Raw genomic sequence first — 69,454 nt, 5'->3', positions numbered from 1 at the left:
CAGGTCCAAATAAGTCGGTTCCCCTCTCCGGGCCTTAGTTTTCTCATCTGTTAAATGGGAGCTGCACGCTTGGGTCGCTGTGTCCGCGTGGCTGTGTGTGTATGTGGGGGGGGGGGGAGCATGAACACCAGTGTGTCTGTTTCTCTGCGAGGCACTTCCTTTCAGCCTCGGTGTCCCGTCTATAAACGGGGCGATGGTGAGGGCTGTCCAGGGGACGGGAGGGCCGTGGCCAGGGGATCATTAGCGTGCTTCAGTGACATGAGGGCCTGTCTGCGGGAGCCTGCCGGCTGCCCTCCGGCCCTGTCCCTGGGGAAGGGGCCCATAGGGCCAGCGTTCTCACGGGGGCCTGCAGCGGGTGGAAGGGCAGGAAAAAGCCCTGGGTTCAGCGAGCCCTGTAGATGGCGGAGCTCAGGGCTCCGGGCTGAGCATGGGTGGAGGTTGTGAAATTGTGGCCTGTGTGACTGGGCGTGAGACCCTGTCTGCAAGCTGCTGTCGGTGTTGCTGTGTGCTCTGCCTGTGCTGCTTTATTGCTGGGTGAAGGCATTTTTGTGTCTTTCTGATGGGCTCTGACCATTTTTGCCCTAGTTTGTGCCTGTGTATATATTCTTGTCAGCGTGTCACTGTGCTTGTGTGTCCCTTTCTATGTGTGGCTGTATTTGTGTGCATTCTGTCTGTTTTTTTAAAATATATATTTTATTGATTTTTTACAGAGAGGAAGGGAGAGGGATAGAGAGTTAGAAACACCGATGAGAGAAACATGGATCAGCTGCCTCCTGCACGCCCCCTACTGGGGATATGCCCGCAACCAAGGCACGTGCCCTTGATGGGAATTGAACTTGGGACCCTCAGTCCGCAGGCCTACGCTCTATCCACTGAGCCAAAGCGGTTAGGGCCGTTCTGTGTATGATTGACTATGCCTCTGGTTACCCCGATGATGTATGAGTTATGACTGTAATCCTCAGGAACGGTGGGGCTGTGTCACCTTGTTCCCTATTATCATTCCTGTGTCGGCCTGTCACCATGGCCATCCCCCTTCCATCCGGAACTGCCCCTGCTCCCCAGTGTACCTGGGAGGTGGAGGGGAGGGAGTTAGGGCCCCTTTCCCAGTCCTGCGAGGCCCGTGCCCGGCGGCACAGGCAGCGAGGACGGTTCGCGCCCAGCCTGACCCTGCGCCGCCTCTCCCTCCGCAGCCTCGGGGCGGTGGCCCATGGAGCCGGGGCTGCTGCGGCCCGCGCCTGTGAGCGAGCTCATCGTCCTGCACTACAACTACACCGGCAAGCTCCGCGGCGCGCGCTACCAGCCAGGCGCGGGGCTGCGCGCCGACGCCGCCGTGTGCCTGGCCGTGTGCGCGCTCATCGTGCTGGAGAACCTGGCGGTGCTGTTCGTGCTGGGGCGCCACCCGCGCTTCCACGCGCCCATGTTCCTGCTCCTGGGCAGCCTCACGTTGTCTGACCTGCTGTCGGGCGCTGCCTATGCCGCCAACATCCTGCTGTCCGGGCCGCTCACGCTGCGCCTGTCGCCCGCGCTCTGGTTCGCCAGGGAGGGCGGCGTCTTCGTGGCGCTCGCCGCCTCGGTGCTCAGCCTCCTGGCCATCGCGCTGGAGCGCAGCCTCACCATGGCGCGCCGGGGGCCGGCGCCCGCGGCCCGGAGGGGGCGCACGCTGGCGCTGGCGGCCGCCGCCTGGGGCCTGTCGCTGATCCTCGGGCTGCTGCCGGCGATGGGCTGGAACTGCCTGGGCCGCCTGGACGCCTGCTCCACCGTCCTGCCGCTCTACGCCAAAGCCTACGTGCTCTTCTGCGTGCTCGCCTTCCTGGGCATCCTGGCTGCCATCTGTGCGCTCTACGCGCGCATCTACTGCCAAGTGCGCGCCAACGCGCGGCGCCTGCGAGCTGCCGGCGGCTCCTCCAGGCGGGCGCGCCGCGCGCCGCGCTCCCTGGCGCTGCTGCGCACCCTCAGCATCGTGCTCCTGGCCTTCGTGGCGTGCTGGGGCCCCCTCTTCCTGCTGCTCCTGCTGGACGTGGCGTGCCCGGCGCGCGCCTGCCCCGTGCTCCTGCAGGCCGATCCCTTCCTGGGCCTGGCCATGGCCAACTCTCTTCTGAACCCCATCATCTACACGCTCACCAACCGCGACCTGCGCCACGGGCTCCTGCGCCTCGTCTGCTGCGGCCGGCGCCCCCGGGGCCGGAGCTCCGGAGCCTCCCAGCGCTCTGCGAGCGCCGCTGGGGCTTCGGACGGCCTGCACCACTGGCTGCCTCCCAGCCTGGACGGCAGCTCCAGCCGCTCGGAGCGCTCGTTGCCCCAGCGGGACGGGCTGGACATAAGCCTCCCCACCGGCGCACTCACAGCCCCGGGGACCCTGGTACCTGCACCAGCCGCAGAATGACCCCCTCTCACCCGCCATTGCCCTTCCCAAGAGCTGTTTGCAGATTTTTTTCTTTTTTAAATAACGGACTCTATAGGAAAACCAGCCGAAGATGGTGCAGAAAGAAGACGCAGGGAAAGGTATTTTACTGGCTGGTGCTAAACCCCACAACAGTGAACAAGAATGACAAAAATCACCGTCTTGGTGGGGTTGCCGTTCTGGTGGGACACAGGAGACAATGGAGTGGAGAAATCATGGAGATGGTTCCAGTGACAATACAGTGGTGTGATGGTGTCAGAGGAGGCCTCTGCAGAGGCGGTGACACGTGATGTGAACCAAGACATGACTGTCCTGAAACACACGGAGCAAGAGCATTTCCTGCGAGGGAACAGCAGGTGCCGAGGCCCCGAGGCTGCGGTGTGTCTGGGTTCTAGGACAAGCAGGGACCCAGGTGTGGCTGGGGCTGTGGTGGAGGGGAGAGGGGAGAAGACAAAGGCAGGGAGACCACTGGCCAGATCACTCAGAGTCTGTGGGCTCAGAGGCGGACGGTCCTTCTGCTCTGAGTGAGGTGGGAGCCATGGAGGGTTCTAGATAAGGGAAGGCCTTGACTTGGTCCCGGTGTTCACAGATCTCTGGGCGAGGCACAGGTGGTAGCTGGAAGAACAAGGTGGTGGCTGTGCTGGCCAAGGAGGGTGACGACGGAGACTCAGGCCGTGTGGGTTCTGGGTAGATTTTGGAAACAGCGGACAGGATTACTGAGGAAGTGAGTGTGGGAGTGAGATGGGAGTCAAGGACAGCGCTCCAGTTTAGAGGCGAGAGCACCAAAGACAGGGCACTCTACCATTTGACTCTGGGAGACTCAGCCAATTCTTAACTGGAACAAGGTGTGAGCGTGTCAGGCCCTTCATAAAAATGTAATAAAGTGAGAAGACCAGTTACAACTTATTGTGCCTGGCTGGTCACTCCGCAGTGGGAGGCCCAGGACACACCTTTTAGTCACACACACTTTCTGCAACCTTGCAAGGTGAGTTTCCCCACCCCCGCTTTATAGGTGAGGGAACCCTAAGAAGTTAGTACCTTGCACTCGCCCAAGCTGCCCGGCACTAGGCCTGCAGAGGTGCAGGCTGAGTTTCTGGCTCCTCCGGAATGGGGGGCAATTCCAGAGCCCCGTTTGTGCCCATAAAAGGCTCCAGACTGCTAGCCAAGGTCCCTGGCTGTCCCCAGGCGCATTCCTGACTCCTGCGTGGTGGGGCCGAACGGGCGGGGGAACTTGGGGCTCAGACTGCCACACGCCTCCTGTCGGGAGACAGCGGAACTGCAGGCAGCTGCAAAGTGTTTTGGGGGCCTGCGTCTCTGCGGGCCATGCTCAGGCCCAACAGGTCACAGACACAGGAAACGAACTTATTTCTTGGAACACAAACACACTCAAGCCTGGGGTCATGGTCTCAGGACTGGACCCAATTCCCAACCCAACCTAACACCCCTCACTCCAGGCTCCTTCAGTTTTCCAGGGGAGCCTGGAGCTCACCCCATTGTCCAGCTGTTTAATGATGTGAACACAGACTTATTTGCTTGTTCACATTTTACAAAATTCAAAAAGTACTAGTTACCTCGTTGGCCATGATCGCTGCGGGGGTTCCTGGGAAACTTCCGGAGCTATCTGTGGATAAAGGAGCTGAAATGTAAATACAGCTTCTCTCTTTTTACACAGTTTTAGCACTGCTCTGCATCTTGTTTTGTTCACTTAATAGTAGATCTTGGAAATTGTCGCCCATCTACAGATTTTGTTCTGTCTGGCTGCCTTAGTGCACTCAGGCTGCCGTAACAAACACCGCAGCCAGGGTGGCTTGAGACAATAGACATTTATTTCTCACAGTTGGAGGCTGGAAGACCAAGAGAAGGGTGGGTGCCCATGTGGTTGGGTGCTGGTGAGGACTCTCTTCCGGGCCAGCAGAGAGCTGCCTTCTGGCTGTGTGCTCTCATGGTGCAGAGAATTCCAGCTTTCAGGTGTCCCTTCTTATACGGGCACTAATATAAGGTGACCAGACGTCCCGATTTTTAACAATTTGTCCTGTGTTCCACGGCATTTTAAAAATGTTTGGAAAGAATCAGGATTTTTTTTAAAAAACACAGAGGGATGTGGGACAAATTGTTAAAAATCGGGACTGTCCCGCCAAAAGCGGTACGTCTGGTCACCTTACACTAATCCCTTCATGGGAGCTCCTCCCCATGACCTAATTTAAGCCTAATCAATTCCATTCATAGCACTTGTTCTTTAAAAAAAAAAAAATTAAAAAAAATATATATATATATATATATATATATATATATATATATATATATTGATTTTTTACAGAGAGGGAGCGGGATAGAGTTAGAAACATCGATGAGAGAGAAACATTGACCAGCTGCCTCCTGCACTGGGGATGTGCCTGCAACCAAGGTACATGCTCTTGACTGGAATCGAACCTGGGACCCTTGAGTCTGCAGGCCAACGCTCTAGCCACTGTGCCAAACCGGTCAGGGCAGCACTTGTCCTTAAACACACACACACCATTTTGAAATATTGAGGTAAATATTCACACAGCAAATGACTTGCTCCTTTCCTCTGAGAATAGTATTTTCCAGCACGGATGTGCCACTATTTACTGCACTAGGACCCTAGGGATCCTAGGAGACTCATGATTGTGGGGGGGGGGGCACCCACCCCAAACTCCTAGCGGGTTTAAAATTCCAGACCCCAAACAAGGACGTCAAATCCTCCAAATCCACTCTGGAGGCTGGAGAAATCATTTCTTAACTAACGGATGTTCAGCCTAGTGTTCTCATTATTCACTTAGGTTTTTTTAAAAATATATTTTTATTTTTATTGATTTTAGAAAGGAAGGTAGAGGGAGAGAGATATAAAATGCCCCCTACTGGGGACCTAGCCCACAACCTAGGCATGTGCCCTGACCAGGAATTGAACCTGGGACCCTTCAGTCCGCAGTCAGGCCAATGCTCTATCCACTGAGCCAAACCAGCCACTTAGTTTTATGTTTCAAAAAACTTAAATCACTCAGCTGGAGTGGCTCAGTAGTTGATCATAGACCTATGAACCAGGACGTCACCCATTAGATTCCAGGTCAGAGTACATGCCCGGGTTGCGGGCTCAGTCCCCAGTGGGCGATGTGCTAGAGGCAGCCAGCCCATCAATGACTCTCATCATTGACATTTCTCTCTCTTTCCCTCTCCCGTCCTATTTGAACTCAATAAAAATATTTTAAAAAGTAAATAAAAATTTAAAAACCTTAAATTCACTTACTTAAAATTTAACTTTATATAAACAGCATGAAAAAATAGCAATACCGTGTTTCCCGGAAAATAAGACATCCTCCGAAAATAAGACCTAGCGCATGGAAAGATAAGACATCCCCTGAAAATAAGACCTAGCGCAACTTTGGGAGAAAAAATTAATATAAGACACTGTCTTATTTTCGGGGAAACAGGGTAGTTAACTTCAGGTGGGCCTATCATTTCACAGGGAGGAAACGGAAGCATGGGGAGTCAGTTACCGTCCCGCCGCACGGAGCCAGGGGGCGGCAGAGCGGGGAGGGGGGGGGGCTCGGCGCCTCCAGATTGGAGGTAACTAAAACACAAAGACAAGGAAACCCCCGCTGGCTAGCTGTTTGTAGCTGGATCCTTCAGCCGCAGGGCCTAGTTACAGGGAGAAGGGCCGGTGTTGGAAAGCAGCTCCGCGCTCAGACGACGAAGCGGGGCGAGGAAGGAGAGGTGTGAAGGGGTAACGGGGACCCGCGCCGGGCAGATGCCCGCGCCTGTCCGGGCGCCAGGCCGATGCCCGCGCCTGTCCCGGCGCCCCAGGCACCTGAGGGGAGGGCGGGGGATCTCCGCTCCTTCCCTGCCGCGCCCTCTCCCCGCCTCCCTCCCGGGCGTCCTCAGTCCTGCCTCAACCCGACAGCCGCGGCGCGGCAGACCCGGAGCCGAGGTCCCCCGACAGCGGACGGGTTCCTGGGCCCCGACGGTGAAGGTTGGGTGGGAGCCGCCACCCCTCGGAGCTCGGGTGCCATCGCCGCGCCCGGAGCCGCCGCCACGTGCCGGGCATCCCCGCCCGCGGCGAGCGCTAGAGGCCTCGCGGGGGCCGAGGTGAGGCGCCCGCAGCGGCCACGGGGAGGGTGTCCGGGTGCCGGCGGGGCTCGCCCGGCCTCGAGCCGGCAACTCCCGTCCCCGCGGCGCTGACCACGCGGCGGGGTGCGCCGAGGGCTGCGGCCCCTCGCCCGCCGCCGGCCGCGGGGATGGCCATGCGCCCGGGCCGCCGCCTGGGGACGTGCAGCTCGGCAGCGGCGGCGGCGGGCGGGGGTGGGATGGGGAGGGGAGGGGAGGGGAGGAGGCGGCGGCCCGGGGCCGGCCCGGCCGCGGGGACTTTTATTCTGACACGGCCGCCGCCCGCTCTGCTTAGTCACGGTGACCGCGCGCCGCCTCCCCCCGTGCTGCGATGGAGGCGCCCGGGCCTGGGCGACGGAGGCGGAGCCCGAGCGCGGCCATGGCGGGGTGAGTGAGCGGCCTGCGCCGGGGCGGAGGGCGCGGCGGGCCGGGAGCGCCCTGCTGCCGTGCGGGGGGCCGGGAGGCGCGGCCCCGCTGACCCGGGCGCTCGGGGTCCCCGCGGCCCGGCGGCGGGCCAGGAGGGCGCGGCTCGAGTCCTCTCCTTTGGTTGGACGGCGCCGCTCGCGGGGTTGCCCGGGAGAGGCGCTCCGACCGAGGCGCGGGGACCCCGGGGCGTTGGGGGCCTTGATCTGCGCCCGGGGGTAGGCAGTCGGGAGGCCGCGATGGGGTCACTTCCTTCTCTGGGCTCTGGTGGCGGCTCCTGCGGGGCATGCGCAGTTCCTTCCCGGCCCCCTGGCCCCCCCGCATTTGTGAGGGCCCAGGGCCCGGGGGCACCGTGGACCGATGGGCCACGGACCGAGAGACAGGCCAGAGGCCTTGGCCGGGGGGCAGTGCCCGGCGGCGCCCTGGGCCCAGTGGGAACGGAAGCATGGAGGAGGTGGCCCCGCAGTCACAGTGGAGTGGGCAGCCGGCCAGCCTCAGCTTGCTGACCCCTGCGCATTGTCACGTTCCAGCTGGACGCGGGGGAGGCACAGGAGAAGGTGGTGTAACCCTGACCTACACAGGGCTCCCTGCCTTCTCAAGCGCTGGGGCTGAGGGTCAGAGCGATGGGCCACCTTCTGCAAGCCAAGCAGCTCGTTTCAGCTCTTGACAAGGCTGTAATGGAAATAAAAACAGGAGGTGAATCTGAGCTGAGCCCCAGAAAGATAAGATGGAGAACCCCGGGGAGCCTCTTGCAGGTCTCCCAAGCAGGACCTTTCAAAGCACAACTCATGCCCTGGCTTTCCAGAGTCCAGAAAACACTCCTTTATCTGTCATTATCCGTCATGTCATTCTTCCCTGATTCTCCAGGTTGTCTCTCTCATTCTGCCTTTGAGCCTTTGCATTGCTGTTCCCTCACCTGAGAAACTAACTCCCCTTTTTCCCCACCTGCTTTCATATATTCACTCTTTTTGTCTCAGCTCTAACAGAGGCCTGGACCACCAATCTAAAGTAACTGCCCCCAGGTCACACTGTCAATGCTGTTTTCATTTCCTTCATGACTCCAGTTTCTACTCAAGTCTTGTTTATTGTATTTATGGCCATTACCTCCCCAGGTGTGTCAACTCCAGCACAGTTTATGTCTGTCTTTGTCACTGCTATGTCCTCGGTGCCTAGAACAGTGCCTGACACACAGTAGCTGCTCAATAAATGTTGGTGCAATGAATGAAACAGTGAGCTGGACATGATCTAGGAAGGGAAGGGCCAATAACCCGCTGGAACAGAGTGAGCAAAGGGAAGAGGACAGGGGCTGACTGTGGAGGGCTTTGCAGGCCATTTGGTTTTACTCATGCTCTAGGGAGCTGTGGGGAGGTTATGAGCAGGGGAGGGACATCATCTGACATGTTTTAAGACGGACCTGTGGGCTGCTGAGGCTATGGGACATTTAGCAAGAACAAATGGATGCTGCTACACCTGGGCTTGTCAAGGAAAACTGGTCTAGGAGTCACTTTGTTTTTAAAAAGGAGGCCTGGCCCCAGGCCCTGCCCCCAGCCCTGTGCTCTCCCTCCTCCAGGCCCCTGAGTGTCAGTGGTGGTGTTGTCCCTTGTCACCTGGAACCCCATGCAGCCGGAACCCAGGCCTAGCGGGGCTGGGGTCCACACCCGATTTCTGCCCCTGAGGTCGCAGCGCCCTGAGGGTCCAGGGGACACAGTGATGTACGCCTCCACCGAGTGCAAGGCTGAGGTGACACCCTCCCAGCATGGCAACCGCACTTTCAGCTACACACTGGAGGACCACACCAAGCAGGCCTTCGGAATCATGAACGAGCTGCGGCTCAGCCAGCAGCTGTGCGATGTCACACTTCAGGTCAAGTACCAGGATGCACCGGCTGCACAGTTCATGGCCCACAAGGTGGTTCTGGCCTCCTCCAGCCCTGTCTTCAAGGCCATGTTCACCAATGGGCTGCGGGAGCAGGGTATGGAGGTGGTGTCCATCGAGGGCATCCATCCCAAGGTCATGGAGCGCCTCATCGAGTTTGCCTATACAGCCTCTATCTCCATGGGTGAGAAGTGCGTGCTCCATGTCATGAACGGTGCCGTCATGTACCAGATCGACAGTGTTGTCCGAGCCTGCAGTGACTTTCTGGTACAGCAGCTGGACCCCAGCAATGCCATCGGCATCGCCAACTTCGCTGAGCAGATCGGCTGTGCTGAGCTTCACCAGCGTGCCCGAGAGTACATCTACATGCACTTCGGGGAGGTGAGCGAGGGGATGGGACGTGGAGCGAGGCTTGGGGTGGTATCAGAGGGACCAGGGACCAGGGGTGGTCAATCAATCACTCTTTGCCTTGAGATATGAAGGGTGAAGGCAAGCAGCTGGAGAAGAGCGGAGCTCTGAGCTTCTAGTCTACACATCTAGGGCCACTCTGGAAACAGCTGAGGCCAGTGAGACCTTCATGGGTAGCTGGGCTCCCTGGTTTCTTGGGTCCAGAGTGGGGATAGGGTGCAGCAAACATGACAGCAGCTCAACCCTGGTGTGTGCAGAGCAGGGCACAGTCAGCAAATATTTATTGAGGACCCATGACATGCTGCTGACTGCAAATGTGACCCTTAGACGTGTTTTCTTTGGTCCACGTAGTGTCATCCCATGTTCTTGGTTTCGTTTTCATTTTTAAGTGGAGGAAGTTGTGAAAGCAGAAATAGAAAATGCTTGAGTCTTTGCTGTGGGTCAGCCTCTGTTCTAAGTGATTTCCATCCTTTAAATCACTGAATCTTCTTCTTAACTATCCCAAGAGGAAGTATGCTTTGGAGGGCTTTTCTAAAAAGTATTCAAAATCCTCCTTCAGTGGCTGGGACCAGCTGGGGTAGACACTACTTTGGTCACCATTTCTCTTCTTTCCTCTACACTGTGGGGTTGACCAGTTGTCCCAAGGATCTGGCAGTAGGCCTAGGACTCACAGCTTCCAGAAAGGCAGTCTGTGGAGAGGCTTTCCACTGCCCTGCACTGTGTTTGTTGAAGGAGCACCTGAACAGTGGTAACCTGCTGATGTGGGGTCTATTTTTATTGACCAGTGCCTGACAGGAAGGATTTGCCCAGGGCCCTGTATGTCCTAGGAGCAGCCCCATTATGAGCTACTGATATAATCCCCTTTATAGAGGAGGATAACGTAGGCATGGAATGTTTCAGATATCTGCCCAAAGTCATCTAGTTAGAAAGTAGGGAGCCAGAATTACAATTCAGGTTGCTTTCTTCAGAGCCTGCACTTTTTTTTTTTTTCTAGAATATTCTATTGCTATTATTTTTTCCTTTAAAAACATTTTTATTGATTTCTAAGCGAAAGGGAGAGGAGAGAGAGCTGGAAACATCCATGATGAGAGAATCATTGATCAGCTGCTTCCTGCATGCCCTCTACTGAGGATTGAGCCCCAAACCTGGGCATGTGTCCTTGACTGGAATTGAACCTGGGACTTTTCAGTCTGCAGGCCACTGCTCTATCCACTGAGCCAAACTGGCAAGGGCTATTTTTTCCTTTTTAGTAAATAAGCCTTTTTGAAAAAGTAATATCATTTTAAAAAAAAGGTAGCCATGGCCAGGTAGCTCAGTTGGTTAGAGCATTGTCCCCATATGCCAAGATTGTGGGTTTGATCCCTGTCAGGGCACATACAAGAACCAATCAGTGAATGAATGCATAAATAAGCCAAGCAACAAATCAATGTCTTCCTCTCTCTCTAAAAATCAATCAATAAAATTTTTTTTTTAAAGGTAATGTTCTTATAGTTCAAACAAAAAAATGATACAAAAAGATACATGGTACATTGTGTCTTTGCCCGTTTACCTGAGTACTTATATACTACCTGCCTCATTAATTCATTTAGTCCTCACAACCAATGAGTTCATACTATTCAAATTCCCACTTTACAGATGAGGACACAGATTGTCAGAGGCAGGTTGAGTCACTTGTCCGAGGTCACACTCCAGTTTGGGCATTGAGGGGAGACACAGGAGTCAGCCTGTCACACTAACACCCTTGCAGGTGGCCAAGCAAGAGGAGTTCTTCAACCTGTCCCACTGCCAACTGGTGACCCTCATCAGCCGAGATGATCTGAATGTGCGCTGCGAGTCGGAGGTCTTCCATGCCTGTATCAACTGGGTCAAGTACGACTGTGAGCACCGACGCTTCTATGTGCAGGCGCTGCTGCGGGCCGTGCGCTGCCACTCGCTGACGCCCCACTTCCTGCAGATGCAGCTGCAGAAGTGTGAGATCTTGAAGTCAGACTCCAGCTGCAAGGATTACCTGGTCAAGATCTTCCAGGAGCTCACCCTGCACAAGCCCACACAGGTGATGCCCTGCCGGGCGCCCAAGGTGGGCCGGCTCATCTACACTGCTGGTGGCTATTTCCGCCAGTCACTCAGCTACCTGGAGGCCTATAACCCCACCGATGGCACATGGCTCCGGTTGGCAGACCTGCAGGTGCCTCGGAGTGGCCTGGCAGGCTGTGTGGTGGGAGGGCTGCTGTATGCCGTGGGCGGCCGGAACAACTCGCCTGATGGCAACACCGACTCCAACGCCCTGGACTGCTACAACCCCATGACCAACCAGTGGTCACCTTGTGCCCCCATGAGTGTCCCACGCAACCGAATTGGGGTAGGGGTCATCGATGGGCACATCTATGCCGTTGGTGGCTCCCATGGATGCATCCACCACAACAGCGTGGAGAGGTGAGTAGCAGGGCCAGAAGGGGTGGGCTAAGAGGGTTCTCCAGCTCACAGGTCCCAAGCCATTGGCATTTAGGGATTCCTCCTATTGTTGAGTGCTTATCTCTACAGCCTGCTTTCAGGTAGTAGAAACCTCAAATGAAAGCTAAACTCGTGGGAGGTTGACAGTGGTGACCTTGGATGGTGTGTCTGGACCATCACAAAAACCATACAGCTCCTTTGTGCAGATGTGGAAAAGTTCCATCAGTTTGAAATTGATGTAATATGCTAATTTTGTTAAAATGTAATCCCTCACTGTTGTCAGCCCAAAACTGTTGTAATAGATGTCTGCGGTCTGGTATGTGGGAAGTGCCCTCTTAGATGTGGTGCCCTTGTGCAGTGCACAGCCTGCACTGCTGTGCATAGTGACTCTATGTTTGAGGCCAAACATACTGGACTTTTGACTTTTGCATAATTTAGTCCTCCACCTTCTCTTCTTCCTGAAGTGTGATCCAGGATATAGTTCTCACCTGGAGAACTTGTTGAACTTCCCAGCCTGCTGTTGGAGCTGTGGAGGTCTGACATTAGTGGTGGGTTTGGAGCAAGGCTGGGAAGTGGAAATTTTAAACAAATACCTCAGAGGTTTCTAATGCCTATGGTGTGCAACTAGGATGATGGGATGATGCATCACCCTTAATAGGCTATTTCTTTGGACGGAGGAAAACCGGACACTATTAATTATTCCAGGAGCACAGGCATGAACTGGAGTTGCCTAGGCCCCTCTCTGAGATCACACTTTAAGAAGAAACATCCTGAGAGGTAGCCTAATTGTTAGAATTGGGGTTCTGGTGTCCGAGAGGGCTGAGTCAGACCCCAGCTCCACTTTTTTTATGTCTCTGAGGTACCACTTAGCCCCTTAGTGCCTCCATCTTATCTTTGAAGAGAGGTGACAATTATGAGGAACCCTTGCCCACTAGACTGGGGCATTGGTGAGACAGCACACGTAAGACTCAGCACAGGGCTTGGAAGTGGTATGATGAAGCCACCAGGGTCCAGCAGGTGTGTGTGTGTGTAAATGAGCACATGACAGCTATGAACCTCAGTTTCCTTATCTGGAAATTGGAGCTACTGGTAACTTGCACCTTGGAGAACAATCGTGAGGATTAAAGAGCTAGACCTAGCAGAACATTGGGCTTTAGGAAGTGTTCCTTGGAGGACAGCTGTGACTGCTGCTGTCTTTGTTATTGTGCCCTTGCAGGTACGAGCCGGAGCGTGATGAGTGGCACTTGGTGGCCCCAATGCTGTCTCGAAGAATCGGGGTGGGAGTGGCTGTTCTCAACCGGCTGCTCTATGCCGTTGGGGGCTTTGACGGGACGAACCGCCTCAACTCAGCCGAATGTTACTATCCAGAGAGAGATGAGTGGCGAATGATCACACCCATGAATACCATCCGAAGTGGGGCAGGTGGGTGGGAGCTGAGGGGAGGGGGCCATGGAGGATCACCTTCCCAGCCGCCGGAGTGAAACTTGGCCAGGCCTGAGTGAAGCCCGTTGTTCCATTTGAATCACCCTGTGGCACACACAGGAGAGCTAGATTCTGACAGAATCCAAGTTCCTCTTTCCTGGCTTAGTTTCGGAAGGGTCCTTTGGGAGAGGGAGGAGGGAAGGGCCTCCCAAGGTGGTGGTGGCTGGGGCCCCCCAGGCCAGGCCCTGGAGTCACCCTCTCTTCGTGTTGTGGTTTAGGAGTCTGTGTCCTGCACAACTGTATTTATGCTGCTGGGGGCTACGATGGTCAGGATCAGCTGAACAGTGTGGAGTGCTACAACGTGGAGACAGAAACGTGGACTTTCGTGGCTCCCATGAAGCATCGGCGAAGTGCCCTGGGGATCACTGTGCACCAGGGGAGAATCTATGTTCTCGGTGAGGCCCAGGGGGTGGGGACCTGCGTAGAGAAGATGAATCAATGAGCCTCGTCTTTGGGGGGCTGGCTCCGGTCACATAGGAAGGCTTCTTGTGGTTTCTCCTTTTTTCCCCTTGCCCTTGGAAGCAATGACCATCTCCTCTGCTCTTCCTCAGGGGGCTACGACGGCCACACATTCCTGGACAGCGTGGAGTGTTATGACCCCGACACGGACACCTGGAGCGAGGTTACCTGCATGACATCCGGCCGGAGTGGTGTGGGCGTCGCTGTTACCATGGAGCCCTGCCGGAAGCAGATCGACCAGCAGAACTGTACCTGTTGAACCACTTTGGTTTTCTTGGGCAAAAAATGGTCCCATCAAGAATATTGTAATTTTTGTACAAAAACAGGAACAAAAGAAAAGCAACAGAGCAAATGTTTGCCCACCAGGATGCGAGGCTCGGATGCCCTAGTGTTAGAAGGACTACCTGAAAGAGAAAAGACCAGAGTGGGAACCCATGAGCCTGTCAGAAGAGTCCCAGGAATGTCCAAGAGAGTGCCTGGGGCAGGTGGTGGGATGGGGTGCCCAGAAGGCTGGGCTCCTGGGAAAGAACCTGCCATCCACTCTCCCAAGGCCTGGGTCCCACACCAGCAGACGCCACCTCCCTTTGGGGTGAAAGCAAGTCCTGAGGTCAGGCTGGTTTTTGTCCCCTGTGTCTCTGTGATTGGCTCCTAGAGGACTGGGAAGGAGCCACCTGAGGCCTTTGGGATGAGTCCCTGCAGGAGGTGGGGACCCCAAGATGCTCCTGTACATAGAAACCACTGGATATTTTTGTCCTGGACAGTCATTTTGTTGATAAATAACCCTGTAACTTTCCAATGAAAATAAAAAACAAACTAACTAGTGTCTTCTACCTGAACTCTCGGCTCAAGATCCTGAACCTGAGGACAGAAAAGACTCTTCTCCTGAAATTCACTCGAGTCTTTGATTTAGTTCCTAGATTTGAAACCAGTTTGTTATCTCTGCCCATTGCCTTTGATATGTAGGGCATCTTTCTCCCGTAGGCAAGACACACAGGGCTCACTTTATCACTTTGGGCAGCTTTGAAGACAATGACCTAATTCCTGACACATCTCCCAGGGCCCTGAGAGGTTAATTTCATATGTGCACACAGTTTCTGCTTTAAGGAAAACCATCCCCAACATGCTTTCCAAATATGGTGAAAACCTATCTGGTCATTTTAGTGCACTTAACACAGACTGAACCTTTTTCTTTTTTCTTTTCTTTTATTGAACTGCCTGTAATAAAAAAGGGGTTTGGGGGAATTTTCTTAGACGAAGGACTCAATATCCTGGTCTCTTGTACAATAAGTGTGAAGGCAGTATGTGTTCTGGATCTTCTGTCAATCAACTCTATTCATTTTGTGGGGGTGGAGAAAATAAAATGAAGTAAGGTCTCTACTATAGGCATGCCTGAGATCTCTACTATAGGCATGCCTGAGATATCGTGGGTTTGGTTCCAGACCACCACACAAAGGGAGTCACTGCTGTGCTGGTGGAGCATCCTGCCTTCAATTTGTAAAAAATAAAAAAAAATAAAAAAAAAATGCAATGCCAGGGAAGCACAATGAAGGAAGCACATTAAAACAAGGTCTGCCTATATTGGGGAACTCACAGGTTCTTCCAAGTATCTTAGAGAGGAAACATTGATTCCAGGGAAAACCTCACACCTCCCATCTGTGGCATCACTCACTTAATTCACCTGAAGGCTACATTAGTTGTGCTCAATTCTCTAGTCCTGGTCCAAGGTTTTTATGGAACAAGGAAATACATCTATGCTGGCTGCACTGAATGAATAGAGGAGGACGAGGAATTGTAAACTTAATACCTGGATAGCCTTTTAGTATTTTTAAGTGTTTAGACTCATTTGTCAAATAGTGCTTTGGGCCCTAACTGGTTTGAATCGTGGATAGAGCTTTGGCCTGCGGATTGAAGGATCCCAGATTTGATTTCTCACTGGGGATGTGCCAGCAACCAAGGTACATGCTTTGAACTAGGAAGCATAGCCTATATACTTTACAGATGAGAAACAGGTTTGGAGAAGTGACTTGCCCAAGGTCACATGACCACTAAGTGGTGGAGTTCAGATTCGACCTGTGAGTACACTAAAGCAGCCATTCTCAGCCACAACACACCCTACCACTGTGCTTGTGAGAATGGATACTAAAGAGCTCCCATTGGGTCAATGTGCATAGTAGTGAAAGTTCCAAAAAACAGTGATCTAGAGATTTACATATAATGCAGTTGCTAGAAGCCATGCCACTTACCCCAGAGTTGAGTTTCCTTTCAGAGAGATTAGATCCCAGGTCTTGAGGTCAGGTTTAGCTGATTTTGTAAAGCAATTTTTGTATCAGCAGTTAGGTGAAGTTTCTTATCTGCAAAAATGGTACTTTGACACCTACTGTGTACTAATTTATGAGAACAACTGGACCAACAAAGGTATTTACATTCATTTCCCAAATCCCCAAACAACTTTAAAATAAAAATCCTTACCCTCCCAGACAGTGAACAAGCCCCAAATGACCCCTGCTCTCATGGTAATAACAGCTTAGCAGGGGAATAGGGTAACCAATTCATCTCCGCTTGCCTGCATTTTCCCAGTTTGGACACCGAAAGTCTGGCATCCTAGAGATCTCTCTGTCTCTCTGTCTCAGGTAAACTGGGACCATTGGTCACTCTCAAGGAAAGCCAGATGCTGAAGCAGTATTACAAACATGCTGACTGACAAACAGATGAGGGCACAACTTTACTAGATACTGCTAGATTGCCCTCCAAAGTGGCTGTAACAAATCATATTCCCGATACATTCTAGAAGTTCCTTACACATTTGTACACAAATTTATGACTTTTCTTTGATGGGTCTTCCATTTTAAGAAAGACTTATGGTTTTTGACATTTCCATTTGTTAAGTTACTGTATCCTGCCCATAAATTAATTGTTCTGCATAAGTTAATCAGGATTGGTTTTTATTGGTTCTGTTAGAACCAAGAATCCCAACTAATAGAGACATCAGGAAATTAAAAAAAAATATTTTCTTCTTCAAATATGTTTGTTTTGTTTTTGCATTATTTAAAAATCCATCTGGAGCCGAAACTGGTTTGGCTCAGTGGATAGAGCGTGGGCATGCGGACTGAAGGGTCCCGGGTTCGATTCCAGTCAAGGGCCTTGGTTGCAGGCACATCCCCAGTAGGGGGTGTGCAAGAGGCAGCTGATCTATGCTTCTCTCTCATCGGTGTTTCTCTCTCTCTCTCCCTTTCTCCCTGTAAAAAAATCAATAAAATATATATTAAAAAATAAAAAAATAAAATAAAAATCCATCTGGAATTTATTGATATGTATGATAAGAAGTAGGAAGATAACCTGGCCGGAGTGGCTCACCGGAGTGGTGACCTATGAGTCAGGAGATCATGTTTGATTCCTGGTCAAGGCACATGCCTGGGTTGTGGGCTCCATCCCCAGTGTGGGGCATGCAGGAGGCAGCCAATCAATGATTCTCTCTCATCATTGATGTTTCTATCTCTCTATCCTTCCCCCTTCTTCTCTGAAATCAATAAAAATATATTTAAAAAAGAAGTAGGAAGATAATTTTATAAGGATAGCTGATTGCTGCCAAATCATATATTTTCAAATCCTTTCTTGACTAATTCATTTTCTACCTATAGTTTTCAGATGCTATTCCTTTTTTATTCTAAATTTCCATATATGCATGGGACTCTTTATTCTGTTTCTTTGACTTTTTATTCTGTTTTGTTGACCTAAATACCCATTTTTAACACCAATTTGTTTTAGTTATTAGTTTTATAACCTGTCTTAATATCAGATAGAACAAGTATTTCCCTTCCATTTTTCTTTCTTTAAAAAAATAACAGTGTGGGCTATTATTGCATATTTATTCTTCTCTATGAAGAATGAAGTTCCATGGAAAACAAAGTTTGTATTGGATTGCATTAAAGTGACTGAGTTGGGGAGACAGAATATTTTTAGAATATTAGATCTCTCCATTTATGAATTTAGTATACTTGTCTGTTTAGTGAAGTCTTCTTTGCTCTTCTCAGGAAACTTTTGTAAGATCTCCACAAAGAGCTTGCAATGTGTTTGCTCATGGAAATTTTATAAAGTTTTGCTGCTATTATCATGGGCTCTTTATTCCTGGATCCTTTTAAATTGGTATTTGTCATGTATATGAAAGTTATTGATATAGATATGTTGCTCTTCTACAGACCTCATTGCTGAATTCCCTTATTAATTCTAGTTTGGATTCTTTTTAGTAGATAATAAAATCACAAGCAAATAATGATAGTATAATGTCATTTTCCAATAGTTACCCACTTGTTTTTTCTTGTCTTACTAGTAGCTAAAACCCACTGTAATGTTGATTAATGGTGGAAATAGTGGGTATAGTTGTCTTATTCCTTTTAAAAATATTTTTATTGATTTTAGAGAGGAAAGGAGAGGGAGAGAGGAATAGAAGCAGCAATGATGAGAGAGAATCATTGATTGGCTGCCTCCTGCATGTACCCTACTGGGGAAATAGCTGACAACACTGACCAGAAATTGAACCATGTCTTCCTGGTTTCTAGGTCAATGCTCAACCACTGAGCCACACCAGCCAGGCTATAGTTGTTTTATTCCTAACTATAAGGCAACAATAAAACTGATGGTTGCCAAAAGATTTTCTGTAATCTATGCCTTAAGTTTTGCTGAAAACTTTATCAAGTTCAGGAAGCTCCCTTCAATACCTAATATTTATTTATTTATTTATTTATTTATTTATTATTTACACCTAATTTTTAAAAATCTTAAATGGGTGTTGAATTTTTCAGAGGTCTATTATTCAGTAGGTAAGTGCCAAAGAACTGAATTTCTAACAAGTTTCCAGTTGATGCTGATGCCACTTGTTCAGGGAACACACTTCGAGACATATGTGTAGAACAAGAACAATAGGTTAAAGGGAAATTCCCAGAAACATTTAAAGAGCAGATGGGAGTAAGAAAAAAACCAATAGAAACATAACAGCAGCAGAAAATTATGAGAACTAAAAAAAGGTAGTGTCACAGAAGCCAAGTAGAGAAAATGTTGAGCACAAAATGTTTTAAGGAACAACATTATTAAGTGAAAAAAGGTTCAGAAAAATAGACATATTCAAATGCCCAGTGGATTTGGTGATTGGGAAGTAACCGTACTGAGAATCATTTTGGAAAAATAGTGAAGGTAAAATAATAGATTCCTTCGATAAATATTGAGTGCCTCCTTAAAAAAGGCAGCGTTGCCAAGGAGACAACACTGAGTCAGTGAAAGAAGCTGAGGAAGGGAACATGTCATTTGAGACATTTGTGTGAGGCAGAGAAAGATCAGATGATAGCTGGAGCGGAACAAAGGGTTCATGGGGGGTTTGGAATACAGAAGACACCATATTTATAAGCTGAGGGGAAGTTCCAGTATACAGAGATAATAAAGGTGAAGATGAAAGATAGGATGGACTCATGGTGACTCTGATCAAGTAACTCCCTACATTCAATTAACTGGATGTTGTCTAAGGTAACTTTCAATTCTGTGAAAGGTACTGTAGTTCTGGATGTACAGAATCCCTCGCTTATATGATACATTGAACCTTTGTATCAGTGAATATCTTCTCCCTTGAGAGTGTATTCTGTTTTTAAATTATAAATGTTAGTGGACATATATATTACAGAAGATAGAATTTAAGAAAAAAAAAATACAGTAGAGTCTACCGACAAGGGTTGAGATCCATATCTAACACTTAGTGCAAATCTCTGTGCCTCACTTTCCTCATCTGTAAAATGGTGATAATAGTACGTAGTACCTGGAAAATACAGTAAAAACACAATAAATGTAGTGTTATTGACTAGGAATGAGGTAAGAACTGAGAACATGAGATTAATCTGATTTATCAAGATTGTTAAAGTGAGAATGATAAATGATAACATTTAATGTCCTCAGAGTCCTTTACCTGTCATCACTGGTGGGAAATTAGTACTTCCTGTCTTATTTTTATGATGGCTTTGAGCTCCCTGTGGCCTTCGAGCTAATACAAGAAGGTAGGTCTAAAAGGAGTGTAGCACCCTCTGTGGGCCTCTGTATGAAAAGAGGAACTATTTCCAGAGAGTTTAGAAAAGGAACAAGATTGAATGGATCCTCAGGGTGTAGAATGCCCTTGACCTTGACTTGTTATTTTTTAAATTATCATTCTTCAAAACTTCTGGGAAAACTATATTTTTTAAATAAATCAAATACAACTGCTGCAAATGTATCCCAGAAGCTCCCTATTTAAAAGACTTCTCCTGAGAGAGCTTCAGCACCACATCCACACCTCAGCTTTGTAACTTTGATTTTATTGTGCCACAGTTTAAGCATGGCATCCAGGAATACTTCCCAGACTACATATCCCAGAACCCCGTGGGGTTTAATAAGTTGATCTAAACAACTTTGGTGGTAAATTGGAAACACAGCAGCCTGATGCTGACTTCGGCTACCTCTTTGCCTTCACTTGCTCTCAGCTTTAGGGTCAAGAAAGATTAAATGCATTAGCCAAGGAGATAGTAAATCCATTGTGAGTCTCAGTTCTTGCACATGGGGTCCCTGTCAACTCTGAGCTGTGCTTTCCTCTTACTTATCATAGTTCACCCTCCCTGTCCCAGACCCTCTAGGCTAGGGTTGTCGAACTCAATCAGAGAAGGGGCCAAAATCTAAAATCCAGCCTAAATCTCGGGCCGAATGGTTTACTGAACAGTCATAAATTGTCATTGTGATGGAAACGCAGCAGAGTGCAGTGATGACAGCGCGGTGCGGGCCACATTGCAAGGCCTGGCGGGACGGATTTGGCCCGCGGGCCTTGTGTTTGACACATGTGCTCTAGGCCCTAGGGATTCACCTAGAGTCTAGGGATTCACCAAGTGAAGAGTAGGGCAGGTACAACAGATACTTCAGTGCCTACCATGTTCCAGGCACAGTGTAGAGACAATTGGTGGCGAAGACATGGCTTCTGCCCTCCTGCAGCCTACAGCCAACGAGGGAGAGAGACAGATATTTGCTTGATTGTTCATTAACATACAACCAGAAAGCCTGAGAAGTCATGATGTATTTGTCTGCTTTGTATTCATCATTACCCTTCTGTTTTTCTGCCTTGTTCACCATTTTATTTATGGGCGCACGATAAGAGCTTCACATGTATTTGAATGTTAATGATTTACAAGACACATTTTCGTGCCTGAATGGAATTGGCCAAATCTTCTGGATGTTTTTCCGAGGCTGTGGATTCCCCGTTCTGTGCAGGAGTAAGACACTCAGCCATTTGGATTTCAGTTCAACACAAGAAAGCCCTTTGACTTCCTTCTGTTACCATCTCTTGAAACTTCATGAAACAAAGTAATCCCTGTTTCAGGTGACAGTTCCTCACATTTTCAATTGTTGAATAAGTTACCTGATGTCAAAAACTGAGAAGTACTTGATAAATAGTTTAGGGCAGCTTTAGATCCTTCCTGCAGCTTCCATTTTTAGGACAAACAGCCCCAGTTCCTTAAATGATTTCTCCTGTAACATAGTGAGTTTCTTCATAAGCTGGTTTCACTCCCGCCCCAGACCCCCGCCGGCCAGAGGGTGGTCTGAGTCTCGCCTTCCCTTCTCCCCAACTGGGGAAGGGGGCGCAGGAGGGGGCTTTTCATATGTATGGGAACCACTGAGCCTTTTTGCACGGGTGCATTTCAAATTGGAAGGGAGGAAGGGGACACCTGCACATGTGTCAAACACAAGGCCCGCGGGCCAAATCCGTCCCGCAAGGCCTTGCAATGTGGCCCGCACCGCGCTGTCATCACTGCACTCCGCTGCGTTTCCATCACAATGACAGTTTATGACTGTTCAGTAAACCATTCGGCCAGCGATTTAGGCTGGATTTTAGATTTTGGCCCCTTCTCTGATTGAGTTCGACACCCCTACCAGAGCAAAGGGGGATAATGGGTCCGCTCAGGGAGTGAGGATGGCAATGACAGGAAACCATCAGGAAAGGGGGAGAGGGGCAGAGTCAGGCCACTTTCCAGGAAGCAGGAGCCATACCGGGGACCTTTGAGGAAGCGGGTATGACCTGGGGTCCCCGTAGGAAGGGATAAAGTCACGGGAGGGGACCCCTCAGGAAGAGGGGGTGGGCCCAGTCTCCCTCAGGAAGGATTCTGGGGCCCCATCAGGAAGGGGACTGAGACCAGGTCCTGTCCACACCGAAGGAAGTGGGGACGACTCTGACGTCACTCTCAGGAGGAAGAGCCGATGCTCGGGTTCACCCCGGCAGGGAGAGAGGACGCCGGGGTCCTTCCTGGGAAAGGTGGGCGTCTCAGGGGTCACTCTCAGGAAAAAGGGGCGGCGTCCGGTGTCACCCTCAAGAAAGGGGGGGGAATGACGCCAGGGTACTCTCAGGACAGGGGTGACGCTGGGGTTCCTCTAAGAAAGTGGAGCCGACGTTGTGGCCACTCTCCGGAAGGGAGTGACCCCTGACACAGGTCCCCTCACCCGCCTCAGGGGCCGCCTCACCTGCTTCGGGCCGCGTCCTTCCTCCCGCCGAGCCCTCGGGCTCTGAAGGCGAAGCGGCCCGCCCCTCGCGGGCCAGCCAATCGCTTCGCGGGAAAATCTCCCGCCTGCCCTCGCCACGCCTCCTTCCCGGTCTGCGCGTGCGTGACTTTCCGTCCCGCTGTAGTCCCTCAGCGCTCCTCTAGGGGCGCTCGGGGACTCGCGCTCCCGCAGATCGGGTGCCCTGTCTATGACCCATTTTATAACACTGTCCTCTACTTTATAGGCTCTTGTGAGAATTAAGCGCAATACATAAAACAAACAGTGCTCGGCGGCACGTAGTAATCGCCTAGAAAACCTGGGCTGTTATTATTCGCATTTTACAACAAGGGAAACTGAGGTACAGAGCCGGTAAGTAACCTGCTCAGACTAACCCAATCATTAACTGGCAGAGTGGGAACTAGAACCCCAGCAAGCTGAATCCAGAGCCTGCGTGCGCTTATCTACCATGCCTTTGTGGTTCCCAGATATCAACGACCAGCTTTTATTTCTTCTGATTATGGAATAACTTTCCCCTTGATTATAAAAGTACTTAAAATATGCTCACTGCTAAGATTACAGAACAGAAAACACAGATCTCTTTTAATCCTACCATTGTCCAACTGTTAATATTTTTTAAAATATATATTTTATTGATTTTTTTACAGAGAGGAAGAGAGAGGGATAGAGAGTTAGAAACATCCAGGAGGATGTGCCTGCAACCAAGGTACATGTGCCCACAACCAAGGTACATGCCCTTGACTGGAATCGAACCTGGGACCTTTCAGCCTGCAGGCCAATGCTCTATCCACTGAGCCAAACCGGTTTTGGCCAACTGTTTATATTTTGATGGGCAAGCTGCACATATTTTATATATAGGATCATATATAATGCAGAATGTTTTGAAACCTGCCCTTCTTACCTTAAACATCTTGTCATTTCAATGTAGACTCACCTTATTGTAGGCTGTTTTTTCCATTGCTTTTTAGAGGGAGTGGAATGAAGGGAGGGAAGAAGAGAGAAAGTGGGAGAGAAAGAGAGAGAGAGAGAGAGGGAGAGAGAGAGAGAGAAACATTGATGTGAGAGACATATCAATTAGTTGCCTCCTGATTGGGGATCGAACCTGCAACCCAGGTATGTGCCCTTGACTGGGAATCTAACCATGACCCTTCCGGGACAGGCTGACGACACGCTAACTACTGAGAAACACAGGCCAGTACTCACTTTATTGTTCTTAATGGCTGCATATTATTCCATTGTGCCAGCAAAGCACAATTTAATGACTCCCTAGGTTGGACATCTGGGTCTTTAATAATTCTTTAATCTTCTGACCTACACCAGAGTGGGCCTTTTGTACCTGCATCTTATAGTTTTCATCCAACTGTTTCTTTAGGATAAGTACTTTTAAAACTGCAATGGTCGGGCCAAAATGCATGCACAGTTATTACGTTTTTGATAAATATCAACAGATCACTCCTGGGAAGTTCTGTGTGTCAACTTTCATGAGCACTAACAAGCTATAAAAATGCTTTGCCCACCCCAGAATGGTTTATACATTCATTATTTTGCCAGTAGATACAAAAGGAAAACAGTGCTTCTCATTTCTACTTCCCTGTGGTTTAATGCTGTGAAAGAGGGAAAAATATTACCCACATCTCAGGATTTTGTGTGTGTGAAATAAAATAGCGGTAATAATATAAAAGTATCAGGCAGCTATCATTATGGAAGAGGCACCAGGTAAAGTGAGATCCTGGCCTTATTTCCCAGAATTTCCCCAACATGGTGAAATCCTTTCTTGGCCTCAGTTTCCTCTCCTGCAAAATAGAGCCTATGATAGTACATACCTCGAGGATCGCTGGAGAGTGAACAAGATAATGAGACCAGAGCCTGGAAAGGCTGGGAGAGGCGGAGCTGTTTGCCTAAGACTCTGTAGCATGCAAGGGGCCGATGTCAACTTCAGAGAATAAACTGGCCCCACCCCTTCTCCAGGTTACCCAGCCCTATTCAGATTACAAGGCCTCCCTGCCCTTGGCCATCATTGCCTGAGGAAAGCTGAACTCCCCATCAGGAGGATTTCACAGAGCCAGTGATGGTCACATGCCACTTCTGCCCTTTGACCCACATTCTCAGCCTGTCAACTTTGTCCCAACACTGAAGACATTGGGGACATCACACCTGACCTTTTACACTGGGGGAAACTGAGGCCTGGAGTAAGAAGGCTAACCCGGGCCCACCTGGCCATCGCCTGCAATCTGGGGGGGAGTATGGTTACCTCCTGACCCCCACCCTGATACCCTTTCCCCGACTCTGCCTCCCTTTGAAACACCCTTGGGGAAAGAGCTGGTTCTCCTCTCTGCCTCTTGCACAGAGTTCAGATTCTCTGGAAACTTCTAGCTAGTTTTCCAGGGTTACTTCTCTTCTCTGGGTCCAGGCTGCCTCCACTCCTCTGGGCCAGGATATCTACTGTGAATCTTTTTATTTTTTATTTTTTAAATAATATATTTTATTGATTTTTTAAAGAGAGGAAGAGAGAGGGATAGTTAGAAACGTAGATGCGCTGAGACCAGTTTGGCTCAGTGGATAGAGCATCGGCTTGGGGACTGAAGGGGCCCGGGTTTGATTCCGGTCAAGGGCATGTACCTTGGTTGTGGGCATATCCCCGGTGGGGGGTGTGCAGGAGGCAGCTGATCGATGACTCTCTCTCATTGATGTTTCTGGCTCTCTATCTCTCTCCCTTCCTCTCTGTACAAAATCAATAAAATATACTTAAAAAAAAGAAAAGAAACATAGATGCGAGAGAAACATCGACCAGCTGCCTCTTGCACACCGCCTACTGGGGATATGCCCGCAACCAGGGTACATGCCCTTGACCGGAATCAAAGCTGGGACCTTTTAGTCCATCCACTGAGCCAAACCAGTTTCGGCTCTACTGTGAATCTTTAAACCACAGTCAAGCATACACAAACCTAGATGCACTAAATCCTCTCCATCCCTCTCAGACTTAAGTCCCAGAACTGTGCAGTCTGATATAGTAGCCATCTGCTACATGTGGCTACTTAATGTAAAGGAAAGTGAAAACTCCAGTTTCTCCAGTTTCACTAGCGATATTTCAAGTGCTTAATAGCCACCCGGGGCTAGTGGCTACTATATCGATAGCACAGACATAGAACATTCCCGTTATAGAAAGTTTCAACTGGACAGCATTGCTCAAGACTGACTCCAGCCAAAATCAGTCTGGCTCAGTGGATAGAGCATCGGCTCGGTGACTGAAAGGTCCCGGGTTCGATTCCGGTCAAGGGCATGTACCTTGGTTGCGGGCATATCCCCAGTAGGGGGTGTGCAAGAGGCAGCTGATCGATGACTCTCTCTCATCGATGTTTCTAACTCTCTATCTCTCTCCCTTCCTCTCTGTACAAAATCAATAAAATATATATTTAAAAAAAAAAAAATGAAAGGTCCCAGGTTCGATTCCGGTCAAGGGCATGTACCTTGGTTGTGGGCACATCCCCAGTGGAAGGTGTGTAGGAGGCAGCTGATCGATGTTTCCAACTCTCTCTTCCTCTCTGTAAAAAATCAATAAAATATATTTTTAAAAATATTAAAACAACAACAACACTGACTCCATAAGTCTGAGATTTTTTATCCCATTTTACAGATGAGACAACTGAGGTCAGAGAGATCACATCCAAACTGGTTCTGGTGCTAGTGATGGATGGCAGAGTGTGTCAACTTTTCCTTAGATTCAAGGAAGCTCTCCTCATTTTGTTTCAAAAACACAAGCTGTAACATATACACGGTGCTTAACCACTCAAATACTGTGTGTGTGTGAGTGTGTGTTTGCTTATTATATCCCAGAGGCAGCCATATTCTAATCCAAAAGCCCACATCACACACACTTCCCCCGTCCAGACCTCCATCTACCTGGGAAGTTTTGCTCTTCAGCATTATGAATGCCAGCACCGTTTGTGTTTTTATTATTTAAGATTTTTTAGAGAGAGAGGAAGGGAGAGGGAGAGAAAGATAAATATGGATGTGAGAGTGAAACATCAACCAACCTGGGCATATGCCCTAACTGGGAACCTTTAGGCACATGAGACAATGCCCAACCAACCGAGCCACACTGGCCAGGGCAGCACCGTTGATTAGGTGAAATTGGGGGCTCATTGGCCTGATAAAGGTTAAAAAAGGGGGGGGCTCCCGCCAAAACCGGTTTGGCTCAGTACCTTGGTTGTGGGCAAATCCCCAGTGGGGGTGTGTGCAAGAGGCAGCTGATCGATGACTCTCTGTCATCAACGTTTCTAACTCTCTATCTCTCTTAATTCCTCTCTGTGTAAAATCAATAATATATATATATATATATATATATATATATATATATATATATATATTTTTTTTTTTTTAAGAAGTCTTAAAAGGGGGGGGGGGGGCTCCCACGGGTGGAATTATTAGTTTTAAAATATGTGGATTGGTTAAAATATGAGACTCACTCACTCCCTATCCTTATATGAACAAACTAGAAAACAGTTTATAACCCAAGCCTGTTCTTTGTCCAGTCACTAATTTGGAGGATTCAGCTTGCCTGATACCCATAAGACTACCAGCCCCAAAGCCACATAGAATCCTGCCTTTAAATTATTCAGGTTTGTTCCTTGGTTTTGTTTTCATGCAACATGAAAGTTGCAACACCAACATGGACAGAATGCTGGGAATTCATGGGATGTACAGGTGTAGATGCTCTTGTGCCTGGTAATCAAGTTTAACGTCTATGCGGCAGAATTTGCCCCAAACCTTTTATCATGACCTGGCAGCCAGAAGTGTCAACAGGCCTGCCGGGGGCTTCCAGGGGTGATTTTGAGATTCCAGAAGAACCCGAGTTGGAGGCCAGACATGTTGTGTGTGGGAGAAGTGAGGCTACCGGGGCCTGCTGGCCTCCAAAGGCTGCCTGGTCTCAACCTCCGTTTTACAACCCAGAGTTCCCTGTGCCAGGACCTAGCCCGCGCCCGGAAGCTGCTTTCCGCCAAGCTCCCTGCAACCCCCTCAGGCTCCATGTTCTTGGGGAGGTGGAGGGTCAGAACCCCCTTCCCTCACCTCCCGCCCCAGGCAGGCAGTGCTGGAGAGGCACACCTCAAGGAGCAGCAGGGAAAGAAAGCCACAGGAGCCAGGAAGATCAGTGGAAGCCTCGGTTTAATTGGAGACAAGATCGAAAGATTATCGATCAATGGACTCATTGACCCTCCAAGTGGATAAACTGGAGTACCTCCCGAGAGGGTCTGTGCACCCCCCACGGAGAGAGGAGCCCTGAACGGGGGTGGGATGGTCCATCTCAACTGTTGTCAGTTGAACCCAGCCCTGGGCAGGGGGAGGGACAGGCTCTGCCCAGCCCTCGACCCCTGGATGAACCGACTCCCCGTCCAACAGCGCCGAGCCCACCCTTTTGGGGTCTATGGTACAGTTGGTATAATACAACAGGAATAGGGATTCTCCCTCCTGGGAGACCCCCACCCTGCCTTCCCTGACTGGGTCAGCCGGGGAAGGGCAGATGTATTTTCCCTTTTTGCCTCTGTAGAATAAATTTACAAACCAACCTTACAGTATGTACAAACAAAAAGAAAGGAAAACAAGGAAACAAAAAAAGGCCCACTCCGGTTGCCTGTCTAGGACAGAAACTACTTGCGCTACAAAAAGTGAACCCTGTACAGTATCATGAGGGTGGGAGAGGGTGGGACTCCCCAGGGGGACAGACAGACAGATGGAAGGCTGTAGGGAGGGGGAGGCTACAGTACCGTGTGCTCAGAATGGGGGGGTGGGGGCAACGAGAGAGGCCCTGCCCTGCCCAACCGCAGGACCAGGCCACGGGGAATAGGGGGGAGGGAGAAGGGGGGCCTTCCTTCTGCAGTCCCCCATGGCTTGGAGAGAAAGGGCCTTGCATCTGTCTGTCGTATTGCTTGGGGAATGGTTAGGGGAGGAGGGGGAGGCTTGGCAAGGTGGAAGGAAGGAGAAATGGCTTTGGTGCCAGGGCAGGGGGGGAGGCCCAGAAAGGGAATGTGGGCGTACACCATTATTGCTTCCTCCTAGGGCAAAGGGCCAGGGAGTGGGGGGCCGGAGGATGCTGGGGGGATGCCTGGGATGGGGCTCTGGGTCTGGCCCCGCCACACCCAAGGTGCAGGTGGGAGCCACTGCAACCCTCTCCTATGGCCATGAGAATCATTAAGGCAGAAACAAGAGGAGAAGCAGCTGGAAGCAGGGGGTGCAGTTTGGAGCTGTGCCCCCCAAATGGAGAAAAGTCAAACGGAACCCAAAGTGGAAGGGAAAGGCGGGGGGGCAAGTGGAGGGAGGACCAGGCCCTCCTCGGAGCTCAGACCCCAGGCTGGTGGTGCAAATGTCCCCCTCGCACCTTCCCCGCCCAGCTTCCTAAGTTGTACGGCATCCCCCACGCCTGCCCCCGAGTCAATATTGCCAGGTTTGTGCAAAATGAGGTGGAAGACTTGGCGGGGAGGCAGTGAGCCTGAGAGGGGCTGGAGCTGGGGCCCGCTCACAGTGACCCGCCCCCCCGCTGGGCCCCTGCCCAGAATGGCTTTTCCTGGCTGGATTCTAGAAACCCTCCACATGTAGGACGAGCCTGGAAGGAGACCTTACGCCCGCTTGGGCTCAGGTGGAGAGCCCACTGAGGCTGGAAGACTGGGCCTGGGCCTGGGAGCGGGAGGGGTCGGAGACGGACCAGGAGAGCCGGGAACAGGAGCATCTACAGTTGCTGTGTTTCATCCTGTTTTTTTGTTTGTTTGTTTGTTTTTCTTTTTTTTTTTTCTAAAAATGTAACAATGAAAATTCCAAAAATAAAACCCCTTCCAGAACCTCAGCCCCTCCTTCCCCAGGCCCCACCTCCAAAACGTGGCCCCGGGGGTTAGGTTGGGGGGTGGGGGGAAAGGGGAAAAAAAGAAAAGAGAAAAAAACCCCACTTTTCTGTTTTCTTTTTTCTCAGGAGGCCGAAGAGTCTTTGAGGCAGTGAAGGAGGCAGTCGGGGGACGATGGCGGTGAGAGGAGGCAGGAAGGGTAAGAGGGTGTAGGGGCCGAGGCTCAGGTAGGGCCTCCGGCAGACCCCCACCCGCCAGGGGCTGGGAGTGTGTGCGGGTCCTCGCCCAGTGTCCCTGTGCAGGCGCAGCACGCCCTCTTGGCAGCCTGATGATGCTCTTTCTGGGCCCCCACCTCGGCTGCCTTGGAGGGGAGGCCCAGGAGGCCCGGGGCAGCCTCTGGGGTGGGTGGGGTCCTCAAGGCAGGCAGAGCGGGGCTCTCCGGAGACAGGGCGTGGGGGCCGCTACAGCCCACAGCATCTGCCCATACATCTGGGGATGTGGACCCATCCCGGCCCGCGGCCATGCTGTCTGCTCGCTGTGTCAAGGCCATTTCCTCCACCTCCGCCTCCGCGGATGCATCTTGGCCACCGACATCCAACAGTTCCTCCGCTAGGGATGCATCCTGAGCCGAGAGTAATTCCTGCACCGCAACTGCCCCCGGGGCCGAGGACGCCGCCACCTCCTCCTCCTCTTCATCCAGCGTGAGCTCAAACTGGAACTTATCGGGCGGGGTGGGGTGGTCTGGCCCCTCCGGCTCCTCCCCCGGCGGTGGCGACGGGCTCTGCCGAATGGCGCTGTAGTACCAGTCCCGGTTATCTTCCAACGTGTCCAGGATCTCCTGGGCATCTGGGTGGACCAAGTCAGCCCATGTCTCCCACAGCGGGTGCACAATGTAGTCGATGAAACCCACCTAGGGGAGGGAGAAGAAGGATAATGACCCCGTGGCCGCAGTGGTAAAGATGGCACCGCCATGCTGAGGGATCTAACAACATTTAAAAGGGAGACTGGGGCCGAAACCGGTTTGGCTCAGTGGTAGAGCGTCGGTCTGTGACTGAAAGGTCCCGGGTTCGATTCCGGTCAAGGACATGTACATTGGTTGCGGGCACATCCCCAATGGGGGATGTGCAGGAGGCAGCTGATCAATGATTTTCTCTCATCGATGTTTCTAGCTATCTATCCCTTTCCTTTTCTCTCTGTGAAAAATCAATAAAATATATATTTTTTAAAATAACAAAAAAATAAAATAAAAGGGGAGACTGGGAAATGTAGTTTTCAGCTGGCCTGTGGGATCAGGACAAAACCAGCTCTCTGACATCCCCCGAGGGGTCCTGGATTGGGAGAGGGCGCAGGCCAGGCCGAGGGACCCCACCAGTGCACAAATCTGTGCACTGGGTCTCTAGTGACTATATAATAAAAGGATGAAACTGGCTTTCATCAAGGGTGGGGATGATTTGCAAGGCCCAGGAGACACTTGAAAATGTCTGGAGACATTTTTGATTGTTATGCCCAGAAAGGGGAGGGTGTTCCTGGCATCTAGTGGGTGAAGGCCAAGGATGCCGCTCAACACCATGAGATGCATCTGAGAAGGATCTGGCCCCAAATGCCAACACAGCCAAGGCTGGGCAATCCCAGTCTAGAAGGGCATACGCACCAAACTGGGAAAGGTGGGTCTCACTGGGAGGAGACTAGAAGTGGGGAGGGTGAGAAGCTCTTACATTCACACTTAAGGGCTGAGTTTGTTATGAAAGGGCATTCCTGTCTTTCTTGTTAAATTAATCAGCACATGCACTAGTAGACAAGTCAATGCATCTCATTTCAAAAACTTCTAAAAACCAGGGACCAACTCACTGGCCAAGTTAGGATATCAGAAACAGGCTGAATCAGCACAAGGCCTGTAATGAAGGGCCAGCTAGGGATACTATGGCAGTTGCTGCAAATGAGTTAGAACTGTCTGCGGATGTGTGTGCCAGAGGCTCAGTTTGGTTGTTCTGTGGAGGAGAAAATGCTGTGTATTTCCCATCAAGATGGAAAAGAATGCCCTCGTCCTAACAGGTTTGGCTCCGTGGATAGAGCGTCGGCCTGCAGACTGAAGGGTCCCAGGTTCGATCCCGGTCAAGGGCGTGTACCTTGGTTGCCGGCACATCCCCAGTAGGGAGTATGCAGGAGGCAGCTGATGGATGTTTCTAACTCTCTATCCCTCTCTGTAAAAAAAAAATCAATAAAATATATTAAAAAAGAGAAGAATGCCCTGCCAGCATGGCTCCGTGGTTGAGCGTTGACCTATGAATCAGGAGGTCATGGTTCAATCCCCCGCCAGGGCACATGCTCCGGTTGCTGGCTGGATCCCTAGGGGGAGGTTTGCAGGAGGCGGCCAATCAGTGATTCTCTCTCATCATCCATGTTTCTATCTCTCTCCCCCTCTCTGAAATCAGTACAAATACATATTTAAAAAATATAAACAAACATCGAAAGAAAACACAAAGACCTGAGCAGGTCAGGACCTTCTGGGCTAGACGCTCCGGCGCGGATGGCGGCGGGGGGGATGGGGGGAGAGGGGGATGGGGGGGCGGGGGAAGACGGGGGGGTGGGGCACGGGAGGCTGGGACCCTGCGCGGTACCTGCGACTTCTCCACCGAGGCCGTGTGCTTGTCGCACATGGGGCTGATCTCCATGCCACGCTCCCGCTCGCGGTCGCCCTGCTGGAAGAACTCCGCCATGATGCGGTCTGTCCACTGGCGGTACAGGTCCAGCGGCTTGGTGGGGTTGCTGAGGTCCGCACAGTGCACCATGTTCCTCAGGACCTGCACGGGGGCACGGGACCCTCAGCGGCCATGCTCCTCCCGCCCCAGGCTGAGGCTTCAGGATGCCTTACCTCCCCCCCTTGCGGGGAGAGTGGGCGAGGGGAGGATGAAGAGAGACAGAGGAACACAGGGGCAGAGGAGTGGGGGAGAGGAGGGAGGAGGTAAGAAGGGGTTAATGGAGGAAAGGGCAGGGGGAAGGAGGAAAACGGAGGGAGGGAGGGAGGTGTGGGGAGCTGGAGAGAGGTAGGGGAAGTGGGGGAGAGGGGAGGGGAAGGTGGGGGAGAGAAGATGGTGGGGAAGAGGGGCAGGGAGGGCCAGGGAGGGACTGAGGAAGGGAAGAATTGGAGAGATGGTAGGAAGTGGGGGGAGATGGGAAAGGAGGTGGGGATTGGAAGGGGGAGGTGGGAGGGGAGAGAGAAAAACAGACAGGAAGCTGGGCAAGAAGAGAGCTGGAGGCTAAGCCTGGAGCAGCAACCCAGGTCTGCAGGGTGGAGGGGCGGGGAAGGGGCCAGTCTTCCTATAGGGTGTGTGAAGGGGGCACCTGGATACGGTCGGAGTAGTTGTCCAGCAGGAGGACCCCTGAGCTGGTCACTTTCTTGGTTTCCACCATGGTCTTCAGGTCAGCCAGGAGGGTCATATGCTTGGACATGTCGGTGGCCAGCACCTGTGGACAAGGGGGCTGTCACAGGGGCCAGGGACTCTGGAGCTTCTCAAGTGTTCACTGGGTACAACTGGTCCCCACAGGTCCCGCCAAAAGACTCCCCCCTCCCCCCTCTCCCCCGTCTCAAACTCAGATCTTCCCGAGGTGCCACCCCTCGGAGCGACCTTCCCCGCCCCGCCCCGCCCCGCCCCCGCCCCGCCCACCATGTCGATGACCATCTTGCGCAGGCTCTGCCGCTGGCGCTTGCTGAGGCTCTGGAAGATGTCGCAGTTGTCCTGCTGCAGCAGCTTGAAGCCCACGGCCAGGTGGTGGTTCTCCAGCACCGACTCGTCATTGTACATGAGCGCCAGCTCCGAGTCTGCCCGGGCGGGCGGGGCGGGCGGTCAGGGGGAGCGAGCGCCACGGGTGCCCACCCCCCTCCAGCCCAACAGGCCGCGCCCCCGTGGCGGGCCACTCACTGGTGTTGATGAGGAACTGGTTGGAGACGCCAGGGTGGTCCACGTCGTGGATGGCGGCCGCGAACAGGGCTGCGAGGATCTCCAGGTCCGTGAATACAGCCTGGGGGCAGAGAGAGGGGGGGCAGAGAGACACGGGGTTAGAAAGATGGGGGGTCAGAGAGAAAAAGAGAAGGGTCAGAGAGAGGCGGGGGTCAGAGACCCAGAGTCAGAGGGATGAACAGACCAGGGATGGGCAGTCTGGGCAGTCAGAGAGGGGCGGGGTTGGGTGAGGCGGTGCTCACGTCCAGCGCAGGCGTGGCCAGCAGCACGTGGGTGGACTGCAGCACATCGGCGGCGTGCAGGCTGTTGTGGTAGGCCACGTCCTGGTGGTAGTGGTCCTCCAGAGTCAGCATGTATGTCACCATCGTGTCCACCGGGATGTGGAACTTCTTCAGGAGGTCCCGTTCCTGAGGACAGGTGTGGGGGAGGGGCGGTGACCCCCACTAGCCCTCAGCTCCCCGCCGTGGGCCCCTCCCGCACCCTGCCCCTCACCCAGCCCCACTCAGCACCCCTCCCCAACCCCTACCTGGAATATGGTGTACATGACGCAGCTGAGGGAGCGGCCCCGGGCATAATCTGACACGTGGAAGATGTTCAGGCCCCACTTGTTCAGGTCCTCCAGTTCCTGGAGGAGGAGGCAGCCAGACGTCAGGAGCCTGTGAGGGCTTAGGTCTGAGGGCAGCGCCATCATTGCTGACCCGGAGGGTGGCATGCTCAGTGGTACAGAATTTACAGCCCAGGTCCTACTGGGCTGAGAAACAGCAAAGCAACCACAGCGACTGTTTGTGGGGCGCTTGTGACCTGCCGGGCACCACACTAAGCCCTTGGTCTGGTTTGACAGGGGTGGGGAAGACCCTGGAGCCTTGAGTTAAACCGCTCATGGGTGCCAGGAGGAAAGAAATATGGGTTCGTTTCCCCATGTCTCCCCAGGACCCAGAACAGAGCCAGCTGAACACTGGGGGACCCAGGGCAGCCCTGGCCAGGGTCAGCTCACAGACAGCGACAATAAGTGGCGGCTGAGTGAGCCACTGGGAGAGCAGCACGCCTATTGTACAAATTAGTGTGAGGGCCCCTTGGCTCAGGGTCTCTCGGGAGGGTCAGATGCCAAACCCGGGTCTGGCCTGCCGCGCACACTGCTGGGGTTCTGCCCAGATCCCCGTCACTGACCACTGGCCCACCTCCTAGCGGTGGGGACGGTTGCTTCTCAGGCTCACAGCTGCCCCATGCGCCAGAAAACTGCTTCTGTCCCCACAGGAGCTACATGGAGGGGATGTGCCGTCCACCCTGGGGCAGCCAGTGAGGACACAGGGCTAAGAGGCTCCCCCAACTCAAGGTGAACTTGAGTGCTGTTCACAACTCCGGTGAGGTCCAGCTGAGGCCAGGCTGAGGGAGACCACCTCCTTGCTTAGCTCCTTTCCCTCCTACTCCCAAGAATCTCAGGAAGTTCATGTTATGCAACTTGCTTTTATATATATATATATATATATATATATATATATATATATATATTTGATTTTAGAGAGGAAGGGAGAGGGAGAGAGAGATAGCAACATCAATGATGAGAGAGAATCATTGATTGGCTGTCTCTTGCATGCCCCCTACTGGGGATCGAGCCTGCAACCCTGGGCATGTGCCCTTGGCAGGAATCAAACCCGGGACCCCTCACTCTGTAGGCTGACGCTCTACCCACTGAGCCAAACCAGCTAGGGCGCCCCTCGCTTTTATGGCAGACCTCCGTTAGTACCTGTTTCTGCTAACCGAAGGAAACCCAAAGAGGACGTTTGCCTTAACAAAAAGGTGGAAAGCCACAACAGAAAACCACAGTTAGCCTTTGCTTTGCAGCAGCGGTTACACAGGCGGCAGTGCTGAGCCGCGGGAGCGGCCCGGCCAAACTCCTTCCCGGGGACCGCACCCGGCTCCAGAGCCGTGAACTGTGTCTGTGGGCACCTGTGCTTTACCTCAGTTTACTTTGTGCAACCATTAGAGATGTGGCCCAAGTACCAGAAAAGCCTACGAGAGCTTGCAAGGCTGTTACACTTCGTATAAAACTGGATGTGATTAAGTGTTTTGATCCTAAACCAAATAAAGACACGTCAGTTAACGGCAACCGCTTCATTTTACACCGTGTGGGTTTACGAAAGGCTTCATAGGAATGCTCTGGGGTAGGGGTGTCGAACTCAATCAGAGAAGGGGCCAAAATCTAAAATCCAGCCTAAATCGCGGGCCGAATGGTTTACTGAACAGTCATAAACTGACAATGTTAACCAGAAATGTGAATTTAAAATGAGTGGAACAATCTTTTCCTTAACAGTGCTGTTAACCAACTCACATGCTATCAAGGATTTGGCCCGCGGGCCTTGTGTTTGACACGTGTGCTCTGGGGATTCGTCCACCCCAATCCTCATTTCAGGCTAACCCTGTGGTCGGCAAACTGCGGCTCGAGAGCCACCCGCGGCTCTTAGGCCCCTTGAGTGTGGCTCTTCCACAAAATACCACGGCCTGGGTGAGTATTTTGAAGAAGTGGCGTTAGAAGAAATATAAGTTTAAAAAATTTGGCTCTCAAAAGAAATTTCCATTGTCGTGCTGTTGATATTTGGCTCGGCTGACTAATGAGTTTGCCGACCACTGGGCTGACCCACCACCCAGTCCTTCTCCAGGAGCCCCTGCCCCTCACCAGCCCAGCCCCTGCGGGGCCCCCACCCACTTGGGCCAGGAGCTCCTCTTGGTCTGTCTTCACCCCAAAGCGGGGTATGCTGGCGTCCGTCAGGCTGCTGCTGTGCGTCATCTTCTTCACCCCCGTGATGTGAGACATGGGCTGGAACTGTGGCTCTGGGGGTGGGGGCTGGTGGGAGGGTCGCGGCCGAGGCGCCCTTTCTCCATCCCTCATTGTGGGTGATGGGATCTCCACTTCATTCTGCTTGTCTGTAGAAGACGGAGGAGCGTAAGCATGGGTCCCCCTCAGAGATTCCCTCCGCTGGCCCTCAGCCCCCACCCCATTAGCTGGGGAAGTTTTGCCCAGGACAGAAGACCCCTTCTGGGTGTCCTGCTGTTGGTTACCCAGAGCTGGAAACCAGAGGGAGGGAGGAAGTCTTCTGGGAAGTTGGAGGGCTGGAGCCTGCCAGGACCTGGGGGGTGGCCCCAGTCCAATCGCAAGGTTTGGGGGGAGGCGGGGGGAGGGAGCAGCATGGGAAGGAAGTGGGGTGGAGATGTTAGAGAGAGGAGCTGCCTGCCCTGATTGGAGGTGGCTGGGAAGACACCTCCATGGTGACAGAGAGTTCTGGTGGGGGCAGCCAGTGCTGGGAGGAGGGAGGAAAGGGGGGTCTCTGGCTCTGTGGACCCCCCCACCCCCCTACTGCGTAACATCCGTCTGCCTGGCAAGTAGGCCCTGGAGCCTTTTTCCAGCTTTCAAGGGCTTCCAGAACCCAGTCAGGGCCACCCATTGTGACCTGGGCCTCCCCAGCCAATGACAGGGCCCTCCTGGGTCATTTGCCTGCCACGCTCCCATTGGCTGGATCTCAGAACCCCGCACAGCCACATTCCCACTGGTGGGAGCATTTGAAAATCAGAACCTTCTCTTAAACTTGGGGTGGGGTGTACACATGCCCTGACTTTGGGAATCTTTGGTGATGAACTGTGAGGGTGAAATCCGGAGTTTGTGAGGGATATTCTCAGCGTGGGCTCTTGGGTTCAGAGGGTAGGGTGAGCTTGAGGGTTCCAATAAATGTGGGGTATTCTGTATTAGGGTGCCACGGAGAGGAACTGCTCCTCAGTTTGGGGAACCTCTTTGGAAGGCTGTTGAGTTTGGACAGCTAACGTTTGGGGATACTACTGAATTTGGGAGACTTTTCAGCTTGAAGGTTTTTTATTTAGTTTGCAGGTCTTTTGTGGATTCTTCAGGGCAGAAATTTCCTTATGTTTGAGAACCCTCCTGAGTTTAGACATCACTCTTGAATTTGGGGGGGGGGCTCTTCTTAATTTGGGGGACTCCAAGCTTGCAGATGCTATTGACTTTTGTGGGGCTTTGCAGCCTGGAGGCATTTTCTTTTCTTTTTTAGAAGTATTGGTTTAAGAGAGAAGAGAGAGAGAGAGAGAGAGAGAGAGAGAGAGAGAGAAACATAGACTTGCCAAGCCCCCATTCATGCGTTCATTAGTTGGCTCCAGCAGGTGCCCAACGAGGGATCGAGCTCACAGCCCGGGTGGCGCATCAGGACAACCTGCAACCAACTGAGCCACGAGGCCAGGGCTCAGCCTGGAGGCATCATCACGTTTAGGATTTCTACTTGAGTTTGGGGGTTTCTTGGGGTCATGAGCTTCAGAGTTCCATTGGGGTCCCAGTGGGTTTGGGAGAGCTTTTCGGTTGGGAGAGATGTTTAAACGTGGTGTTCTTCAGAAGTGAGGGTCCCACTGGATTTGGGGGCATTGTGAGTCCGGGAACTCCTGAACACGGTGACTTGGACCTTTGGAGAGTTGAGTCAGAGTCCCTTGGGCAAAGGTAGGCAATGGGGACCCAAGGTCTGGGGACCCCTCCAGCCAGGTGTGTGCCCCTGCGCGGGCTGCCCCTCACTCACCCAGGAATGTGGTGGAGATGTATTCAGAGACCTGGTTTCCTGACCTGCTCATCTCTGACAGGTGTGTGAGTTCCCGGTTTAGCATCCTCTTGAACTAAGGTGAAGGAGGCAAGAAGGGAGGAATGAGGGAGACGAGGGAAAGGGGGGGAAGTCAGCCTCGCCCAAGAAACTTCTGAGGACTCCATGAGTCCCTCCTACTTCTCTGTTCAGACAACAGAGCCCCCAGCACGCTGCCCCAGGGGAGGGGCCAGCCCATCCTCTCCTCCAGCTCCGGCAGGAGCCCCCAGGCGTTGGGAGTCAGGACTGGGCATACTCTCCTTGCCTGAGGGGTGGGGCTTCCCTGCCCATACTCTCCTCCCCCCCCCCCAACCAGGAGCCAGAGGGGCACTGTGGAAGGGAGGGGCTCCTAACAGGAAGCCAATGAGGTACCAGGAGAATCCCATTGCCATGGAGATGGGAGTCTCCTTAGCAACTCCCCTTCCAACCAGCTTCTGAGCTTGGGGGAAAGGCTGCAGGCCCTTTAACCCTTGCCTTCCCAGAGGTACTCCTGGCCCCTGAGTCCCCAGGCTTGGACCCCACTCCCTGGGAGTCCTGGCCTCCGCACTCAGCCCAGTTGGGAAGGAGGGGCCACAGTTCCCAAGTTCTGGGCGAAGAAAAGGTTTGTCTGGAGCAGGGGACAATAGTGGGCTTAGGAAGCCCTAGTTTGGTCACCGGGCAGAGGGGTTTCCCCATCATCGCCCCCTCTTCCCTAGCCTCTGGGGCGGACAGGTCACACATGAATGTAATATGCCCAGCGCTGGGCTTGGGGGCCTCTCCTGGTGCCCCCATGCTACTTCACACAGCATCTGCTGTGACATTGTGCAAGGAGGAGAAAGGGCATCCGCTCCCCGCCCCCGAGCTGCCAAAGCACCCCAAAAGCAGAAGCCGACACTAGGACACTGGGCAGGAAGGGTAAGCCTGAGTGCCCACACTGGATGGGCACTTACTCCACCCAGTGCTGCCCAGAGACCCCGGGCACACATAAAGACACACACACACACACACACACACGCACTCACAGGCACACGCACAGGCACACGCACCCATGCAAGCAAGATGGACCCACAAAGTCACAAACCGCACACAGATTTCCGTGTTACCCAGTTCGCACAGCCTCAGACACATACCTCGAGGGCCATGTGCGATAAGGTGGTCACTGACACTCGAGGTCACATGCCCCCGAAAAACCATGTAGCTCTGGACTCACAAACATGTCCAACACTCAAAACAACCGGAGCCACATGATCTCAGACAGGGCTACCCCATGACCCGGGCAAACAAGCATTTGGTTAGGCGGCCCCTTACCACCGCAGACACACAGGTGTGTACTGACAGTCACACCTGGAGAGATCCACACCCCCAGCCACCCACCCTCTACCCCCAGCCCCGGGCCGCACACAGAGACACAGGCGTAAGCATTCATTTCCAGGCCACACACGTGCACAGTGAACACACCGGTTCAGACCAGAGGTTGAGGGGTCAGAGGTCGGAGGGTCTCCTGCCCATCCACCCCCCGGAGGTCCCCTACCTGGTCCCACCAGCCCACCAGCCATGGCTTGGAGCAGGTCTCGCAGAAGAAATCCACCAAGGGCATCTTGGAGTCTCGCCCTGCTCAGGGCTGCCGCACACAGAGGCAGAGCTTGGGGAGTCCCGGGGTGAATGGCCACCGTCTGGGGCGGGGGTGAGGTGCCGGGCAGGTGGGCAGCGGAAGGGGGAGCCGCGGAGGGGCCTGGGCCGGCCCAGCAGGGCTGGGGGCTCCCTTCCCCTCCGCGCTCCCGGGGGCAGCCCTGGTTACATGGTCTGCCGGCCCCCGGCCTCGTTGGGCCCCCCCACAGCAGTGGCCGGAGGTGGCCAGGGACCGCTGCCCATGGAGGGGGGGGGGCGAGGGTCCCGGGAGGCGGCTTCAGAGGCTCTGGGCTCCGTTTGTGCGCCTGTGTGCGTGCTCACTGCAGCACTGGCAGGCTGCATGTGATGTCAGCTGGCGCCGGGGGTGGGGGGGGCGTTAAAGGGGCATCAGAGCCCACAGACCTCGGCCAGGCCCTGGTGGGGCTGCAGGGATAGGCAGGGCAGTGCACACCCCCTCGAGGACATGCCTCCTCCATGGACACACCTAGAGACACAGACACACACCCAGATGCTCCCCACACACACAGACATACGCACACTCTGAGACACGCCCTCCACACGAACACAGCCAGGCACTTGACACACTGTGCACACACAGATATCCGGATGCTTTTGGTACTACACTGATCACATGCACACACACACACACACACACACACACACACAGTCACAACTCTGATGGGTCACAGCTTAGTAGGTATATAGCTGAGTACACAGAGATACAAATGCCTCCAGACACACCCCTTCCAAGAACACAGACCCACACCCAGACATGGAGACACATGCCGAGGGACACACACTCAGATAGGGGTGTCACATACCCTGACAAATCCATAAGGGAGTACACACACACAGACTCACAGACTCACACACACACACACACACACACACACACTCAAACAAACATAAATACCTATATGCCCTTAGACACAAACATACCCTGACAAATCCATAAGGGAGTACACGCACACACACCTACACACACACTGTCAAACAAACAAATACCTATATGCCCTTAGACTCAAACATACCCTGACAAATCCATAAGGGAGTACACGCGCACAGACACACACACAGACACACACACACACAGACACACTCACAGATTCACATTCAGAGATGCAGTCACATGCTCAGATGCTCAACACAACCTCAGAGGCACAATTACCCTCAGATTTATGTTCCCAGACAAATCTCCCCCACAGGCATATGCACCGCCCCAACACAGACACCCCCACCTGTACACTCATTTCCCGAGATGCCTCCTCCCACGGGGCCTGCCACTACACCGCACAACTCCAGGGAGCAGCGTTCACTCTGTCTGCTTTCTGAATGGGGATCCATGGAGGCCATGCACCCACCCCTGCAGCCCTGCAAGCACACGCAGAGAGCCACAAACACATGGAGAGACACACCACAAATGTGGAGCAACTCATTTGGCACCAACTTAGGGGCTAGGTCTCACCTGGGCAAATGCAGGCATACACAGCCCTCTGGCACAGACCCACACACTACCCTGCACAATCGTCTGTGCACACCCACACACCATCCACAGGTACACATGTGTACTCCGTTCCTGACAGTCTCTTGGAAACCTTCCCCCCCGCAAGTGTGTGGCCAACAAATGGACAGCCACAAAGACTCACAGCCACAGGTACATACGTAGACCATATAAGCACGCGACCCCTCCCCAAGAAACATGATTGTCTATGGACAGATGTACACACACACATGCGCGCACACACACACACACACACACCAGGCTTCCTTAGTTCTGGGAGAAGTAACAATCTATAGAAGCTGTGCCCCCACCCTATAGCCCTAACCACAGATTGGCCCTGCCCACTGGCACCGCCCTGTGGCTAGCCCTGCCCTAGGGCCCACCCCACAGGCTCTGCCTAGGAACAGCCCCACCCACAGCCCCACTCAGGGACTGCCCCACCCTTCCCCCACTGGCGGAGGTCCACACACCTTGTGGGACGCCATCTCGCTGACTGAGCGGTAGGTCTGCATGGTCTCCAGCTGCTCCAGACACCAGTCCAGCTCCTCCAGCGTCTCCCGGGCCAGCTGCTGACAGGTCTCCTCTGGAGGAGGGGCGGCAGGGGCGATGACCGACAGGACCCACAGGCAGGCCCTCGGAGGCCCCCGCCCGTGGCCATGGGGGTCTGCCAAGTGAGTGGAGTACTGGGAAAGGGGATGATGAATCAACTACCAGTAATAGGGGCCCTTTTCCACTACCCCTGGGCTTACCTGACAGTGTGGCCTTGCACACCGGGCTTGGGCCACTCAGTGGGGATCGCCTGCAAAGAAATCGGGCTCCAGTGCCAGCCTGGGCCCCTCCAGGTCCCGGCTACCCCTCTCCGTGCGTGGTGCCAATATTCCTTTTGCTGAGCGCTCAGTGTGTCCCAGGCACGCTGCCATGTCCTCTGCAGCCTCTCACAGAACCCATTTTACAGACAGGGGAACTGAGATTCAAGGAGGTGAACCAGCTTCCTGGACTACATGGCCAATCAGCAGTAAGGTCAGGTCTTGTGTCTCCAAAGTTCCTGCTTCCTTCCATTCCCCCTCTCGCCCCGAGTCCCTTCCTCCCCACCCCCCACTCCCAGAGGGACCAGCAGTTCTCAGCCACACCCTGACCCAAATAAGTACTTCTATTTAGTGAGCATGTACTATGTTTTAGGACTTTCCCTATATCATCTTCTGGACTCACAGCAGCCATCTAATGGAGGAGTTATTAAGTTCTTATTTTATGAAGGGGAACAGATACTCCACAGGATCCTAGCTGTCCAGCAAGTTAGTGTCAGGGCGGGAGTAGCCCCGAGGCTGGGGCGGCTGGCCGCCTATGGTCTCACCAGCCTATATCTGGAACCCTTGCTCTTTATTTATAAAAGTTTCTGTGTCTCGAGCATTTGCATGGCCCGAGGTTACTGGCTCAGAGGGAGCTGTCACCTGAGCAGAAAGATCAAGTGCCTGCCTGAGGTCACAAGGCAGGACCCAGGGTGGAACCCAGGTGTGCGTAGCTTTGCGATCGTGGCTGCTGGGGCCCGGCTCAACTTACTTGTTGCTGGGAATGGGCACGTTGGTCAGGAGGGAGAAGTTGCTGCGAACACTCCGGAGACTGGCCAGCACCTGGGAGCGGGGACGGCAGTGAGGAGAGGGGTCGGGGCCCGTCCCCAAATGTGAGGGAGGTTTGGCGTCCCTTCCCTCCTTAGGGGCAAGGCCTCACCTGGGCGAACGGCGTCACGATGAGGTCCTCAGCATACCTACAACCAAGGACAGGGCTGGGTCAGGGGTCCGCGCGGGGGCACCTGGGAGGAGAGGGGGTGGGGTGCCAGAGAAGCAACTCTCCTGGGCGGACACTCTGTGGAGCCGGGCCCAGGGAGCCTGGTGGGCAGGGAGGGGGCCCGAGGGCACTTACACCTCACAAGAGTGAGCATGCTGCAGGGGCCTGTCCTGAAGGAAATGGTGGTCGGGGAGAAGGGCTCCGGTGGGTGGGGGTAGGTGAGAGCAGTGGGGGGGGGGGGGGGGGGAGTAGGGCAGAAAGGGGCCTGAGGGGGGTGGGGTGCGAGATGGGTACCTTGATGAGTAAGGCAGGGCGGGAGGATCCAATGAGAGAGGAGGGGGCTGAGCAGGTCTGGGGGTGCTCACACCTCTGGAGGTGGCAGTGATGAGGGAATTGGCTTAGGAAAGGCTGGCGGAGGGGAGGGGAGGACGCTCAGCAGAAGTGGACACTGGAAGGGGCTCCACTGGGGGGGCCTCCCCTCCTTGCTAGAGACACAGGCTGACGTGGGGCCTGGCCCAGCAGCCAATGGGTGCGTTGGGGAGGTGGGGACTATATGAACAAGGGTAGGGGCTTGAGCTGAGGGAGGGTCTAGGGGTGGCTGGGTGGGGGGCAGAGACAGGGTGGGCACTCACTGGATGGACATGCTAGAAAGGGACTGAGCTCCTGATGGGGGGAGGGGGCTGTTTACCCTCCTCTGGGGGCGTGGGCAGTGCTCCCCCTCCTTGCTGGGAAGGGCAGCTGGTGAAAGGGCCAGGCCTGGCATAGCTGGCAGGTGGGACTGGGGGGTGCTCACGCCTCGCTGGTGACGGACGAGTTCCGGGACATGGTCTTGGGCGACATGTCGTAGTCGCTGTCGGAGCGGTAGAGGAAGGATTCGCGGCGCTGGCTGGCGGCCGCCCCCGCGTGCAGCACGAGGCCCGGGCTCGCCTGCGAGTCCAGGGGGCTGCGGCCGGGCGACGGGGCCGGCCCATTCTCCGCCTCGAAGCTGCAGGGGCGGCAGGAGCCGGGTCAGGGGGGCTGGGGTGGCATTGGGGAGGTGAAGAGGGACAGGGGGCCCAAGGGAACTCCTGGCAGAAATGAGGGACAGATAGAGGACACCGAAGAGAGAGACACCCCAAAAGAGATGGGAGACGAAGAACTGCAGGGATCAACAGTACGGAGAGCCTCCGTGAGCCAGGCTCTGCTGGGCTGGCAGGTGCTGGGGACACGTTAGTGACCGAGACAGTCCATGACCTGTGCTTCACGGAGATGACACGGGAGGGCTGGGCTTCCAATAGGTTAGCCTAGCAACCATGCACACTCCAAGTTGTGGGGTTCTCATTGACTCTGCTTTTCCCACAGAACTTCAAATCAGCCTCCCTGCTCAGATCTATTCAGAATTTGCCCTAACCGGTTTGGCTCAGTGGATAGAGCGTCGGCCTGCGGACTCAAGGGTCCCAGGTTCGATTCCGGTCAAGGGCATGTACCTTGGTTGTGGGCACATCGCCTGTTGGGGGTGTATAGGAGGCACCTGATTGATGTTTCTCTCTCTCATTGATGTTTCTAGCTCTCTATCCCTCATCCTTCCTCTCTGTTAAAAAAAAAAAAAATTAATAAAATGTATTTTAAAAATAAATAAAAATTGGCCCACTTCTCAGCCTGTCGTTGGCCAGCCCCCCTTATCATTTGCCTGGACCAGTGCATTCACCTCTGCCCTGGTCCCCGGCTCCTGGCTTTGCCCCTTGGTCTGTTTCCCCCTCTGCCCTCCCTTCACTCATTGTGCTCCAGCCACAGAGGCCTCCTCGCTGCTCCCTCAGCATTCCCTGCACATTCCGGCCTCAGGGCCTTTGCTCGCTGTCCACCCTGCCCAGGTCCCCAGCGGCTCCCCTTCACCTCCTTCAGGCCTCAGCTCAAAAGTTGGCTCCTCAAGAAGGCTTCCCCTCACCAACCGCTGTCATAAGATTTCATACCTCCCTTTCTGAAAAGCATACTACTGCCCGGCTGGCATGGCTCAGTGGTTGAGTGTCAACCTGTGAACTAAGTTAGTGACGAACTAAGTTAGTGAACTAAGAGGTCACAGTCCACTTCCGGGTCAGGGCACATGCCTGGGTTTCGGGCTCAATCCCCAGTGTGGGGCGTGCAGGAGGCAGCCAAAGCCGATCAATGGTTCTCTCTCATCATTGATGTTTCTCTCTCTCTCCCCCTAACCTTTCCTCTTTGAAACCAATAAAAATATAATTTAAAAAATACTACTTACTGAACATAATCTATATTTCGCTTCTTTACTGTTTGCTTTGTCTTCTAGAAGTAAGTACTGCAGTTTTTGTCTGCGCTGTTTGCTGCTGTACCCCTTGGGCCAAGAACATGGCCTGGCACATGATGGACGCCCAGTGAATGTTGACTAAAATTAAGGTGACCAGACGTCCCGCTTTTGACGGACAGTCCCGATTTTTTAAACAAAATATACTTTATTGATTTTTTTACAGAGAGGAAGGGAGAGAAATAGAGAGCTAGAAACGTCGATGAGAGAGAATCATCGACCAGTTGCCTCTTGCACACCCCCTACCGGGGATGTGCCCGCAACCAAGGTACATGCCCTTGACCGGAATTTAACCTGGGGCCCTTCAGTCCACAGGCTGACGCTTTATCTACTGAGCCAAACCAGTTTCGGCCAATCGGCACTTTTTTAAAATGCCGAGGGACGCGGGACAAATTGTTAAAAATCGGGACTGTCCCGCCAAAAGCGGTCACCTTAGACTAAATGGATAATAAAATGTATAAATTAATGAATGAACACATGAGTACATGGACTGGACGGTGCCCGCAGAGAATGAACATTAGGTGGATGACTGCAGGTTACAGGAGAGCTGGTTTTAGCTGTGGTGGGAGCAGGCCAGTCCGACGAGGGGACATCTGAGCTGGGCCAGAAAGACAAGAAGGAAGGAAGGGAGACCATGGGTCAGGAGGAACAAACACTCCGGGGTGAGGGAACAGCAAGCGCAAAGACCTGGGGCAGGACCCAGTGTTTGTTGGAAGGCCAGCGAGGAAGCTGGTGTGGCTGGAATGGAGATGCAGACCAGGACAGAGACAAGGCTGCAGGGAAGGTAGACAAGGGGACTCCAGCCTGGGGGCACTGGCAAGAGGGAGACGCTCAAGATGAGGCAGCGAGACGCTGGCCATGCCACCCCCCAGCTATTGAAATATATGACTTGAGGAAAATGACTGAATGTCAGTTTCCTTGACCCACAAGGAACACAACCACCACGCCCCTCGGATCATCCATGTGCCCATCAGCCCCACATATACCACTTGGGGAGTGGTGTCAGTGAGGCAGGCGGCATGGAGAACTGAGTTATGAGAATGGGAGCTGTGTGCCTGCAACATGCGCTGTGGCTTTGGGAAGGCCCCTGGCCTCTGTCACTTACTCCATTGTGAAAGCGAGGGGCTCAGGCTAGTGGGCAGATTATTATACAAGCCAGCGTAAGGTTATTATTTGCATAGTCCTTCTGCTAAGAAACAAGTCTGAAAGCTCTTAGAACAGGACAACAGCACCCGTATGGTGAGCCTTTTTTCTATTATAGGCTACTTCTGCCGTGCGGGGAGTGGCGAGGGGATTCACCGATTCCCTCTTACAGATGGAAAGCGAGGTCCAGAGAGGAGAGTGGTTAGCTCTGAGTCACGCAGCAAGACCATGATGGGGTCAGAATTCGAAACCAGAAGTCTTATGATTCCTTAGATCAAAATGTTAGCTGCTGCCCACTGCTTACCTGACCCTATCAGAGCATATTATTCTCATTAAATAGGATGTTCAACCCTAGCTGGTTTGGCTCAGTGGACAGTGTCCGCCTGTGGACTGAAGGGTCCCCGGTTTGATTCCGGTCAAGGGCACATGCCCGGTTGCAGACTCGATCCCCAGTAGGGGGCGTGCAGGAGGCAGCTGATCAATGATTCTCTCTCATCACTGATGTTTCTCTTTCTCTCTCCCTCTCCTTTCCTCTCTGAAATCAATAAGAATATATTTTAAAATAATGATAATAAAATAAAATGTTCAAAAGGGCCAGACAATCAACACAAGAATCAGAGTGGGGCTGGAGCTCTGAGTAATCAGATATTCCAATTTTTAGGAAAGAAACCTGAAATATTAAAGTACAAACTTCAAACTTTGAGGAAAACACATTTCAGCACATGACCCGAGCCACTTTCAAGGGCTGTTTTTCCAGGCAGCCCACTTTGGCCTGTGCTACAGACTTTCCCAAAAACACAAAGGTCCAGAGGCCTCAGAGGTGGCAGTTGGCCTCAGCTTGCCCTGCGCCTCCTGCTGAGCACCTGGGCGGGCACTGCTGGTCGCTGGCATCAGTTTGGAGCGTGACCCCTCCAGGCACCTCCCAGACCAACATAGGCAGCTACCAACCTCGGATATCTTTGTAGCTTCTACCAGGCGGCCCGGGGCGAGGCATAGGCAGCAGCTGACCTGGGGTTGCACTGGAAACCCTCAAAGAGGCCCCAGAACCAAACCACTGAGACCACAACAGAGCACCACTTGATTATCGCCACAGAAGGCACACCCAAAGGGTAGTCTCAGCAAGCACCAGAGCCCTTTTGGAGTGAATCGTGCTCTGTGGTCGTGGCCAGTCAGCCTAAGGGCCCATCCTACTCAGACATGCCTACTCAGACATGCCTACTCACCTCTAACAGGACGGCACTCTCACCCCACACAGCGGACACTCCTGGAGCACCCAGCTCAGGTGACCAGAGAGACACCTGTTACATAAGGCCACCTTGCTAAGACTGGGAGACAAAGAAAATCTACCTACTACATAGAAACAAGCACAGCCAAAATGAGGAGACAAAGAACCATGCCTCAAAGGAAAGAACAGGAGAAAATTCCAGAAAAAGGACAAAATGAATTGGAGGCCACCAAGCTACCAGATGCAGAGTTCAAAACACTCGTTATAAGGATGCTCAGTGAACTTAGAGGAAGAATAGATGGACTAAGTGAGAACTTCAACAAGGAGATAGTATAAATAGCATAAGTAAGGTCATAGACACCATAAAAAAGAACTAGTCAAAAATGAAAAGTAGACTAGGAATCAAATAGCAGATTACATGAAGAAGAGGATCAAATCAGCGATTTGGAAGACAAAGTAGAGAAAAACACCCAATTGAAACAGCAAAAAGAAAAGAGAATTTTAACAAATGAGGACAGTTTAAGAGACCTCTGGGACAACATCAACCATTTCAACATTCACATCACAGGGGTAGCAGAAGGAGAAAAGAGAGAGCAAGGAATTGAAAATCTGTTTGAAGAAATAATATCTTAAAACTTCCCTAACCTGGGGAAGGAAATGGACAAACAAGTATAGGAAGCTCAGAGAGTCTCAAATAAGATAAACCCAAAGAGGCCCACAACAAGGTACATAACGATTAAAGTGCCAGAGGTTAAAGACAAAGAGAGAATCTTAAAAGCAGCAAGAGAACGACAGTTCGTTACCTACAAGGGAGCTCTCATAAGACTGTCAGCTGAGCCCTGGCTGAGTAGCTCAGTTGGTTAGAACATTCTCCTAATACGCCAAGGTTGCAGGTTCAATCCCTGGTCAGGGCACTCATAAGAATCAACAAATGAATGCATAAATAGGTGGAACAATGAATCGCTGTTTCTTTGCCTCTCTCTCTCACTAAAATAAGTAAAATTTTAAAGTAAAAAAAGAAAAAGAAAAGACTGTCAGCTGATTTCTCAACAGAATCATTGCAGGCAAGAAGGGATGACCACACAATATTCAAAGTGATGAAAAGCAAGGACCTACAACCAGGACTACTCTTCCCATGAAGGCTATACTTTAGAACTGAAGTAGGAGATAAAGAGCTTCCCATACAAGAAAAAGGTAAAGGAGTTATCACTGCCACATCAGTATTACAAGAAATGTTAAAGGTACTTCTTTAAGAAGAAGCGGGGAAAGAGTCTTAACCGGTTTGGCTCAGTGGATAGAGCGTTGGCCTGTGGACTCAGGGGTCCCAGGTTCAATTCCAGTCAAGGGCATGTACCTTGGTTGTGGGCACATCCCCAGTAGGGCGTGCACAGGAGGCAGCTGATTGATGTTTCTCTCTCATCAATGTTTCTAACTCTCCCTTCCTTTCTGTAAAAAAAATCAATAAAATGTATACTTTTAAAGGGGGGAAAGATTATAACTATGAATAAAAAAATAGCAATAACCACATACCTATCAATAACCACTTAAATGTAAATGGATTAAATGCTCCAGTCTAAAGACATAGAGTAACTGAATGGATAAGAAAACAAGACCCAAACAACACCCACTGTCTACAGAGATCTACTTCAGATCAAAAGACACACACAGACTGAAAGGGATGGATAAAGATACTACATGAAAACGGAAACAAAAATGGTGCTGTGATAGCAATATGTATATCATGCAAAATACACTTTAAAACAAAGGCTAGCCCTAACTGGTTTGGCTTAGTTGATAGACGGTAGGCCTGCGGACTGAAGGGTTCCAGGTTCGATTCCAGCAGCTGATCAATGTTTCTAACTCTCTATCCCTCTCCTTTCCTCTCTGTAAAAAAATCAATAAAATATATGGGGGGGGGGGTGTGGACCAAAGGCCATAACAAGAGACAAAGAAGGACATTTCTTTTTTTTTTTTTTAAATATTTTTATTGATTTCAGAGGAAAATAGAGAATGAGAAAGAGAGAGAGAGAGAGAGAGAAACATCAATGATGAGAATCATTGACAGGCTGCCTCCTGCATACCCTCCACTGGAGATCAAACCCACAACCCAGGCATGTACCCTCCTGACCAGGAATTGAACTGTAACCTCCTGGTTCATAGGTCAGCATTCAACCACTGAGTCATGCTAGCCGGGCAAAGAAGGACATTTCATAATGATAAAGGGATCAATCCAACAATAGGATGTAACCCTTGTAAACATTTACACACCAAATGTAGAAGCACCTAAATAGTATATAAAGTAAATATTGATGAATACAAAAGGAGAGATCGAACACAGTAATTGTAGGAGACTTTAACACCCCATTGACATCAATGGATAGATCATCAAGACAGAAAATCAACAACGAAACTGTGTCCTTAAATGACCCTGTAGACCAGATAGGTTTAATTGCTATTTCTACAACATTTTATCACAAAGCAGCACAATATGCATTCTTTTCAAGCATACATGGAACATTTTCCAGGATAGACCACATGTTAGGTCACAGTCTCAATAAATTTAGGAAGATTGAAATCATATCAAGCATCTTCTCTGACCACAATGTATGAAACTAGAAATCAGTTATAAGAAACACACACACACACACACACACACACACACACAACACAAGCTCATGGAGGCTAAATAATGTGCTAATAAACAATGAAGGATGTTAACAATGAGTTCAAGGAAGAAACCAAAGAAAGCTTGAAACAAATGAAAATAAAAGCACAATGGCCCAATGATCTGGTTGGTGAGGCTCAGGGCACTTATCCCTGTTGCAGGCTTGATCCCTAGGTAGGTGGGGGTGGGATTTGCAGGAGGCAGCCAATCAGTAATTCTCTCTCATCATTGATGTCTCTCTCTCCCTCTCCCCCTCCCCCTCCCTCTCCCTCTCCCTCTCCCCCTCCCCCTCCCTCTCCCTCTCCCTCTCCCTCTCCTTCTCCCTCTCCCTCTCCTTCTCCCTCTCCCTCTCCCTCTCCCTCTTCCTCTCCCTCTCCTTCTGCCTTCCTCTCTGAGATCAATGAAAATATACACTGAGTGGCTAGATTATTATGATCTCTGAACACATAATAATCTGGCCACTCAGTATATATAGAGGTCTGGTGCATGAATTCGTGCATGGGTGGGATCCAGCCAGCCTGGCCAGGGGGAGGGGACATGGGCAGTTGACTGCCTGCCTGCTGGTCAAATTCCTGGTTGAGGGGACAATTTGCATATTAGCCTTTTATTATATAGGATATACACTGAGTGGCCAGATTATTATCATTCAGAGATCATAATAATCTGGCCACTCATGTATATATTTAAAGACACACAATGGTCCAAAAATCTATGGGATACAGTGACTAAGAGTATTACAGGTCTACTTCAAGAACCAAGAAAAATCTCAAATAAGCAATCTAACCTTTCAACAAAAAGGAACACAAAAATGAAGAACAAAGTTCAAAGTGAGCAGAAAGAAGGAAATAATAAAGATCAGAGTGGAACTAAACAAAATAAAATGTAAAAAAACACACACAACACTCACAAAAGATCAATCAAACTAACAGCTGGTCCTTTGAAAAGATAAACAAAATGATAAACCTTCAACCAGACTCATCAAGAAAAAAAAAGATAGACGATCCAAATAAATAAAATCAGAAATGAAAGAGGAGAAATGACCATTGATGTCACATAAATACAAAGATTTACAAGAAGGAATTACTATGAACAATTATATGCCAACAAATTGGACAATCTGGAAGAAATGGCTAAATGTTTAGAAACATATAATCAGCCTGGCAGGTGTGGCTCAGTGGTTGAGCATCGACCTATGAACTAGGAGGTTACTGGCTGGGTTCCTGGTCGGGCGGGGCACATGCCCAGTTTGTGGGTTCGGTGCCCAGTGGGGGCCTTGCAGCAGGCAGCTGGTCAATATTCTCTCTCACCATTGGTGTTTCTATAGCTCTCTACCTCTGAAATCAATTATATATATATATATATATAAAGAAACTTACAATCTTCTAAGACTGAGTCAAGAGAAAATAAAAAATCTGAACAGACTAACTACTAACAAAATCAGATCAGCAAGAAAAGAAAAAAAATCACAAAAATAAAAGTCCTAAGAGTAACGGCTTCACAGGTAAATTTTACCCAACATTCAAACATCCTTCTCAAACTATTCCCAAAAAATTCAAGAGGAAGGAAGGCTCCCAAGTTCATTATACTAGTACAAGGTCAGTATTACCTGGATTCCAAAATGAGGAATTACAACAAAGAAAAAGGATAGGCCAATATCCCTGATGAACATAGATGCAAATAGTCTCAACAAAATATTTGCAAATCGAATTTAGCAATACATTAAAAATACCGCCGAAACCGGTTTGGCTCAGTGGTAGAGCGTCGGTCTGCGGACTGAAAGGTCCCAGGTTCGATTCTGGTCAAGGGCATGTACCTTGGTTGCAGGCACATCCCCAGTAGGGGGTGTACAAGAGGCAGCTGGTCGATGTTTCTCTCTCATCGACATTTCTAGCTCTCTATCTCTCTCCCTTCCTCTCTGTAAAAAATCAATAAAAATATATTTAAAAAAAAAGATCATACACCATGATCAAGTGGGATTTATTCTTCAATGCAAGGATAATTCAATATATGCAAATTAATATGATAAAACCACATAAACAAAATTAAGGATAAAAAATCATATGATTGCCCTAACCAGTTTGGCTCAGTGGATAGAGCGTGGGTCTGTGGAAGAGAGAGAGCAAGATACCAAAAACATATGGAAAGAATTAGTGACAGAAAACTTCCCCCACCTGGTGAAAGAATTAGACTTACAAGTACAGAAAGCGCACATAACCCCAAACAAAAGGAATCCAAAGAGGACCACACCAAGACAAATCATAATTAAAATCCCAAGAGCAAAAGACAAAGAGAAAATATTAAAGCAGCAAGAGAAAAGCAAGTAGTTACCTATAAAGGAGCACCCATACGATTGTCAGCTGACTTCTCAATAGAAACCATGCAGGCCAGATGGGAATGGCAAGAAATATTCAAGGTGATGAATAACAAGAACCTGCAGCCAAAAATACTCTACCCAGCAAAGCTATCACTCAGAATCTAAGGCCAGATAAAGAGCTTTACAAATTAAAAAAAGCTAAAGGAGTTCCTCACAGCCAAACCAGAATTATATGAATTGCTGAAGGGGGTTCTTTAGGAAGAGAAAGAAAATAAAGATAAAAATTATAATATGAACAACAAATAGGTAACTATCAACAAGTGAATCTAAAAACCAAGGGAATTAAAAAATCTGATGAACAATATTAACTGGTGAATATAATAGAATCAGAGGTATGGAAGGGGAGTGGACTGACGATTCTCAGGGAAAAGGGGAGTGGGGGTGCGGGAAGAGACTGAACATAAACTGTGCACCTATGGATGAGGACAATGGGGGGTGGGGAAAGGACAGAGGGTTGGGTGGGAACCTGGTGGAGGGGAACAATAGAGGGGGTGGAAATGAGGGACATTTGTAATAATATGAACAATAAAGATTTATTTAAAAAAAAAGATCAAGAACAAGAGCAGATGTCCATTATCACCACTTTTATTCAACATAATGTTGGAAGTCCTAGTCACAGCAATTGGACAAGAAAAAGAAATTAAAAAAATTGGAAGAAATATATCTGTCATTATTTGCAAATGACATTATACTGGATAGAGAGAACCCTAAAGATTACACTGAAGAAAACTATTAGCGCTAACAAATGAATTCAATAAAGTAGCAGGTCACAAAAATTAATATTCAAAGTCAGTTGCATTTTTGTGCATCAATAACAAACTATCAGAAAGATATACTAAGGGAAAAATCCTATTTTCAATTATATAAAAAACACCTAGGAATAAATTTAAATTTTTTTTTTAATTTTATTGATTTTGTACAGAAAGGAAGGGAGAGAGATAGAGTTAGAAACACCGATGAGAAAGAGTCATCGATCAGCTGCCTCTTGCACACCCCCTACTGGGGATCTGCCCGAAAGCAAGGTACATGCCCTTGACCGGAATCGAACCCGGGACCCTTCAATCCCCAAGCCGATGCTCTATCCATTGAGCCAAACTGGTCCTGGCCACCTAGGAATAAATTAAACCAAGGAGGTAAAAGACCTGTGCTTAGAAAACTATGACATTGAAGAAAGAAATTGAAGAAGATACAAATAAATGGAAACATATAGTGTACTCTAGGAGAGGAAGAATTAATATAGTTAAAATGTCCGTATTACCCAAAGCAATCTATAGATTCAAAGCAATTTCTATCAAAATACCAATAACATTTTTCACAGAACTAGAACAAATAATCTTAAAATTTATAGGGAAATACAAAAGACCCTTAATAGCCACAGCAATCTTAATAAAGAAGAATCAAGTTGGAGGTATTATTCTACCTAATATCAAACTATACTACAAGGCTATAGTAATTAAACCAGCATGGTACTGGCATAAAAACAGACACACAGCCGAGACCGGTTTGGCTCAATGGATAGAGCGTCGGCTTGGGGACTGAAGGGACCCGGGTTCGATTCCGGTCAAGGGCATGTACCTTGGTTGCGGGCATATCCCCGGTGGGGGGTGTGCAGGAGGCAGCTGATCGATGACTCTCTCTCATCGATGTTTCTAGCTCTCTATCTCTCTCCCTTCCTCTCTGTACAAAATCAATAAAATATATTAAAAAACAAAAAACAAAAAAACCAGACACACAGATCAATGGAACAGAACAGATAGCCAAGAAGTAAACTGCCTATATGATGAGTTAATCTATGACAAAGGAGGCAAGAATACACAATTGGGTAACATGCCTGGAGGGAGCGTGGAAGCTCCATGTGCCTCTACCCATACCTGTACATCTCTTCTCTCTGGTTGCTCTTGAGTTGTACTGTTTATAATAAACCAGTAACCTGCCCGGTCAGTGTAGTTCAATGGTTGAGTGTTAACCCATGAACTAAGAGGTCACCGTTCAATTCCCAGTCAGGGAACATGACAAAGCTTTGAGCTCGATTCCCAGCAGGGGTGTGCAGGAGGCAGCCTGTCAATGTTTCTCTCTCCCTCTCCCTCTCTCTAAAAATCAATAAAAGCATTTTAAAAAACCCAGTGACCTATAGACCAATGGAATGGATTAGAGAGGCCAGAAATAAACCCTCACATATATAGTCAAATTATTATTATTTTTAAAAAATATATTTTATTTATTTATTTTAAAATATATTTTATTGATTTTTTACAGAGAGGAAGGGAGAGGGATAGAGAGCCAGAACTGTCGACGAGAGAGAAACATCGACCAGCTGCCTCCTGCACACCTCCCACCGAGGATGGGCCAGCAACCAATGCACATGCCCTTGACTGGAATCGAACCTGGAACCTTTCAGTCTGCAGACTGACGCTCTACCACTGAGCCAAACCGGTTTCGGCAAAAATATATTTTATTGATTTTTTTACAGAAAGGAAGAGAGAGGGATAGAGAGTTAGAAATATTGATGAGAGAGAATCATCGATCAGCTGTCTCTTGCACACACCCCACTGGGGATGTGCTCGCAACCAAGGCACATGCCCTTGACCGGAATCGAACTTGGGACCTTTCAGTCCGAAGACCAATGCTCTATCCTCTGAGCCAAAATGGTTTTGGCAATAATCAAATTATTTTTGACAAACATGCCAAGACCATTTATTGGGAAAAAGATCGTCTTTTTAAGAAACAATGCTGGGGAAATTAGTTATCTCATACAAAAGAACGAAGTTGGATCCTTACCTCACACCATATACAAAAATGAACTTGAAATATATCAAAGGCCTAAACATAAGATCTAAAATTATAAAACTCTTAGAAGCTCCATGACATTAAAAAGTGGATAAAGGACTTAACTAAACAATTCTCCAAAAAAAATATACAGATGGACAAATATGCACATGAGAAGATACTCAACACCATTCGTCATTAGGGAAATGCAAATCAAGCACAGTGAGATACAACTGCACACTCATTGGGATGGCTATTATCAAGAAAGGAAAAATAGTAAGTGTTGGTGATGACATGGAGAGATTGAAGTCCTTGTGCATTGCTGCTGGGAATGTAAAATGGTACAGCCACGGTGGAAAATGGTTTGGCCGCTCCTCAAAAGTGTAAGCATAGAATTACCATGTAATCCAGCAATTCTACTTCTAAGTATGTACACCCCAAAGAATTGAAAGCAAAGACTCAAACAGTTTTTTGTATAACAATGTTCATAGCAGCATTGTTCACAAGAGCTAAAAAAATGGAAACAACTCATGTACATCAATGGGTGAATGGATAAAGTGATTATATATATATATATATATATAGATAGATAGATAGATAGATAGATAGATAGATATATAGATGTTGGATGAACCTTGAAAACATTATGCTAAATAAAATAAGCCAAATACAAAAAGACAAACAGACCAATATAGAGAGCCCAGAAATAAACCCTCACATATATGGTCAAATGATTTTTGACAAGTGTGCCAAGACAAGTCAACAAATGATGTAATTTATTGTGTAATTGTGCAATTCTACCCATATGAGGTCCCTGAAGGAGTCAGATTTACAGAGACAGCAGTTAGAATAGTGAGTGCCAGGCCTGGAGGAGGGAAAGGGGAGTTAGTGTTGCATGGGGACAGGGTTTCAGTTCGGGATGAAAAAGTTCTGGGGTTGGATGGTGGTGATGGTTGCATAACATTGTGAGGGAACTTAATGATACTGCATTGCACACTCAAAAATTGTTAAAATGGGCCCAGACGGTTGGCTCAGTGGTTGAGCATTGACCCAGGAACCAAAGTAACTGGATCAATCTCCCACCTGGATTGTGGGCCCAATCCCCAGGGGGGCTGTGCAGGAGGTAGCTGAGCGATGATGTTTTTCTCTCATCAATGTTTTTTTTTTTTTAAATATATTTTATTGATTTTTCATTGATTTTTCACAGAGAGGAAGAGAGAGGGATAGAGAGTTAGAAACATCCATGAGAGAGAATCATCGATCAGCTGCCTCTTGCACACCCCCTATTGGGGATGTGCCCTCAACCAAGGTACATGCCCTTGACCGGAATCGAACCCGGGACCTTTCAGTCCCCAGGCCGACGCTCCATCCACTGAGCCAAACCGGTCCCGGCTCTCATCAATGTTTTGATCTCTCTATCGCTCTCCCTTCCACTCTCTAAAAATCAATAAAACATATATTTTAAATGGTTAAAATGTGAAATTTTGTTATTTATATTTTATCACAATTTAAAAATTTTCAATCCTAAAACACCAATCTGGCTGAAACCGGTTTGGCTCAGTGGATAGTGTGTCAGCCTGCGGACTGAAAGGTCCCAGGTTCGATTCCGGTCAAGGGCATGTACCTTGGTTGTGGGCACTTCCCCAGTAGGGGGTGTGCAGGCGGCAGCTGATTGATGTTTCTCTCTCATTGATGTTTCTAGCTCTCTATCCCTCTCCCTTCCTCTCTGTAAAAAATCAATAAAATATATTTTAAAACAGCAACAACACACCAACCTGAAAGAATATATGTACCCCTATGTTTATAGCAGCATTATTTACAATAGCCTAGACCCGGACACAGCCCAGGTGCCCATCAGCTGATAAGTGGATACAAAAGCTGTGGAACATTTACACAATGGAATACTACGCGGCTGTAAAAAAAAAAAAAAAGGATCTCTTACCCTTTGTGACAGCATGGATGGGCCTGAAGAATATTTTGCTAAGCGAATAAACCAGTCAGAGAAAGACAAATACCATATGATCTCACTTATGTGTGGAATCTAATGAACAAAAATAACTGACAAACAAAACGAAACCAGAAGCATGGATACCTGGGGCAGACTGGCTGGTGCCCGTGGGAAGGAGTGTGGGGTGACTGACTGGATAAAGAAGGTGAAGGGATTAGCTAAAGAACGTATATACATATCCCACGGACATGGACAATAGTTGGTGAAGGCTAAGGGGGGTGATGGAGGTGGGCAAGGAGGAGAAAAAGGGGGACACCCGCGATAATGCCAACATAAAATTTTTTTAATATAAATCTAATATATAAAAGCCTAAGCAACTGTTACCACAAACAACCGAACAACCGGTTGACCAGTGCTATGATGCTCACTGACCAACAGGGGGCGACACTCCATGCAGGAGCTGCCCCCTGGTGGTCAGTGTGCTCCCACAGCCAACCTCCTACAGTCTCTTCTCCCCTCCCCCCTCTGCCTGCCAGCCCCTCCCCCCATAGGCCAGGCCGAGGGACCTCACCCGTGCACTAATTTGTGCACTGGGCCTCTAGTAAATAAATAAATAAATAAATAAATTGCAAAACAACATAATGCAGATGTGTATAAAAAGGGTTAATTTAGTATATGTTCATCTTTAAAAACACACACACACACACACATTCTTTCTTAAGATGGAATTACCTAATCATGAGCTGGAGCCTCTGGTGATAATGCCCACTTATTGAGCGCCTGCTGTGTGCTGGGTCCCGGGTTAAATCCTCTTAGGTGTAGAGTAAAAATAACAAGACCCTGAGTGCTTGCTGTGGCACCGAGTGCCTTATAGACATGAACCCAGTATGTCTCTTACCAGCTCCGTGATGTGGAGTCTGTGTACATCCTGGTTCGACGAAAAGACGGGCGAGGGATTGGTAGCCTCATTACCTGAGAATCACGTCCTGTCTCCCAAGGCCCAGCCTGGATTTTCTGACTCTGCTGAGCGCCACTGAGAAAGAGGCGGAGCATATCTATGCAGAGGACCCCTGCGCTGCCCGGGAACTGAAGTGCTCTTTAGGGAAGGTGAGACCCCAGCCCCAGAGGGCAACCAACCAGCATCTCCGGTAGATACCGCGGCCCCAGGGGACTCAGCTCACTGCAAGCAGGAGCCCAGAGGCAGGATGGGAAGATGCTCCCGGGGGGGCCCCACTGTTTGTGCTTCCAGGAGCCATGTCCCCAGGCGGCAGAAAGGCACGCAGGAGAACATTAGGCCTGTTCCGCTGCAGCCTGAGAATGAGGGGGTCTCAGCGACCCCCCAGCCTTGGACCCCCAGGCTGTGGGGAGTCAGGGTGACCCAAGAATCAGGCTAGAGGCTGCACTGGGAATGTCCCAATGGGACCCAAAGCCACACTCTTGTCAAGGACAGCCAACAGGCCCTGACGTCACAGCCACATGCCCAGGCGCTCCATCAGAAGGGAAATGAGCTGCCCAAGGCTCCCCCTGGGACAGGCTGACCGCTTGGCTGCATTCTCAGGTGAAGTTGCTACCTGCTTCCACCCCTCCGGGGCTTCTAGTCCCGTCCCCCGGGGCTTTTGAACATCAAATTGGGCCTCGGAGGGCCGTGCCGGCCCCGGGGGGGGGGGGGCAGATCCAAGCTTCAGAAAGTTCTGCTGCAGGAGCCACTGGGAAACAAACACACTGGGGTGAGGGGACGGATGTGGCAATGAGAGGGGGAGATATCCCAGTTGGTAAAAATCATAACAACAATGAAAGTAGCCAGCTGCTCTGGAATGCCATATGCTCCAGCATTGTGCTCTGCGTGGACACGCACTCATCCCCATTTTCTGGAGAGAGAGAGAGAAACTGAGACACAGAGAGCATGAATAATGTGGCTAGTGACAGAGCAAGGATGCCAACCCGGGGAGCCAGGCTCAAAGCTACAAAGCACGCTAAATCACTGGATGTCTGTTCCCCCCCCCCCCCACCCCTCCTCCAGGCAGCCTGGCAGCTCCCCAGGCTCTGCCCCACTCCAACGGACTCCGTCGCAGGAGGTGCCAGGCAGCCTTTATGGAAAGGCCTGGCATTTGCTTTGTGAAGGTCACGTGGAGGTTAAGGGCGGGTGCCGGTGTGTATCTGCCAGGCAGGCGCGTGGTGCTAGTGACACAGCAGCTAGTGGGGTTAGGTGTGGGAGAAGGGTCTGTGCGTGTGTGAGTCAGAGGGGGTGTCAGAGGCATCCGTGTGCATGCGGGTTGTCCGTGTGGATTTGCATGTCTGTGTGTGTGAGTGGGGTCTGGGTGTTGACGGCGCCTGTGTGGGTCTGTATGTCTCCGAGACCTGAGGGTTTGGGAGGGTGCACCTGTGCCGAGACTGTCCCTGCCTCCTGAGGGGTATGCGGTGTGCTCCTGTGTGTGGCCACGGGCAGGTGGGAAGCGGGCCTGGGTATGTGTTGCAGTGAGAGTGTGTTCCTGCAAGCAGTGTGGTCTTATACATGGCTCCACAGGCCGGGGTTTCTGTGGTCTGCGTGTCACCGTGGCCGTGGGTCAACCCCGACTGCCCTGTGTGTGGGCATGCTGTTTATGTCATGTATGGCTGTGTATGTGAAGTGTATGTGTCCTTGCTGGGGAGCATGAGTGTGTCCAGCTATCTGAGGAGGTAGCTGGAGGGGAGCGAGAACCTTGCTGGAGTACCCCAAGAATTCTGAGGGTTTAAAAGCTGCTCCTCTACCCCTGTCCGGTGGATCCTCACTCCCCTCCGGGAGTTCCAGCAGGAAGCCCCGCCCACACCCACCCCAGCCTGGCTTTCAGCCTGGCGGCCCCAGCAAGGAGGGAGGAAGGGTAAGGCCTGAGGGACCTGGCGGGAGGCCCGCGGCCTGGGAGTGGAGCCCAGGTGACGCTGGACACTTTTACTTGCTGCCAGGGCGAGTGCCAAAAGTCCAGGGTTAGGGGCACAAAGAGGGTGAAGGGATCCCATCCGGAGTGGGCAGAAAGGGGGCAGGACCCAGCACCTATTTTCATGAGCCACCGCTTGCAGGAAGCCCTCAGAAGCACCCAGACGTTTAGAAACGGGGTAAGGTAGGGGGGGAGCTCCAGGCAGACGCTGTAAACCACTCTGGAGACTCCCCCAGGCAGACGGGGCACCCCACCTTCGCATCCAGAGCCCTCTGGTGGGACAGGAGGGCACGGCCTCGGGCCACCCACCTGAGGGATCTGCCTGGAGAGCGCCAGCAGGTGTCCTCGTCACTGAAGGAGAAGTGGAGCGGGGACTCGGGGCTCACCAAGGGCAGCGCCAGGGCAGGGCGCCGGGGCCTGCCGGGCGGCGGGCTGCCGTGCAGCGCCGGGGAGCCCAGCGCCCTCCGGCTCCGGGCGCGCATGGGGCCGGGGGCGCGCGCCGCGGGGCAGCGAATGCTTTTCTCCAGGCCCGCGGGGCCCGGGGCCGCTGGCACCGCCTTCACACCCGCCCTCCGGGTGCCCTCCCAGGCCATGGGCGTCCCGGTGTCCTCCGTCCGCAGCGCCCGGCGCTGGGCTCGGCGCCTGCCTCCTCCGCTGAGCCCGGCGCAGCTCTGCGCACCCTTCCCGCGGCCTCCTCCCCCCGGGCCTGGGCGGGAGGGGGCGGGTTGCCCGGAGCTCGGGTTTACCAGGCTCCGGGCCCACCGCCCCCCACCCCGCCCCGGCCTCCGGCCCCGCCCTCACCCCCTCCCCATCCTGACGTCGAGCTGCGCCTCTGGAAGGCTCCCTCCGGGCGCCCGGCGCTCCCGGAGGGACAAGACGCCCTCCCGCCGGCGGAGCGCGGGGTCCGGTGGGGGGAGGGACGGCGGAGGCCGGGGAGCTGGAGCTGGGGGGTCAGAACAGAGACAGAGAGACAGAGAGCCGAAACCGCCTTAGCTCAGTGGATAGAGCGTCGCCTGCGGACTGAAGGTCCCAGGTTCGATTCTGGTCAGAGGCATGTACCTTGGTTGCTGGCACATCCCCAGTGGGGGGTGTGCAGGAGGCAGCTGATCGATGATTCTCTCTCATCGATGTTTCTAACTCTCTATCCCTCTCTCTTCCTCTCTGTGAAAAATCAATAAAATATATAAGAGAGAGAGAGAGAGAAGGGGAGACAGAGACGCTGAGAGAAACCAGAGAGAGGACCTGATCCCCTGCCCCTACTCCCGCCCCGACCCCCCCCCTCCCCTTCCTACCCTGCCCCCATCTCCCCCGCTGGGTCCGCTCCGGGCCCCGCCACGCCCTCTCCCGGGCTGTGTCTCCGGACTCTGGTTCTCAACAAGCGCCTGAGGCGAGTGAGGATAGAGGAGAAGCCCAGCTCCGGCCGGTGCCCACCTTCGGGCTGCCAGGATACAGGGGCACCGGGGAAGCCGGACAAGCCGGACGGGATGGGGCCGCCAGTGTGCCCGCCCCTACAGCCCAGCCCCCGGGGTCCAGCCTGGGCGGGAATTCAGTTCGCCCTCCGGCCCGGTGCGCGCGCTGGCCCATTGCACAGGCCGGTAGACTGAGGCCACGGAGCGGACCGAGCGTCCCCGGATCACCCGGGGCGGCAGGTCGGTCCCCCCAAAGCCTGGCCGCCGCAGACTCAGGTCTGCACAGGAACTGGGAAAGGCCGGTAGCGTTTACTGAGCGCCTACTGCATGCCCTATCAGCCGTCTCCTATCAGCCGATTTCTATCGCTGCCTCTGACGACGGAAGAGGAAGAATGAGGCTGGGCAGAGGCGGCCGCGAACTCAGACACCGACGCGGGGACGCGAGCCCGCCCGGGCGCACTTACCCGGCCCCCGCCGGGCGGCCGCCGTCCTGGGAGCCGCGGAGCAGCCGGAGGCGCCGGCGGGACGTCGGGGAGGCGCCGGCGAAGAAGACGGGCGAGGAGGGCGGCGAGCGCGGCCAGCGGGGCGCGCGCCGGGCCCGGGGCTCCGGCAGGAACGCCTCGTCCTCGGCCGCCGCCGCCGGGAAGGCCGCCAGCCGCAGCTCCGGGATGCAGCCCAGGCGGCGCGGCCGGGCCATGGCCGCGGGGACGCGGGCGGCCGGGCCTCGGTGGGCGCTGGGGAGCGGCGCCGCCCGTCCCGCCGGGTGGCCCACGCAGGCCGGCCGCCCAGCCCCGGGGCCCACCCCGCCCGGCCGCCTTGGCCCTTCCGGCTTCCCGCTGGGGCCGCCCCCGGGGCGGGGCGGGCCTGGGCCGGCCCGCAGGGCTGCCGCGGGGACACCCCACAGACCTCAGGGCCCCCGCCCGCGCCCGCGGGCTCTCAGTTGTCCTCACCATCTCGAAGCATCTCTACAGACACCTGGCACGCCCCCGACGTCTCTGGGGTGCTCTCACAATCTCCTGTGGCACTGAGAGACCCCACAGGCTTCAGGGGCGTCCCCAGCGTTCCTCAGCCACCTCCACAATTCCAGAGAGTGGCCCCAATATCCCTGAGATGCCCCCACACAACCCAAAAATACCTCCCAACCCCTGGGTTCCGAGAGGGCCCCCGCAGACCCAGAGGACACTTCCAAAGCCACCCAGATGCCCCCTAGGAGTGTCCTCATTGTTAATGAGACATCCTCACAAACCTCAGGGGCACCCCACGCATCCAGGATGCACCTACAAATGACAGTAGTGCTTTGAGAACCCGAGAGACCCCTTCACCTAGATCCCAGGACCACTGCTGCAGTCCCCTGATGTCCCCCGCACCCCCTAAACACTCCCGCCATCTTTGAATCATGCAGAGACCCCCAGAATACCACTGAGTCCCCTAGTCACTAGCCATCCCCACAGACAAGAGCATGTAGGGCCTTGGAAGCTCAGGTCCCTCCAGGCCCCAGGGATGCCTCCACAGTCTCTCAGAGGTCCCCCAGCCCCTGAGTGGCTCCAAATGCAGAGACGCCCCCCCCCCCATAATCTCAGGAGTCGCCTTTAGATTCAGGGGGTGGTGCTCCTATAACATGGATGCCACAAAAATCCTGGGGTGCCCCCAAAACCCAGAGGTACAGCTAGATTCCTCCAAAACTCCTGAGACAGTTCTACAACCCTAGCTATACTCCCAGCATCAAGCAGCACCATAACCCTGGGTGACCCACCAGAATACCTCCCTTCATTCGTGGCATCCCTAGGAGATCGGAGAGTGCTCACAGCCCCAGGACACTCCTTAGAATTTCTGAGGCACCCCTTAGGATTGGGGCCCCCACAGCTCATTAGGTGGCCCCAGGAACCCAGCCTCCCCTCAGTGCTGACTCCCGCGCAGGCCCAGTAGTACACAGGCAGAGGGACTCCCCCCCCCCAGGTGGCTCTGCATGCCCAGCCACTGAACTCTGGGGGGCTCGGTACCCTCTTACACAGACGAGGGAACTGAGGGTCAGAGAGGCAACACCCTTGGTCAGGCAACTGGTTACAATCCTGGCGCTTACTCCAGTGTGTTTGTGGCTTTTAGGGGTTGGGAAAGCTTGTTTTAAATTTAAAAAAAAAAAGTGTGCAAATCTCTATCTTAGGCTACCACCTCTGCAAATGCCTTTCTACCTGTTGACCCACTGTCATGGGGCCTAGAGTCGGATGGCCCAGGCTGAAGTCTGGCCCCTGGCACTTAGTCATTTGACCTTGGGACAGTCACTTCATTTCACTAAGCCTCAGTTTTCCCAGATGTAAAATGGGAATAATACTACACATCTCATGGGTGGACAAGTAAAAGGTTCTAGGCATAGTAAATACTCACTAAATGTTAGTTACAATTATTATTATTATTTGATAAAACATTTATGGCCCTAGCTGGTTTGGTTCAGTGGTTAGAGCTTCGCCTGTGGTCTGAAGGGTCCCAGGTTCGATTCCAGTCAAGGGCATGTACCTTGGCTGCGGGCACATCCCCAGTAGGAGGTGCTCTCTCCCATCGATGTTTCTAACTGGGAATGCATGGTTTCCCATGGGCCCTATTGACATTTGGTGCCTGTTAATCTTTTGTCCTGGGGGAGGAGGGGCAGTCCTGTGTGCTTGTACGGTAGTAGAAGCAGAATCCCTGGTCTCTACCTACTAGATGACAAAAGCACCCCGTCAAATAAATAAAATGTCTCCAGCCATTGCCACAGGCCCCCTGGGGGGACAGATTGCTTCTCGCTCTGGGTCCAAGTACAACAAACCTAGGAAAGACATTCACGTTGACCTGCCCTTAGACTCCCCTGAATTGTTTTTGCTGAACCCGCACGTCAGACTTATGGGATAGATTCCTTACAGGCCCATTTTAGAGATGGGAAAACCAAGGCCCAGAGAGGGGAAGTGACTTGGCCAGGGTCACCCAGCTCGGAAGGAACAGACCTGGGTTGTAAATTCAGTTGTCTGGCTCCAGGAACTGGAATTTTAGCTACTAGGTCCTTCACAGTTCACTTGCCTTCCAGCCCGGGAGCTTTGTCCCTTCCTAGGAAGTCAGATGTAAACAGCCAACCTTGACCGGGCTCACAAGGCCCTGACACAAGCTGCCCCATCACCTCTCTGCCCCATGTCCCTTCACTCACCCCTGCCTCACTCTGCCCTGGCCTCACTTGCCTCCCTGTTTTGCTTCCAACATATCAGACACATTCCTACCTCAGGAACTCTGTACTGGCTGTTCCCTCTGCTTATCACCCTCACCCTTCAGACACCCACATGCCACCCCCCTCTCACTTCATTTAGGTCTCTGCTCAAATGTCACCTTCTCAGAAAGGCCTTCCCTGTCCCCAGGGCCCCTCTTTTCTTCATGTCCCCTGGGTCACCATCTGGAATGATCATTATCCCTTTGTTTGCTGTGTCTTCCTCACCCACTAGTCTGAGAACTGCAGCCACAGACTGCACCTGTCTCTTACGTCTTATGTCACAGCCTGAAGATCCTCAATCAATAATAGCCCCGTGACAGATGAGGAAACGGAGGCTCCGATGGTTGAGTCCTTTCCCAAGGTCACACAACAAGTTAAGGGCAAAGGCTGGATTGGAACGTTTACTGGAGAATGAAAACAGTGGGTCCAGATGCCCCCCAAACTCTGTCCTCACCCCGCCAGTCTGTGGCTCCTGCAGACCCAAAGCCCTGGTTTCTGCAACTCAGAGGGGCTTGCAGTCACCCTGTGACAGGGCCTGGGCTTGTGGTGTGGCCTCTTCAGCTTCTCTTTGCTGAAGTCATTTTAAGGAAGTGCAGTTCTCAAAACACCAGCTCTGGATGGCCCAGACCTGAGGTCAGCCATCTCAGCCTTAACACAGCAGATCTAACTCGGAGGCCCAGAGAGACCTGATCTCTGGCCCCTGGTCACACAGAGCAAAAGGGCAGGGGCACAATCTGAATCTCACCCACTGCTCTGGAGTCCAGGAGATCTGGTTCTTAACCCCAATCCCGCCCCTCCTGGCTGTGTGACCTAGGGCGAGCCACTTCGTCTCTGTTTCCTCGGCAGGAATGGAAAGACGAAGATGCTGGGAGTTAAAACCCAAGTTGGTGTTAGGAGGCCCTGACGTGGATGTGGACCAGCAGGCGGAGGCCAGGCCGGAGCTCCGCGTTCTCAACTTTTCCGCCAAGTTCCTCTCTCTCCGCCAGGCGGCGCTGTCCAGCGTGCTGGGTAGAGGATGGGGATGGCGGCCCGGTCCCAACACACCCCGGGAAGGAGCAGACCTCATGGGTAGCCTGCGGTCGGCCGGCTTGGCGCCCGCATTCCGAGGAGCTCAATAATCATGAAATAATAATACGGGGGCGCCGCGGCAGTGGCGACTTTGTTCCTTCAGGGACAAGCCCGAGAGGCAGGTCCGGACTCTTGAGAGCACTCTTAGCAATGCCTGTGCCTCTTCCGTCGTCCAGCAGGGGGCGCGCGGAGACATGTGCGCCCAGCGCACATCCAGGGACCTGGGAGCGCCAGAAGCAAGGGGAGGCGAGGACCCCGATGGGTACAGAGACCACCCGCCAGAGAGAGACCCCGGTCGGGCTGCCTCCACCCCTTCCTGGAGCCAGGCAGCGACCCCCTCGGAGGGGAATGTCCCAAAATGGGGCAGTCGATACCGTCGGCTCCACTCTCAATGAAGGCAAGCTACCCCCTCCCCCACCCCCGCCCCCAACCACCAGAGTCCTTCTCTTCCTCCAGCTCCATCCGCCTCTTGACAGATCGTGGCGGTGCCGTGACTCAGCCCCGCAGGGCGCCAGGAGCACAGTCTCCTACATCTCCAGCTCCGGAGGGGTCTGTGCAGTGTGGATGCCATCTCGGATGGGGGCAGGGCCCTCTCTCTGGGGGTTCCTAGGACTGAAGTCTGGAAGGCTCTTTGGACCTCCTTTTTGGTGGCTGCATGAATTCCAAAAAGGTGGGAAGTGGTGGAACCCCGTGTGTGCACTGGTAAATCCCCTGTCTGGAGAACTGGACTGGCAGAGGCCCTTTCTATAATAAAAGAGCAAGGTTCCCACTGGAGGTCTCTCAGTTCCCCCTTCCTCCCTCTGTCTGGCACCAGTGCCCTCCCTCCTGCCACAGCCCCTGGAGGCTGCACAGGCCACAGTGAAACAGAAACCCCAGTCTCTGAGGGATGTGGTTGGGGTTCCTGTTTTTTCTTCCCAGCCTGGAGAAACAGGTTCCATGCAGGCCTCACCCCCCGCTCCAGAATCCAGGTCCCTGAGTAACTAGCTATTGGGTCACTACCTTAAGTCCTTTACACGCATCTCCGATCTCACAGCACTCTCAAAGCGACCCCCATAGGGCAGTGATGACAACAGTCCCACTTTACAAACGGGGAAATGGAGGCGCAGAGAGGGCGAGGCCTTGTGCCAGGACACACTGGCCGTCAGACAGGCCCTGTATTGGCATCTCAGCTTTACCATTTCCTGGTTGTGTGAGCTTGGGCAAAAAGCAGGGTCTTTGCCACTCTACGCCTCAGTTTCCCCATCTGTCCAACAGGACTATCTCAAAAGGCAGGGATGAGGACTTGTGAAAAATTCTCTCCCATGGAGCCCGCCCGAGACAGATGCCACTAAGATGATGATGATTAGCACTTAGCCACGGTCCCCCGTGCCCCGAGAGTCAATACCCCAGTGACCAGGCCAGCGGAGTCCTAGCGGGGGCTGGGAGGACTTAAAAGGGGTTAGGGTCCAGTTCCTCCTTCTGCACCCCACCCCCTCCCTGATCTCTCAGGACAGTGACCGCTGGCGTGCTGCCTTTGGTCTTGGCATTTCCTGTTGATTCCAGTTTTGTTTTCCTCCAGCTCCTCTCCAATTCCCTTTGGGAAGCAGCAGGCTGTGTGTGAGGAGCCTGTGACGATCGCTTCCTGGGAAAAGGTTCTGTGGCTGGATGTGTCCCAAACGGAGGTGGGCGGAGGAGGCCCTGGGGGCTGCGGTGCCTGCTAGAGGTCCCCAGAGCTAGAACAGTAGGGCAAGAGCCTACCCTACACGGACCTCCCTCGGGAATTCCCGAAGTGAGAGGCTAAAATGTCTTAGCGATGTTCCAAACAAAGGGGTACTCATGGGGGAGGGGGGCAAGCAAACCACGGTCCCAGCTGTCAGTCACGCATGTCACCAGAGCACGCACCGTCAAACGCCACCAGAACACCAGCCGGTGAGAGGACAGCACACCGGGCGTTCAGGAGCACCCCGAGAGGCAGAGCACTGACTCCCACACAGGGCGCCCGGGCAGCAGAGGGCAGACATCTCAATCTCGGCGTCTCAGGGAGAACAGACAGTCCTGCTGACACAATCACATCGTCCTGCGAGCGTGCCCCTTGCCACCGTCACTGCATCCCAGGAACATGCACGGCCACAATCCCTGTCCCAGGAGCGCACACACACACACCGTCATGGCCACTGCGAGGGGGGCAGGCACGCTCACAGCCTCCCAACAACACGGTCAGTGACACAATCACCGCCACACCCTGGGAGCACAGACAGCCACCACGGTCACTGCCCCAGAAGCACACAGTCGCAAAGTCACTGTCCTGGGAGGACACGCAGCCCCATGTTACAATCACAGGACCTCAGAAGCCCTATCCAGCCACAGCTGGGCACACCCCAACAGCCGGAGCAACGTCAGGCCAGGGAGAGGATACAGCGGAGACAGCCCAGCACCCCCCCTCACTACACTGTCACCGGGGGAGGCAAGGGTGCTGAGACTGAGCACCCCCTACGCCCATCTCCCTCCTCTGCACAGCGGCTGAACCTGATTCTCCCGCCCTGAGAAGGGGGCTCCCTCTAGCACACAGCCCCCAACACAGTGCTCCCCAAAGAGGCCCTCTCTGGGTTTCTTCCTCCACCTGCTGCAGAGGGAGTCCACAAACACCCCCATTCCACATTGTCCTCCACCCCCTCCAAGAACCCTGAGAGCCCCTCGGCCTGGAAGAAACATTGGTCCTAGCAGGTGCCCCCCCCCCCACCACCACCAAAGAGCGCCCTTAGGACATCCCCAAACACAGTTAATCTATTATAGCTTTCAGTACAGTGCTTCCAGGAAAGCCCCTTGAAGTGGTGCCAGCCTAACCACTGTCCTGCACGCCACCAGTTAGGAATGCAGACCCCTAAAGCTGCAGCCCTCAACCCAGACCCTGTGATTGTCACCCCACGCAGCATGGCCCCCCTGAGTCAACCCGAGGATGGGCTTCAGTAACCCTCGGATGGACAGAGGGCACCACCAGGGGCCGGATCCCAGCTACTCCCGCAGCAGAACTCTCCTATCCCTACCCCCGCCAGTCACACTGACCCCCGGCCGCACCACAGCGCCCCCTGCGGCCAGCGGGGCGCGTTGCACCGTTCCCGCGCGCCTATCCGCTCCGCGCGCGTCCATCGCGGAGAGTCTTACCGCCGGCAGCCGCCTCCGCCCGCGCCGCCGCCGCCCGTGCCGTGGAAGGACGAGGGCCAGGACATGCGGGACGTGCGCAAGCCGGGCCGGTCGCCGGTGTCCACGGCGTCGGCGCGCTCCATGGGTCGGTGTGGCGGCCGCTCCGGCTCCGCGCGCTCGGCGCTGTCCGAGTAGCCGCGCTGCTGGATACGGATCGGGGTTCGCGGCTGCCGCCACAGGTGCTGGGGAGGCGGCTTCAGGGTGGCCTGACCCTCCCGGGGCCCGGGCAGAGACAGAGACAGGCTCCTCTCAGAGGAGGCGGCCGGGGGCTCCATGTCGCCGGCCCCCCACCTGCACTCCGGGGGGCCCCGGCCTCTTCTCCACGCTGCACCCTACTCAGCCGCGTGAGCGCCGGAGCCCCCAGGGCCCCGAGGGTGCGCCCGGCCTCGGCGGGGCCATGGCACCCCGGGGATAGACCCGGGGGCGCGAAGGGCCGATGCCCCCGGGCCGGGCGCCAAAGCTGCCAGCCTGTGCTCGGCGCTCCGTTCCGTGCCCGGCAGCGCTCTCCGCGCTGGGCGCCGGGTTCGGCGCCAGCTCCGGTTCCCCGCCCCGTCCCGCCCCTCCCCGCTCCCCGCCCGCCGTGGTTGTCAGCGCCGCCCCCCTCCTCCTCGGTCCCGACCAGTGGGGGGCGGTCACCCGAGGAGGGGGGCCCTTCCCGCCCACGCGGAGCCCCGTTCCGGGCTGGGAGGGGGCGCGGGAGCGCGGTTCTCTCCGGAGCGCCCGGCCTCGCAGCGGCGCGCCCCGGCAGGAAGGAGTTAAA

General features: G+C 52.5%; 3 protein-coding genes across 10 annotated transcripts in view; 2 read left to right on the top strand and 1 right to left on the bottom strand.

The window, feature by feature from the left end:
- The window catches only part of S1PR5 (sphingosine-1-phosphate receptor 5), a 7,499-nt gene extending 4,224 nt beyond the window's left edge, over positions 1-3,275 (top strand). For both annotated transcript variants that reach the window (XM_045589216.1, XM_036459581.2), the window contains exon 2: positions 1,191-3,275. In XM_045589216.1, the coding sequence (XP_045445172.1) occupies positions 1,208-2,383 (1,176 nt within the window). In that variant the 5' untranslated portion in view covers positions 1,191-1,207 and the 3' untranslated portion in view covers positions 2,384-3,275. The remainder of the gene's footprint in view (positions 1-1,190) is intronic.
- A 3,096-nt stretch (positions 3,276-6,371) lies between these two features.
- KEAP1 (kelch like ECH associated protein 1) lies at positions 6,372-14,451 on the top strand. Of its 3 annotated transcripts, none has more exons than XM_036459578.2 (6): positions 6,372-6,505; positions 8,517-9,202; positions 10,977-11,662; positions 12,897-13,102; positions 13,381-13,557; positions 13,714-14,451. In XM_036459578.2, the coding sequence occupies exons 2-6, from the start codon at positions 8,564-8,566 to the stop codon at positions 13,878-13,880; spliced, it is 1,875 nt and encodes a 624-aa protein (XP_036315471.1). In that variant the 5' UTR covers positions 6,372-6,505; positions 8,517-8,563; the 3' UTR covers positions 13,881-14,451. The 3 variants fall into 3 exon arrangements, with proteins under 3 accessions (XP_036315471.1, XP_036315470.1, XP_036315472.1); XM_036459577.2 differs by lacking the exon at positions 6,372-6,505 and adding an exon at positions 6,813-6,910; XM_036459579.2 differs by lacking the exons at positions 6,372-6,505; positions 12,897-13,102 and having other exon boundaries at positions 7,185-9,202.
- A 12,865-nt stretch (positions 14,452-27,316) lies between these two features.
- PDE4A (phosphodiesterase 4A) lies at positions 27,317-69,173 on the bottom strand. 5 transcript variants are annotated; one of them, XM_036459566.2, is made up of 16 exons: positions 68,662-69,173; positions 61,682-61,741; positions 43,270-43,461; positions 42,420-42,456; positions 42,252-42,322; positions 41,444-41,493; positions 41,165-41,277; positions 37,529-37,622; positions 35,665-35,882; positions 33,487-33,585; positions 33,203-33,367; positions 32,922-33,021; positions 32,667-32,821; positions 32,344-32,466; positions 31,620-31,802; positions 27,317-29,911 (listed from the first exon to the last, which is right to left on the bottom strand). In XM_036459566.2, exons 1-16 carry the CDS (start codon positions 68,967-68,969, stop codon positions 29,225-29,227), a joined length of 2,655 nt encoding a protein of 884 aa, XP_036315459.1. In that variant the 5' UTR covers positions 68,970-69,173; the 3' UTR covers positions 27,317-29,224. The 5 variants fall into 5 exon arrangements, with proteins under 5 accessions (XP_036315459.1, XP_036315454.1, XP_036315457.1 ...); XM_036459561.2 differs by lacking the exon at positions 61,682-61,741 and having other exon boundaries at positions 68,656-69,173; XM_036459564.2 differs by lacking the exon at positions 68,662-69,173 and having other exon boundaries at positions 61,682-62,044.
- Positions 69,174-69,454: the final 281 nt, after the last annotated feature.

Source organism: Pipistrellus kuhlii, unplaced genomic scaffold (assembly GCF_014108245.1).
Source record: "Pipistrellus kuhlii isolate mPipKuh1 unplaced genomic scaffold, mPipKuh1.p scaffold_m20_p_30, whole genome shotgun sequence".
In the NCBI taxonomy this organism is placed as follows: domain Eukaryota; kingdom Metazoa; phylum Chordata; class Mammalia; order Chiroptera; family Vespertilionidae; genus Pipistrellus; species Pipistrellus kuhlii.
This window is presented reverse-complemented; position numbering and strand designations above follow the sequence as displayed.

Bases quoted from the DNA above. Each gene is read 5' to 3' on its own strand.
- KEAP1 (XM_036459578.2), top strand. From the start codon at position 8,564: ATGCAGCCGGAACCCAGGCCTAGCGGGGCTGGGGTCCACACCCGATTT. The intron at 9,203-10,976 runs GTGAGCGAGGGG...ACACCCTTGCAG, and splicing joins TCTACATGCACTTCGGGGAG to GTGGCCAAGCAAGAGGAGTT. The intron at 13,558-13,713 runs GTGAGGCCCAGG...GCTCTTCCTCAG, and splicing joins GGGGAGAATCTATGTTCTCG to GGGGCTACGACGGCCACACA.
- PDE4A (XM_036459566.2), bottom strand. From the start codon at position 68,969: ATGGAGCCCCCGGCCGCCTCCTCTGAGAGGAGCCTGTCTCTGTCTCTG. The intron at 43,462-61,681 runs GTAAGTGCGCCC...CCGCCCCTGCAG, and splicing joins GGCCGCCCGGCGGGGGCCGG to CTTCGAGGCGGAGAATGGGC. The intron at 33,368-33,486 runs GTAGGGGTTGGG...ACCTGTCCTCAG, and splicing joins TCATGTACACCATATTCCAG to GAACGGGACCTCCTGAAGAA.